Below are 72,089 nucleotides of genomic sequence, written 5' to 3'. Positions count from 1 at the left end.
ATGGACTTATGTAATAATTTTATGAACTGACTTGTGAACTATTGTGGACTTTTTTTTTACTTTCGATCTATTGTGGATGAAGTTGGATGAAATATAGTTGAATTATGATGATTTGGAGATGAAATGTGATTTTGTGAATGATTTGTGAATATTTGTGGATGATTTGTGGTTTGTGGATTATATTGATGAATATTGTGTTGAATAATGAATATGTGGATGAATTATGAATTTCTGGACCTGGGGAATAGGAAAAATAAATTTTTAAAAAAACACTGTTATGACTTTGCCGAGTGCAAAACTCTGGCACTCGGCAAAGTGTCCGTAACTTTGCCGAGTGCAGAGAGCTGGCACTCTGCAAAGTGTCCATATCTTTGCCGAGTGCCAGCACATTGCACTCGGCAAATCCTGCTATTTCGCCGTGTGCCATCCATGGGCACTCGACAAACTGGCCTAACGCCGTCAATGCTTGCCGCGTCGTCACCATATTCGCCGAGTGCCAGCTAGGCACTCGTAAAAGCTTCGCCGAGTGCCAGTGTGAAGGCACTCGGCAAACCATTCTTCGCCGTCACTTGATTCGCCGTGGCTCCTTCGCCGAGTGCGGCACTCTGCAAAGGATTTGCCGAGTGGGAATAGAGCTTTACTGAGTGTTTTCGGCACTCGGCAAAGTACTGTACTCCGGTAGTGAACTAGCTAAATAATGGAATAGGAAATAAATAGCAACAAGTTCGAACCATTACTTTATCTTGTTTCGATGCTTGGCTTTTTTTTTTGAATGAAATTCGATGCTTGGCTTAATTTCACACTGAGTATTCATGTAAGCTCTCTCAGGAATGTTGCCGCGCTTGAATCCACTGACAGATCAATGTTGATGAAAATCCTGTTGTTTCTGGTTGTCCAAATAAAATGTTAGGAGTATTGGGTAGACGCCACTCTAATATTGCAAAATTGGATTGGATGCTTAGTTCATTTGGTGTCACACCCGGTTTAGAAAAGGTAACCGAATGCATCCCATATGTGCGCCAGGATCAAGTTCCGCACATACAGTAGACGTCACAAGCGAATATCTGAACAATGCATTAACGAATAAGAGTATAATAGCACTTTATTACATGACCGACAGTCTTAACCTTAAGCGAAATAAATAGACGTCGATAAATAGCAGCGGACTTCAACTTCACAGGCAGTTGACTGGGAGACACTCGCCTAGAAATCTCCAATATCCTCGGGAAACTCCGGAAAGTTGTCTGGTTCTGAGCAGCATTGGTTTTAATAAAGCAAGCGTGAGTACACTTATGGTTGGTACTCAGCAAGTGGAGTAAATTATATGACATGCAAGGCCAATTCAAGGATAAGCTGACACGGTTTGACTGCGATAAGCATTTTAGTTGGTCAAGTTTTATTTAGCAAGCATTATCTAGGTTTAAGTTTATACCAACCCTTATATAAAAACTGAGTAAATAAACAACATCAACCACAAAGAACAGCAGCTTAAATCATCTTTAGGTTCAATTATCATGTGAGGGTCCAAGCCGCTCTTAACCGTGAGCACGGCTGATATATCAGTTTTCACTCTGCAGAGGTTGTACACTTTACCCACAGCTCGTGTTTCCCTTGATGCCCGGGTTTGCAAGGCCCTTAAACACTTCCGAGGTGAGTGGCAGGGATTCACTACGAGGCCTTTACAAAGATTCCCTAACTTGTGACAATCCGCTAAGGTTTCAAAGCCAAAGCGGTCATAACCCTCCCTATTGAGGAAAATACCTTAGCCAAGGTTCACATAGCTATGCGCCTCAAAGGACCGAGCTATACCCCGTCAATGCAACCCCTCTTGCCCTTTCGGTAAGATCATCACAAGCTAGGGTTTCTAATTAATTAGCCAAGACCAGAGCCATATAGTACTGTGGTTGTACTGTTTTCCTGGGTGGTTCTCCATGTTCCAATTCATTCGATAAGCTTGTTTGATTGCCATAACAATATTCCAAAGGACATGAGAGATATAGGAGGTAACATGCTTTCCAAACATCCCAAAAACTACTATTAGGCTACTAGCGTAACTATAACATAAATAAAACAACCCAGGTTTAAACAAGGAAGTTAAATAAAATCTAGTCGTATCCTTAGTTGGGTTCCATCATATTCTAGACACATGCATGCATAAAAGTAAAGGTGTGATTGTGATATTAATAGGACTGAAAACATGATCAAGGACCACTTGCCTTCGTTAGCAAACTGCTGCTGCTCAGGGAATTCTTCAAAGTCTTGACTCTGCGGATCCTCGAACTGCGCACCGTCTAACGTCGCACACAAGCACATACAAACAAGCAAACGAAATAAAATAAGAACAGTACACCAATCAGTGAAAACAGAACAAAATAATGTTTTAAAAACATTGTACAAGTCGTAAGGATCGCGTGAGCGCAAGAATCGATGAAAACGGAGTTAAAACGGAGAAGTTAGGGCTAAAACGAGGTTCCAGGGGCTTATCTGCGAAGATTTAGATCTAAAAGGACCTAAAACAGAGAAACCAGGGGCTAGATCGTAATTAAACCCTAGACAGAGGGGCTAGCTTGCAAAACCCTAGGCTTAAGGACGGCGGGTTAGATTTTGGAATAGCTCAGGGACCTAAACGGAAGAAAAAGGACGAATCCGCGATTACTTTTGAACGGAAGAGGACGGCGGGTTGTTTTCGGGGAAACTGAAGGGTCTATTTGCAAAAGAGGCGCGGGTTGACCGGTACGCGGTTTGATTGACTCGGCTGGATCTGATCTGGGCCGTTGGATTTGGATCCAACGGCCGGCCGGCTCGGGGCGACGCGGGGCGGCGGCTGAGCCGCGACGGGACGCCGGCGGCGAGGTAGAGGCGGCGGCGGATCGCCGGGAAAACGCGAAATCGCGTTCCCGGCCTCGGTTTCGAACGAGATTTGGACGGGGAGGTAGAGGGTGCTACGGGGAATCGATCTAGGGGGTCGGGAAGGTGAAGCGACGGCCGAGGGCGGCGGCCGGCGGCGAGAGGCGGCGCGGAGCCTCGGTGGTGGCCGTGCGGACGCGGAGGAGCGGGAGGGAGGAAAAAGGAGAGGCGGCAGGGGGTCCTCACCACCACGTGGTGCTGCGGGACGGCTCGTGCGACAGCGGGGAGCGAGGAAGCGGCGGCGCGGCGACGGCCCGAGGCACGGGCGGCACTGGCGGCGGCGGCGGGCGCAGCTGCTAGGGTTAGGGCGGGGGTGGCGGCTGCGGCGGATAGGGCACGGGGCGGCGGCTTAAGTAGGGGGCCGAGGGACGTCTGGGCGTGCGGGCCCGAGGCGGGAACGGCGCGGAGGGGCGCGGAGGCGAGCCGGACTCGAACCCGAGTCCGGTGCGGCGGGGAAGACGGGCCTGACAGGCGGGCCCCGCCTGTCAGCGCCGGAGAGAGGGAGAGAAGGAGTGGGACGCGGGGGGAGGAAGCGGGCTGGGCCGGGGGATTTGGCGGCCTGCGCGAGGGGGAGGGAGAAGAGAGAAGGGAGGCCGCGACTGGGCCAGCCAGGAGGGAAGCGGCCCGCGCTGCAAGGGGGAGGAGGGAGAGGAAAGGGACTGCGGGCCGGGCTGCAGAGGGGAAAGAAAAGGAAGGAGGGGGGGTGGCCAGCCGGGTTGGGCTGGGCCCAAAGGGGAGAAAAGGAGGGGAAAAAGAGAAAGAGCAAACAAAAATCAAAAAGAGCTTTTGAATTTGAGGGAGGAATTTGAATTCAAATCTAACTTCAAATAAACTGCAAACAAAAATATCAATGCAAAGAGCATGAGATGCACAAACACATGGTTTTCCCTATATTTATTTTTATATCTTAAGAAAGTTTGTTCATCAAAAATCTAATAACTCCTCTAACCCATCCTTTCATTAAATTTTGCACTTTGTAAAAATTAGGGTGTTACAAACCTACCCCCCTTAAAAGGAATCTCGTCCTCGAGATTCGGCTGGGCTAGCAAAGAGCTGAGGAAAATCTGACTGTAACTCATCCTCTCGTTCCCAGGTAGCCTCATCCTCTGAATGGTGACTCCACTGAACTCTGCACATTCGTATCCTCTTACTCCGGGTAATTCTCTCTGCCGTATCCAGTATTTTGATCGGGTGCTCCTCATAAGTCAAGTCCTCCTGCACATCCAGTTCCTCCAGTGGCAACTGCTCCTCGGGTACCCTCAAGCACTTTTTCAACTGAGAGATATGAAACACATTGTGCACATCTGACAACCGTGCAGGTAACTCTAGTTGGTAAGCCACCTCGCCTTTCCGTTCCAGAATCTTGAACGGACCAATGTAGCGAGGCGACAATTTCCCTTTGACCTTGAATCTGCGCAAACCCCTGATTGGTGACACCTTCAGATATACGTAGTCACCTTCCTCGAAGGTCAACTCCCGTCGTCGAGTATCTGCATAGCTTTTCTGCCTTGACTGAGCCACCTTCAAGTTTTCACGAACAACCTATACCTGCCTTTCTGCCTCTTTAATGATCTCAGGCCCGAACAGTTGACTTTCACCTGTCTCACTCCAATACAACGGAGTCCTGCACTTCCTGCCATACAGCGCCTCGAACGGCGCCATCTTTAAACTGGCCTGATAACTGTTATTATAGGAGAACTCTGCGAACGGCAAACTCTTGTCCCAACTGCCTCCATGTTTCAGTGCACAGGCTCGGAGCATATCCTCTAATACCTGATTTGTCCTTTCGGTCTGTCCATCAGTCTGCGGATGATAAGCGGAGCTGAAGTTCAACTTCGTATCCATTGACTCATGCAACTTTTGCCAGAATCGAGACGTAAACTGAGTACCCCTGTCTGACACTATCTTCTTAGGTACTCCATGCAAGCATACAATTCGCGAGATGTACAATTCTGCCAGTCGTGCGCCTGTATACGTAGTCTTTACCGGTATAAAGTGAGCTACCTTGGTCAGTCGATCCACTATGACCCATATCGAATCATAACCATCTCGTGTTCGTGGCAACCCCACAATGAAATCCATACCGATTTCTTCCCATTTCCACTCCGGCACCTTCAAAGGCTGTAGCAATCCGGCCGGTCTCTGATGTTCTGCCTTAACTCTCTGACACACATCACATAATGCCACGTGAGCTGCAACGTCACGTTTCATGCCATACCACCAATACCTTTCCTTCAAATCCTGATACATCTTAGTACTGCCAGGATGGATAGAATAAGCTGAGTCATGAGCTTCCTGCAGAATTTTCTCTCGGAGGTGGTCCACATCTGGTACGCATATCCTCTTTCTGAACCATACTGTCCCATGTTCATCTTCAGTAAAATCTGGTGCCTTGCCTGCCTCTATCATTCCTTTTATCTCCTGTATCTTAGAGTCCTCAAGCTGACCCTTCCGTATGTCTTGGTCGAGGGTCGGCTCAACCTCTATAGTGATTCCCTCCGTATGAGCGACGAACCCCAGGTTGAGTCGTTCAAATTCCTTGTACAACTCCCGAGGCATCTGGCTAATCATCGTCGCGTTCACATAGCTCTTGCGACTCAAGGCATCCGCAACCACATTTGCCTTCCCGGGATGGTAGTGTATCTCCAGATCATAATCCTTGATAAGTTCTAACCATCTGCGCTGCCTCAAATTGAGATCATTCTGAGTGAAAATATACTTCAAGCTCTTATGATCAGTATATATCTGGCATCGGTGACCTAACAAATAGTGCCTCCATATTTTTAGAGCATGTACCACTGCTGCCAACTCCAGATCGTGCGTGGGGTAGTTCTGTTCATGCTTTCTCAATTGACGGGACGCATATGCAATCACGTGTCCCTCTTGCATCAATACACAACCGAGGCCCTGCTTAGATGCGTCACAGTAGATATCGAAACTTTTGTAAATATCAGGCATAGCCAACACTGGTGCAGTTGTCAGCCTCTTTTTCAGCTTCTCGAAACAATCCTGACATGCCGCAGACCATATAAATTTCTTGTCTTTCTCTAGCAGTGACGTAAGGGGTTTCACTATCTTAGAGAAGCCTTCAATAAACCTCCGGTAATACCCTGCAAGTCCTAGGAAACTCCGGATTTCCGAAACCGTCGTGGGTGGCTCCCATTTCAACACATCTTTTACTTTCCCTGGATCCACTGCAATACCTCCGCCGGTAATGACATGACCCAGAAATGAAACCTCATTCAGCCAAAATTCACACTTGCTGAGCTTAGCATACAACTGATTATCCCGGAGCTTCTGCAAGACGAGTCTCAAGTGCTCCTCATGTTCCTCTTCATCCTTGGAGTATACCAGAATATCATCGATGAACACCACCACAAACTTGTCGAGATACTCCATGAACACTTTGTTCATCAGATACATAAAGTAAGCTGGAGCATTAGTCAACCCGAACGACATCACCGTATACTCATATAACCCATACCTGGTAGTGAATGCTGTCTTGGCTATATCTGATGGTCGTATCCTCAGCTGATGATAACCTGACCTCAAGTCAATCTTTGAGAATACCTTGGCTCCCCTCAACTGATCAAACAAGTCTTCTATACGCGGCAATGGGTACTTGTTCTTGATAGTCACCTCATTCAAGGCCCTGTAGTCAACACACATCCGCTGTGTACCATCTTTCTTTTCAACGAATATCACAGGCGCTCCCCAAGGTGACGAACTAGGACGAATGTACCCCTTACCTAGCAATTCTTTCAGTTGTTTCTTAAGTTCCTCTAATTCACCAACTGACATTCTATATGGCCTCTTAGCAATAGGCGCAGTACCAGGTAAAAGATCTATAATAAATTCAATGTCACGTTCAGGTGGCATACCTGGCAAATCATCAGGGAAGACGTCCGGGTACTCGCTGACCACTCTGATAACCTCCATCGAACTTGCCTTCAACTGATTCACTGCACAATCTGCCGCCGATGGAAGTGTTGCAACAAACTCAAATCTTTCACCTTCCTGGCTAGTGAGAACCACAGATCGCTTAGAACAATGAATCACTGCGTCGTATTTTGTCAACCATCCCATTCCGAGAATAATATCAATACCACTTGACGGCAATACTATCGGGTTTGCACAGAATTCCTTGCCCATGATTTGTATTTTTACCCCGAGACATCGGTACACAGCCCTCATATTTCCCCCAGGTGAATTTACTAACATGGAGCTAGGCATAGAGCATAGGGGAATGGAGTACTTAGCTACATATTCAGCAGAGATGAATGTATGCGATGCTCCAGAATCGAATAAAACTGATGCAGGGGCGGAGTTGACAAGAAACATACCGAACACAACGTCCTGAGCCTCCTGAGCGGTCTCCGCGGCCACATGATTCACTCGCCCGCGGACGTAGTTTTGCTGACCCTTGTTGCTCTGGGGCGTCTGCATGTTGTTTCGGGGCTGTTGCTGCTGCTGCGGTGTCTGCCTCTGTCCACTGTTGTTAAATTGACCTGGAGTGTGCTGCGCATTTTTCTTGGGACATGCATTGGCATAATGTCCCGCTTCACCACACCGGTAGCAAGTATTACCACCGGCGGGAGCGGAGGCATTGTTTCTCATCGGTGTGCCTGTAGGGGTGCCCTGACGATTCTGCTGAAAGTTGGAGCGCTGCACTGACTGACTGGCATGTTGAGCTTGCTGCTGCTGCTGCCCCTGTTGGTTGAAGCGCGGGTACTGACTCTGCCCGAAGTTGACATTCTGTCCCCCTGAGCGGAAAGGTGCTCCCTGCGGGGCGTTGAAGCGAGGACGTGCAATACTGCTGAACTGCGTCGATGACTCGCACTTCCTTTTCTGCTCACCCATCTCTTTGCGAGCATGCTCCACCATGATGGCTTTGTCCACCATTTTCTGGAAACTGTCGAAAGTATGCACCATTAGTTGATATTTGATAGGACCAATCAGACCTTCCCTGAAGTGGTCCTGCTTCTCCTCATCATCTGCGACATCTGCAGGGGCGTAACGAGACAGTTGGATGAACTTGTCCCGATACTCACTCACGGACATTGCCCCTTGCTTCAAAGCAAGGAACTCCTGCTTCTTGAGCTTCATTAGGCCCTTGGGTATGTGCTGCTCCCTGAATTTGCTCCTGAACTCCTGCCAGCCGATAGCGTCGGGGTTGTCATGAGCTGCTGTGTAAGCATCCCACCAATCCGCTGCGGTCCCTTCCAGTCTGCCTGAAGCATAAAGAACCTTCTCCCTGTCGGTACACTGGGCGAGGTTGAGCATCTTCTCCACAGTCTTGATCCAGTCATCAGCCTGAAGTGGATCCGGCGAATGAGAGAACGTGGGAGGCTTGTGACTCATGAACTCCCTGTGCCTGTCCCTTGCTGGTGGTGGTGGAGGTGGTGGCGCTTGGTTCATCTGAGCTTGCATGTTGGCGATGGTGTTCGCCATGTTGGTCAGCAGCTCAGTCTGGGCGGCGAGAAACTGCTCCATTCCTGCAGGTGGCGTCGGGTGCGGTTGACTTGGTGGCGGGTTAGGGTTGGTGTTGTTGCGCACCCTCCGTCGCGGCGCTGCAGGTTGATCGACTCCTGATCCGGACCTGGTGTTCACCATCTGATTGGGTTAGAGAAAAGAGACTCATGAACTCAATCATGGAAAATGGATAGGAACAAGGGCAAGATGAAGATAGCAACGGAAGAAAACAACCCCAAAATTTTACTAACTATATATTTGTATTAATAACTTGATATGGTTGTGGTCATCACTCCACAACCTATCGCAATCATTACAAAGATCCAACTCAAACATTGTCACAAAACCAAGCACACTTTCACATTAATCTAATTTAACACACTATTAAGATCGCTCGTACTAACGATTACAAAAGAATCTTAGAAAACTCCTATTCTAAAAGAAAATTTACTCCTATCTTAACTCCTAAATCTATCCTCTAACGATAGGTGGTGCGATAGCCAGGCTCTCCATAATGAATACGCTTGCGAGGGGGTGACTCCGGCAAGTACTCCTTTGGTTCAATGGTGTCGCACTCCGGAGGTAACACTGAATCTCCTCTCAGCCGAGCCTCCAGAATTGCCTTCTCCCGGATGGTCTTCATCAGCTTCTTCTTGACCTCCTGGATCTCTGCTCCGGCTGCATCTAAATCCGTGCTGAGAGCGGCGACCAGCTCCTGTGTGGTGTCCATGAGCAGGCTTCCTTCCCCCGGGGGTGGAGCAGGAATCTGCGCACATGTAGCTCCCCTCTTGCGTTGTGGAAACTGCTGGAACTCAGTGCCCTGGAGCTCTTCCTTGTAAGCGTAGCAAAGAAAGTAGAGTGCCCTCCTGGCAGCTTCACTAGTCCCTGCCTCCAAAGTCCTCCTGGGCACCTCATCAATGTGCTTAGAGTATTCCACCCAGCATCCAGGTCTCTCATCCGGAACGCAAATCAACACAGACACCAACCATTCTTCTTCCTGTTGTGCATTCTTGAACAAGTGAGCCTCAAAATGTGGCTTCCGCGGAAAACCAATCCTCTGCATGGCCCTCCAGAGAAGCGCGGGGAATGGACCTTCGGCAGATTCCAAGTGAAGTATCTGCTTCCCGTAGTGAGGTTCAGGTGGTGGTGGGGTCGTGGCGACAGCTGGCTCCGGACCATCATCTGGATCGTCATCGTCATCTCCTGGCGTGTCGGAGTCCTCAGCATCACTCTTATCCTTGTCTCCATCTGCAGCACCTGAATCACCACCATCTTCTCCTGCAGGGCCCTCATTGCTGCCACTTGAAACCTCTGGATGGTCGTCTGGCAACTCCATGGGCTCCTCCTCAGTGTCGGTGTCCACCCATCCCCCGTTGGAATGGTCACAGTGATGGTCATCCAGTGGGTCGGACACTTCCTGCGAGTGATGAATCGGATGCGGTGGTCCACGGGTACTCTTACGGGCAGTCTGCCTGATTCTGACCATCTGCAACAGAAACGAGAGCAATGCAAGATAGAGAACATTTAGAGGAAGATGCTATGAGTGACCTTAAAGCAAGATGGTATTTTTGCAAACATCAACACACTTGAGAGACAAGCATGTTTTCAAGGAGGAAAAGGTAGAAGTATAACGATATAATCAAGAAAATAAGCAGTTTTCAAAAGCAAGAAGGCAGAAGCTTGGCTACTAAGCAAGATAAGACTTAAAATTCGACCATTACTAGCTAGGCTAACGTCCTACAGTCAACACGGCTCTGATACCACTTCTGTCACACCCGGTTTAGAAAAGGTAACCGAATGCATCCCATATGTGCGCCAGGATCAAGTTCCGCACATACAGTAGACGTCACAAGCGAATATCTGAACAATGCATTAACGAATAAGAGTATAATAGCACTTTATTACATGACCGACAGTCTTAACCTTAAGCGAAATAAATAGACGTCGATAAATAGCAGCGGACTTCAACTTCACAGGCAGTTGACTGGGAGACACTCGCCTAGAAATCTCCAATATCCTCGGGAAACTCCGGAAAGTTGTCTGGTTCTGAGCAGCATTGGTTTTAATAAAGCAAGCGTGAGTACACTTATGGTTGGTACTCAGCAAGTGGAGTAAATTATATGACATGCAAGGCCAATTCAAGGATAAGCTGACACGGTTTGACTGCGATAAGCATTTTAGTTGGTCAAGTTTTATTTAGCAAGCATTATCTAGGTTTAAGTTTATACCAACCCTTATATAAAAACTGAGTAAATAAACAACATCAACCACAAAGAACAGCAGCTTAAATCATCTTTAGGTTCAATTATCATGTGAGGGTCCAAGCCGCTCTTAACCGTGAGCACGGCTGATATATCAGTTTTCACTCTGCAGAGGTTGTACACTTTACCCACAGCTCGTGTTTCCCTTGATGCCCGGGTTTGCAAGGCCCTTAAACACTTCCGAGGTGAGTGGCAGGGATTCACTACGAGGCCTTTACAAAGATTCCCTAACTTGTGACAATCCGCTAAGGTTTCAAGCCAAAGCGGTCATAACCCTCCCTATTGAGGAAAATACCTTAGCCAAGGTTCACATAGCTATGCGCCTCAAAGGACCGAGCTATACCCCGTCAATGCAACCCCTCTTGCCCTTTCGGTAAGATCATCACAAGCTAGGGTTTCTAATTAATTAGCCAAGACCAGAGCCATATAGTACTGTGGTTGTACTGTTTTCCTGGGTGGTTCTCCATGTTCCAATTCATTCGATAAGCTTGTTTGATTGCCATAACAATATTCCAAAGGACATGAGAGATATAGGAGGTAACATGCTTTCCAAACATCCCAAAAACTACTATTAGGCTACTAGCGTAACTATAACATAAATAAAACAACCCAGGTTTAAACAAGGAAGTTAAATAAAATCTAGTCGTATCCTTAGTTGGGTTCCATCATATTCTAGACACATGCATGCATAAAAGTAAAGGTGTGATTGTGATATTAATAGGACTGAAAACATGATCAAGGACCACTTGCCTTCGTTAGCAAACTGCTGCTGCTCAGGGAATTCTTCAAAGTCTTGACTCTGCGGATCCTCGAACTGCGCACCGTCTAACGTCGCACACAAGCACATACAAACAAGCAAACGAAATAAAATAAGAACAGTACACCAATCAGTGAAAACAGAACAAAATAATGTTTTAAAAACATTGTACAAGTCGTAAGGATCGCGTGAGCGCAAGAATCGATGAAAACGGAGTTAAAACGGAGAAGTTAGGGCTAAAACGAGGTTCCAGGGGCTTATCTGCGAAGATTTAGATCTAAAAGGACCTAAAACAGAGAAACCAGGGGCTAGATCGTAATTAAACCCTAGACAGAGGGGCTAGCTTGCAAAACCCTAGGCTTAAGGACGGCGGGTTAGATTTTGGAATAGCTCAGGGACCTAAACGGAAGAAAAAGGACGAATCCGCGATTACTTTTGAACGGAAGAGGACGGCGGGTTGTTTTCGGGGAAACTGAAGGGTCTATTTGCAAAAGAGGCGCGGGTTGACCGGTACGCGGTTTGATTGACTCGGCTGGATCTGATCTGGGCCGTTGGATTTGGATCCAACGGCCGGCCGGCTCGGGGCGACGCGGGGCGGCGGCTGAGCCGCGACGGGACGCCGGCGGCGAGGTAGAGGCGGCGGCGGATCGCCGGGAAAACGCGAAATCGCGTTCCCGGCCTCGGTTTCGAACGAGATTTGGACGGGGAGGTAGAGGGTGCTACGGGGAATCGATCTAGGGGGTCGGGAAGGTGAAGCGACGGCCGAGGGCGGCGGCCGGCGGCGAGAGGCGGCGCGGAGCCTCGGTGGTGGCCGTGCGGACGCGGAGGAGCGGGAGGGAGGAAAAAGGAGAGGCGGCAGGGGGTCCTCACCACCACGTGGTGCTGCGGGACGGCTCGTGCGACAGCGGGGAGCGAGGAAGCGGCGGCGCGGCGACGGCCCGAGGCACGGGCGGCACTGGCGGCGGCGGCGGGCGCAGCTGCTAGGGTTAGGGCGGGGGTGGCGGCTGCGGCGGATAGGGCACGGGGCGGCGGCTTAAGTAGGGGGGCCGAGGGACGTCTGGGCGTGCGGGCCCGAGGCGGGAACGGCGCGGAGGGGCGCGGAGGCGAGCCGGACTCGAACCCGAGTCCGGTGCGGCGGGGAAGACGGGCCTGACAGGCGGGCCCCGCCTGTCAGCGCCGGAGAGAGGGAGAGAAGGAGTGGGACGCGGGGGAGGAAGCGGGCTGGGCCGGGGGATTTGGCGGCCTGCGCGAGGGGAGGGAGAAGAGAGAAGGGAGGCCGCGACTGGGCCAGCCAGGAGGGAAGCGGCCCGCGCTGCAAGGGGGAGGAGGGAGAGGAAAGGGACTGCGGGCCGGGCTGCAGAGGGGAAAGAAAAGGAAGGAGGGGGGGTGGCCAGCCGGGTTGGGCTGGGCCCAAAGGGGAGAAAAGGAGGGGAAAAAGAGAAAGAGCAAACAAAAATCAAAAAGAGCTTTTGAATTTGAGGGAGGAATTTGAATTCAAATCTAACTTCAAATAAACTGCAAACAAAAATATCAATGCAAAGAGCATGAGATGCACAAACACATGGTTTTCCCTATATTTATTTTTATATCTTAAGAAAGTTTGTTCATCAAAAATCTAATAACTCCTCTAACCCATCCTTTCATTAAATTTTGCACTTTGTAAAAATTAGGGTGTTACATTTGGGTGCCGTGTTTTCAAATTTCGCTAAAGGTTACCGCAAGACATCTTTAACTACATCCACTTTACCTACCTACTCTGTTGTCGACAGATGTATGGGGGAAGATCAAATCCGATGTACTAACTTATATCTATCAACTGGGGCAGCTATCGTACATCTATATTTTAAGTATCTTCAGTGTAACGCTTTTCTATCAACTGGGGCAGCTATCATAGATCTATATTAGTATCAATCTATTTTACCAGTACTTCCTTTATTTATTGTTGTTTCCGACAATGCTTTTGTACTACTATCTCTGTTTCGTAAAAATTATCACTGATTAGTTAAAAAATGAACTATGATGATAATCTTTATGAAACTGAGGGAGTAGCAGTAAGTAAAAAAAATGTCGAAAAGACAATAATTGTGGAACGAAGGTGGTATCGTTTAACGTGCAGCACACATGTATTATGGTATTTCCAAGAATATCACCATTGATGGGGCACCCAAATTCAAATCAAAGAAAAATGATAGTGCTTCTGTAGCTAGGAGATTACTATCACTAGAAGGCTCCAATGGTAGTGAAGATACTTTTTTTTTTCAAAATGAGATAGTGTTGACGGTCATTACTCATTCCATGCCAAATTTATGTGCTAACACATGGAGAATGACAAAGAATAACCATGTTAACACACTATCTACTAACCGAGTTCCATGAGTTTTGTTGGATATTTGATGCTGGGACTGGGGACAAAGAAGAACACGGTTTGGGTTGAAAATCAAGGAAAAGCTCAAGAAATCAAAGGTCGAATTGCAATTCAAGTAATCCCAACCCTTAACGGAGGCTTGATAGGAGTACGGAGACAAGTCGAGCTGGAAGGAGGCCCGACCAACCTAAACCTAGCCCGGCCGGCCTACCTTGGCTGGCCGGCCTCACCTGCCGAGGCCAACCCTGGCAAGGCCCGGCCGGCCACACCCTGGCCCGGTCGGCCCGCCCTAGCTAAGGGGGGCTGAGGTTGGAAGGTCAAGGAGTCCAGGCAGCCCCAACCCAGCCCGATCAGCCTGCACTTCATCCAAATCACCTAGGGTCAACTTTCACGTCATCCAACACGTCATGGAAGAGGGTCCACTCATCATCGACCAACGATGGAGCGTCGGACGGCCTCAAAGTAGCCCGGGCGGCCTCGGAACCGACCTAGCCAAGGTCGGTGGCCTGGGCGGGCTCCCCCTAGGCCGTCCGGTCCAACATGGCAACATGGCGTGATGGTTACTCTCCTTGGACACGTGGAAGGCAGTTCCCCGACCGCCAAGGCTAGGTGGGCCCCACCTAGGTGGGACAGCCCGGGCTCCACCGCTTTCCAATGCCTATTTAAGCAGGGGACCTCCAGGGAGCTCAACACACACTCACACCTGTGCCAAGCTTAAGAATTATTCGATTTGTAGTGCTCTTCCTTTAGTAATATCTTAGGCGTAGCTTTGTCGGGCGTTAGGGTTGAGTCTAGCATAGCTTGGACTCTGCAAGTAATCCTTCAGAGACCGGTGAGCTCTTGTATCTTTTCAGTTTGCCTCGAGTCGAATTCTAGAGTGCTTAAGTTACTTTATTTTTATTCATATATCTATATAGGTAGCTTTAGTGCTCATTATTGTTCTTTCATGTTTAGTACCTATCTTATTTTGCCTTGAGCTTAGATGCGTGCATAGTTACTAACACTTGAGTCCTGTTCTACTTGTTTATTTTACTGTGGGTGATTTGCCCGAGTTCTTCTCCGATTATTACCGTTAGGTTTAATTGGGAATAGTCGAGGTCGACTTGGGGATCTTTCCTCTGAGGCCCTGGGAAAGGTGTCCGGGAATAATATCAAATTTGAAGGTTTGTATGATCTCACGGAATGTTGTGGTAGCTGTTTGTGGTGACAACACCTGTCGGTCTCTGTAGTCCATTCCGCCGACGCGTTAATACGGCTAGAACCTGGGTAATGGGAGATCCCTTTGTGTAGATTACTTGTTGTGATACTCACCTGTCGGAGCTGGAAAGCAGTTTAGGACTTGTATGCTTACGGATTCCTAAGTAACGTTTTATGATAGGTATAGACTAGGTAGGTCATATAGGAGTCGTAGCTTAATCCAAACTTTCTGTCCCTTTTACTCCTTGCCCCCCCCCCCCCCCCCCCACACCACCTGTAAAAGAAATGTAGGGGGGAGGAAGTTTTTTCTCTGGCCTGCCTTGTGCCGCCAGAGATCTGGATTGGTAGCTCATTTTTCTTTTTTCTGGTCTGTAGGAACTTTGAAAACTCTGTTTCATAATGAAATGGGGGGTCTCGACCCTTTTCGTCAAAAAAAAGCTTAACCCAAACTTTCCGACAAGGTGAAACCTTAGCTTTACTTTAGAGCAATCGAACTAATGTCTGTTCGTTATCTATTTTGGTAATGTATATCCTGCTTAAGTTAGTAGTAACCCGCTATACTCGTCTTTCGTTTCATTTTCTTAAGTTGAGGTAGAAATACTGCTTCCATTGAGATTAAATACAATATCTGAAGAATACTGTTGGTGAAATGCTACATTGATATCTCTATATGCTTGCGGAGTTACATAAGAAATTTCAACAGATAGTTGTCGGTCTCTCCTAGAAGCCACAACCATTTGACAAATAGAACATGTTTTAGTGAGAGCTAGGATTTGAACCTAGGTAGCGAACAAAACAAGGGTTCCATAGTGAAGATGTATATGGATGATTGTTGACTTAGATTATAGGTTACCACCTCTACAAATTTATCTTGTAAATTATACAAAGGGTACACTAAATCCCTGTGCCTATATGTTGCATATAAACTAATAAATATGCAAAACTTTGTATAAAATCGCTATATTCTCCTTTGTATATAAAATTTCAAGATAAAATTTATAGTAAAAAAGTAATGAACAAATAAGCCAGATTTAAATCCACTTATATGATAAGCTCAAGTCCACTTATATGACATAGTTACACCATAATCTGTCACAAAAATTCAATTGTATGTGTGTTAGGATTCTATTCTATTCCTCCGTTTCGCAAAGATTGTCACCGGTTAGTTCATTTTTGAACTAATCGGTGATAACCTTTATGAAACGGAGGTTGTAGCATATAATTATTGTTTTAAAATAAATCGTGATGTTAGTAAGTTTATGTGCACTGTGTTTGTATGGAGGTATATATGCACAAAAAATATCCATAATTAATTATTGCAGAATGATTTAAAAATGGGGAATAAAAAAGTAAATAAGGAGGTTGGATCAGTTCTTTTTTATTATGTTTAGATTCTTGGATTCCACTCTTCGGATAACCACTGAAAGCTATATCTAGAATTTTTCTCTCGTTTACAGTGTGTGGTATTTATACTGAAGTCTAAGCAGCCTTGGCAGGGAGAGAGAGAGAGAGCTTGGGTTAGTGTTTATGTGGAGATCAGTTTGATTAGTGCTTTGATTAGTACGTAGCATTTGTCTGTTGGCAATGATTGATGTGTTAATTAGTGCTTTGATAGAAAGGAACATAAGTTGTAGATCAACGAATCAAATAAATTTCTGAAGCGAAACCACAGATTCTTTTCAAACAACAGAACAAAAACTCACTTAATTAAGAAGCTTAGCAGCCTGGAATCATGTACTGACACTGATTCAAGCGCTTTGATTTTATTGGCCAAACGAGCGGATAAACAAAAACCTCGGATCATTCATATAAACACTAATATTTTATCCATAGCAGCCATATTTTATCATAGGATCTGCATCCAGCTAAATAATGGAATAGGAAAAATAAATACCGCAATTATTGTTCGAACCATTATTTTATCTTGTTTCGATGCTTGCCTTTTTTTTTTTGAATGAAATTCGATGCTTGGCTTAATTTCACACTGAGTATTCATGTAAGCTCTCTCAGGAATGTTGCCGCGCTTGAATCCACTGACAGATCAATGTTGATGAAAATCCTGTTGTTTCTGGTTGTCAAAATAAAATGTTGCCACTCTAATATTGAAAAATTGGTTTGGATGCTTAGTTCATTTGGGTGCCGTGTTTTCAAATTTTGCAGAAGGTTACAGCAAGACATCTTTAATCACTATAAGAAAACAGCGAAATAGTGTCGGGTAAAATAAGAGTGTTGACCCCCACATTCTTAATTAACTATGAGTGTCGGTTTAGTACCAACCGACACTCTTAATTTAATGGTGTCGGTTTCTTTGCACAGCCCACACTCTTAAATTAAGAGTGTCGGGTGTCCACGTAGGCCTACACTCTTAATTTAAGAGTGTCGGGTTTCCACGTCAGTCCACGCTCTTATTCCATCTACCACCAAAATACGCAGCAGAATCAGGTCTCCTCGAATTCGTGCCCGCGCCCATCCGCCGCCGCCGCCACACCCGCGCCCATCCGCCATCGCCACCCGCAGATCCGCCGTACTCCAGCCGCGCCGCCCGCTCTCGAGGAACTCCGGACGAAGGCCACGGCCCCAGCCCCCACCAAGGATTTAATAACCGGTGCAAAAAAAAAATTCGCTAGGGGCTGAATCCGTTGGATTTCGGCAAAACCGACCGGATTTCGGTGGGCCCCACCCGATTTTCGTGGGACCCAATCCGATTTTTCGTGGGACCGACCCGGTTTGGAAAATTCGGAGGGGGCCGAATTCGCCAAATTTTCCGAATATCGTCTGGTTTCCGACGATTTTTTATTCCATGGCCACCACACGCGAAGGCTGCACCCTCTCTCCGCGCACGGAGGCCGCGCCCCTCACTGCGCACGCCCTCCACGGCCATCCGTCGGCAAGCCAGGCATCGCCGGCCTCAGATTGGTTCCCCAGTGCCAGCACTCCTTGCTGTGCGGGCAGGCCGAGCCAACCCCTACCACCTTGCCGGCGCAGCTTCTCTGCACCTCGCTCTGCACCGTCACCTGAGGTATGGCCGGCTCATCCACTTTGGTGTGAATCACTAAATTAAAAGGAAAAAAATGTGTTGATGGGTACAGCAAATAGCAAAAATGTGTTGATGTGCACTCCCTCTGTGATTGAGCTTCGGCAACCACCACCGGCACTACAGCAAATAGACAAATAGGAAATATTTGGCCGTGCAGAAGTATTATAACTCAGCTAGCATGTAGTGCCAGGAATAGGGTATTAATTTGGAGGGTCTAGCAGCACAAGTCATTCGGATTTGAAAATCTTTCCCTGCAATTTTGTACATAATGGCTTTGGTTGGTATTGTATCTCTTTGAAGAAATATGTTCTAAGTGCTTATTTACTGCTTCGATCTAATAATGCAATGAAATGTTTGTAGTTTGTGCTAGTTTGCCCAGCTTATTTTGTTGATTTCTGTTAATCTAGTTAGTGTAACAAAACCTATATTGAAAAAAATGAAACGACTTGTAAATTCCTGAACTCTAGGGTACATGCTGTAGGACATCTTGTGCTGATTCCATAATATCCCGTCGTACTCCTTCAAAACCGCTGAAGAAACCGAACTATGCAAGTTTTTCAAAACCTACTGAGAAGAGTGCTAATAATGGAGCTACTGCTGCCGAGCAGTAAGTTGCTGCTCAAGGGTATTAATTTGGAGGGGAGTATATATGTCAGTGTACTGTATTTTGGAGGGTGGATGCCTAGTTATTAGGGAATCATAATTTGGCGGGTAACCTGCACAAGATGTCAGTTTACCCCACAATTAAGTATAATTCCTAGTCAGTTTACCATATACTCTATCAACGGTGTGCATGTGCAATTAACTAATGTACTGCCATTAAGTTGTTCTTGAGTCACAGGGACAGGTCACAGGAGGTTGTCTACTTTGATGCTAAAAAATGATGTCTTTTTATTTATCTTTTCCTTCATCTTCGCTCAATTGGGTAGTACTGCAGTTTTTTTGCTTTACTTTGTGGATCCTAATCCAGTTTCTTTTGCTTAGAATAGATGAACTAAATGCTTGTTTGAAGAAGTAAACAATTCAGCTTGAACCTCACATAGGAGCCCTTGTCAGAAGGTACTTATCTTTGTCTAGTGATCTGTCTGTTAGAGTTCTTTGTTTGTTCTGTTAGCTGAACTAAAATGTGGACTCTGAAGTTAGTGCCTGATCGATATGTTCACTAATAAACTAGAGAATAATATCAAATTATGTCTCTCAACCTATCATTTTACTTGTATCAAGTTAAGAGATGTCATTGTTTCATTGGATGTACTGATTATGATATAAAATTATGTCTCTCAACTATCATTCTACTGCAGTTTTTTTGCTACTAGATAATATGTCATGATGGTATATGTGTTATGTAGGTGAGGTAGATCACCGTCATCTTTATCCTATCAAGACTCCCATCTTCGGCCCCCATGTTCGTTTCAATGTGAGTAATCTATCACTTTGCTATGAATGTTTTCATAAACTACTTGTCATGTGTCGGTACCAACATTCAACTCAAATTTGTTTGAGTTCAATGCCGGTACCATCATTTTTCTTTATTATGCGCACACACGTAGCAGACCTATACGTCACCTGTTCGGGAACAGCGCATCTTACATTTACTTGTGAGGTGCGTAGTCCAAATTGTCCAGCGTATTTTGGACAGCCCGAGAATGACGGCGGTTGCATGTTATTTGGTCGGCGACTCGTGTACGTTCGTTCGTGATTTCGATATCATAATCCTGTTGTTCTCTGGCACACCACTAACAGGCGTGTGTTCGGAGAACAGCGGGGTTATGCTGCCGAAATCACGAATGATGATGATGTGTACGTGCTTCAATGGCGCCTACTGCGGAGGACGTAGTGGCGCCTACTGCGGATGATGATGATGTGGAAGATGAGGCTTAGCAAGCTGTCGCAGAGATGGATGCCGAAGAGATGGATGCAGAGATGGAAGCCACAAGGATGGATACTTCAGGAGGAGAGGCTTCTGCAGAGGATGTTGCCACACGAGCTGCTCCCAGGCATGCCATTAGGTATTCTGAGTTGTGTTTAAGCACAAGCACAGATGCCACCATCGATGCCGTGGGGATATCCTCCTCAGCGACAGTCACAGTCACCTAGAGCGGTATGTTAACTTTGATCTCCTTTCCTCTACTTACTTTGTTTTTGAGTAGTTTATATAGATGGTTAAGTAATTATAAGATGATTGTGTTCTTTGAAGGTTTCAGACTCATTTCATACTAGTCCTTCACCTCCTGATCAGAACACGTTTATGAACTTGTTAATGCACACAAGCAGCGCTGGCTCCAACGACCCACCGGTGGAATGAAGTGTCGAATGAAGTTTCTTTCTTTTTAGTATGTGGAGATGTATGGACTTACCTTGTATTGAGTCTTGTTTGATGTGGACGGACTTGATTTTGGTGATATATGGATATGTATGGACTTAACTTGTATTTAGTCTTGTTTGATGTGGATGGACTTGATTTTGTGATATATTGGATTGTCAAATATATGCACCTTATGTTGCTTGTGATATGAATGAATGTCTCGTGCTATTGTTAAAATGTGCTGGAGTTTTTCCATCTAGGAGGGAAGAAAAATAGTTTTCCCTGCTAAAAAAAAACCACATAAGAGTGTGGGTTTAAGAGTGTCGATCACGTCACCCTAGCCGAGAGTGTCGGCTACAGTGATGTGGCCGAGACTCTTATTAGCCACGTCAGCACCTGCATGCTTAGTCGAATAAGAGTGTCAGCCACATCACAACCAACACTCTTAACCTAAGTGTCGGCCACTGGAGCGGCCCACACTCTTGAGTGTCAGCTTGCGACTTGGCAGACACTCTTATGTTAAGAGTGTCGGGGCTGACACTCTTATCTGGATAAGAGCATTCAACTAAGAGTGTCGACCTACCGACACTCTTATCGTAAGAGTGTCGGCTTATTAGACTAAGAGTGTGAGTTTTCCGCCCACACTCCTGTTCTGTTTTCTTGTAGTGAATTGCATCCACTTTATGTACTAACTCTATTGTGGACAGATGTATGGGGAAAGATCAGATCTGATGTAACTTTTATCAATCAAATGGGGGCATCTATCGTACATCTATATTTGAAGTATCTTCGATGTAACTTTTCTATCAATTGGGGCAGCTATCATAGATCTATATTACGTATAGCAGATCTGTTTTACTAGTACTTCCTTTATTTATTGTTATTTCAGACAATGCTTTTGTACTACTATCTTTGTTTTATAAAAATTATCACTGGTTAGTTCAAAAATGAAGTACGGTGACAATCTTTATGAAACTGAGAGAGTAGCACTAAATAAAAAAACTGTCAAAATGACAATAATTGTGGAATGAAGGTGGTATCATTTAACGTGCAGCGTGCATGTATTATGGTATTTCCGAGAATATCACCATTGATGGGCACCCAAATTCAAACCAAAGAAAAAATGATAGTGTTTCTGTAGCTAGGAGATTACTATCACTGCAAGGCTTCAATGGTAGTGAAGATATTTTTTTTTTTGAAATGGGATAGTGTTGGCGGTTATTGCACGCCAAATTTATGTGCTAACACATGGAGAATTACAAAGAATAAACATGTTAACACCCTATCTACTAACCGAGTTTCACGAGTTTTGTTGGATATTTGATGCAGGGTCTCGGGACGAAGAAGAACACGGTTTGTGTTGAAAATCGAGGAAAAGCTCAAGAAAGCAAGGGTCAAATTGCAATCCGAGTAATCCCAACCCTTGACGGAGGCTTGACAGGAATACGGAGAGAACTCGAGCTGGAAGGAGGCCCGACCGGCCTAACCCTAGCCCGACGGGCCTACCCTGGCCCGGTCATCCACACCTACCCAAGGCCAACCCTGGCAAGGCCCGGCCGGCCTGCCCTGGCTAAGGGGGACTGAGGTTGGAAGGCCAAGGAGGCCACCTCGGGTCAACTTCCACGTCATGCAACACATCATGGAAGAGGGTCCAGTCGTCATCGACCAACGATGGAGCACCGGACGGTGTCAATGTAGCCCGGGCAGCCTCAGAACTGACCTAACCAAGGTCGGTGGCCTTGGCGGGCTCCCCATAGGCCGGCCGGCCCAACATGGCAAGATGGCATGGCGGTTACTTCTTTTTGGACACATGGAAGGCTGAGGAAGCCTCTGGAAGGTGATTCCCCCAACCGCCAAGGCCAGGTGGGCCCCACCTAGGTCGGACCGCCTTTCAACGCCTAATTAAGTAGGGGACCTCCTGGGAGCTCAACACACACTCACACATGTGCTAAACTTAAGAACTATTCGAGTTGTAGTGCTCTTCCTTTAGTAGTAGCTTAGGCGTAGCCCTGTCGGGAGTTAGGGTTGAGTCTAGCATAGCTTGGACTCCGGAAGTAATCCTTCTGAGGCCGGTGAGCTCTTGTATCTTTTCGGTTTGCTTCGAGCCGAATTCTAGAGTGCTTAAGTTACTTAATTTTTATTCATATATCTATATAGGTAGCTTGAGTGCACATTATTGTGCTTCCACATTTAGTACCTATCTTGTTTTGTCTTGATCTTAGATGCGTGCATAGTTACTAACACTTGAGTCCCGTTCTAGTTGTTTATTTTACTGTGGGTGATTCGTCCGAGTTCTTCTCTGATTATTACCGTTAGGCTTAGTTGGGAATAGTCGGGGTCGACTTGGGAATCTTTCCTCTAAGGCCTTGGGAAAGATGTCCGTGAATAATATCAACTTTGAAGGTTTGTGTGATCGCACATGATGTTGTGGTAGCTGCTTGTGGTGACAGCACCTGCCGGTCTCTGTAGTTCACCCCGTCGACGCATTAATACGGCTAGAATCTGAGTGGTGGGAGACCCCTTGTGTGGATTTCTTGTTGTGATACCCACTTGCTGGAGCTACAAAGCAGTTTAGGACTTGTACAACGTGCTTGCGGGTTCTTGGTAACGTGTTGTGATAGGTATAAACTAGATAGGTCATATAGGAGTCGTAGCTTAACCCAAATCCCTCGATAAGGTGAAACCTTAGCTTTACTTTAGAGCAACTGAACTAGTGTGTGTCCGTTATCTCTTTGGATAACGTATATCCTGCTTAAATTAGTTGTAACCCGCTATACTCATCTTTCGTTTCATTTCCTTAAATTGAGGTAGAAATACTGCTTACCTTGGAATTAAATACGATACCTGAAGAATACTCTCGGTGAAATGCTACATTGATATCTCTGTGCGCTTGCGAAGTTGCATAAGAAACGTCAACAGATAGTTGTCGGTCTCTCCTAGAAGACACAACCATTTGACAAATAGAACATTTTTTAGTGAGAGCAAGGATTTGAACCTAGGTAGCAATAAAAACCAGGGTTCCATAGTGAAGATGTATATGGATGATTGCTGACTTAGATTATAGGTTACCACCTCTACAATTATATCTTGTAAATTATACAAAGGGTACACTAAATCCCTGTGCCTATATGTTGCATATGAACTAAAATATGCAAAACTTTGTATAAAATCACTATATTCTCCGTTGTATATAAAATTTCAAGATAAAATTTATAGTAAAAAAGTAATGAACAAATAAGCCAGATTTAAATCCACTTATATGATAGGCTCAAGTCCACTTATATACATAGTTACACCATAATCTGTCATAAAAATTAAATTGTATGTGTGTTAGGATTCTATTCTAGCATATAATTATTGTTTTAAAAGAAATCGTGATGTTTGTAAGTTTATGTGCACTGTATTTCTATGGAGGTATGTGCACAAAAAATATCCATAATTAATTATTGCAGAAAGAGTTAAAAATGGAGAATAAATAAGTAAATAAGGAGGCTGGATCAATTCATTTTTTATTATGTCTAGATTCTTGGATTCCACTCTTTGGATAACCATTGAAAGCTATATCTGAATTTTCTCTCGTTGAAGCTAATGAAGGATGCTTTTGTTGAAAAGTATAATTTTGCTCTCATTACACTACTACAAAACACCTCAACAGTGACATTTTTACTGTTTACAGTAGTGACGGGCCAATAAATGCCCGCCACTACAGTTCCAAATGCTGACGTAAGGAGTCAGCCCGCCACTAGAAATTGGTCCACGAACTAACCATCGGCCCATTTATTGCTTACAAGTATAAAAGCTCCAAAACCTAGCAGAGACCCACCGGCCACCCCTTTCCCATCTCCACACCCGCCGCCACCACCCTCTCCTCTCTCCCAATCTCTACGCCACCCTCTCCTCTCCCTGGATCTTCTCACGCTGCCACCTCTCTCTCCCCCCCTCTCCCTCTCCCTCACATACACGGCCTTCTTTCTCACTCATGGCTTCCCCTCTCTCTCTCTCTCTCAGGTAGCGGCACGGCGAGGCGACCAGCGACTTCGGGCCACCGCAAGCAACTTCGGCACGGCCTCCTCAACCTCTTCCTACGGCGGCGGATCCGATGACCTCAAGCATGACCTCATCGATGGAGGCTCCGGCGACGTCGCACAGGTTCGTGGTGGGGTCTCTGGCAGCTAGAGGAGTGCAGATCCATGCGGCGGCTCGCGGATCCGGCCGGTAAGGTGACTAAGATCTGTCCTCCATGGGTTGTTCGTTCACACATGGTGCTTGTTTTTGTATGTGAGCAGGTGCTCATCGTCAAGGGGAAGGACATGCTCATCGTCGGGTGTGGCATGTCCGGCATCACCTCCATCCTCGCGATGACGGCGAGTGGATCTACGACGATGCGGATCTCACAGCTCTAGGTTAGTGGCGGCGGCTTGGATCCGGGCCACCTCTCTGTCTCTCTCTCACGCATCTCATGATTTTTCTCGCATGTTTCCTGAGGCAACGACGGTGGATCCGAGACGGCGACGACAGATTCGGGATGGGGACAATGGATCCGGGACGGGGACGACAGATCCGAAGCGACGACGACGAATCCGAGGCTTGCCGATAGCAGCAGGCTCATCGGCGCACATCAATGGCGGCAGCACTGCAACGGCGACGACGATGGTATCCACGGCGGCGGCGGCGACCTAGATCCGGGTCTGGCGGGCTGGGCTCGAGGATGGCCCCCAGTTTTTTTCTTTTTTTTTTTATTTCGATGGCACCATTAGCAGTGGCGGGCGTCTCGCCCGCCACTGCTTCTTATTTTTAGCAGTGGCGGGAGAGCAGCGACGGGCGGGTTGCCCGTTGCTATAGTGGTAAAACGCCCATCACTACAGTGCTCATTTCTAGTAGTGTTATAATTTTAACGGTTGAAAATATACCACTAAACTTCTTCGATGATCCTATATTTTCGTTTAGACAATTAAGTCCTTCCTTCCACCAAATCATTGGCCAACGAAAAAAATCAAGACTCGATGGAGCTTCTCCCATTACCGGAGACTTGATAGAGGTCCCATCAAGTATACTTCACCCTGTTTTAGTCGAAGAAGGCCAGAGAAAAATTGTCTATACGAAAATACGAGGTGCTGTAAGTGGCGTCAAAACATAGACTCCTTTCGTTCTTAAATATTTGTCTCTTGTTAGTAAAATAAACTAGCGAGAGACAAATATTTAATAATGAAGGTAATAAAATGCTATTTTTCTAAGTAGAGTATAATAAAATGACATTTTTCTAAGCTGAAAAAAGTTCAGTGCTATAGTTCAAACTGTAAAAATTATACTGACATGAATCTGATCGACCCTTGTTTATATATGGTTGCACAGATGCAGCATGCCGCCATTAATATGATGATATCAATCTGAAAGGGTACTCTGCAAGGCTTCATTAGATTATTTTGATGAAATAAAATCAATAGATTATAACCACTGACCTTGAAACCGAGACAAGTTTTAGATATATCCTACGCACCCGCCAAGAAAGTTGACCACTGGAGAAGTATGAGTTTCGGTGGAACTATTTGTAACTAAATGAAATTTGTCCAAAGTCCACTGCTGCCGCAAGGTTTTGAGTTTTGACAGTTATAAGGCATGTCCAGGCATCAGTTTAATTAGTAGCATAAACCATTGTTGTTTTTTACTAAACTACCGCAGATTCAAAGATATTATTTTGTATAAAATGTATTAGGTGTGTATGAGCTTACGGTATACCTAGCGTATGTATGAACTATATGAACATTAAATTTATGCAAAAAAAAATTTAAAAAAAATTCAAACATGTTTATGTTCAGATACAACTTTAAAAAAATTCAAGTTTATGCATTACATTATTAAAATTGGATGACTCAGGTAAAAAATTCAAGTTTACTCATTATAGATATAATATATTATTTAAATCAATTACATTAATTTTTTCTATAAGGTGACTCGTTCTGTTTGTGATTAAAATAGTTTTTACATGAGTCGTGTGGAGAAAATGTTGCTTAACTTAAACCAATCTCCTCAATTTTTAAACCAAGTTGTGATTAAAATAATTTATGCGTTACATTATTAAAATTGTACGACTCAGGTAATAATTATTAAAATTGTACAAAATAATTTTTCTATTTTAAGTTTATTATTAAAATAGATATACTAATATATTATTTAAACAGATTACATTAATTTCTAGAGTGTGATCGGATGGTGACGCGACGAAGCCCAACGCAGTCGAGAACCAGGAGGTTCTCCAGCGCCGGGCAGCGGGAGATCACGCCATGAAACGTGTTTCTCGGAGATTGTGACACCGTGCAGAGTGAGTTGCTTGAGTTTAGGGAAGAAATGAGGGAGAGCGGCGGCGTCCTTGGAGCAAGAAGAAGGGAACTGGCAGTTTCCTAGGTGTGCAGAGTTAGTACAGTGAGTGTGTCAGTGTGTGCGAGCATCGGAGAAACGCAAATGAAGGCTTTGGACTTCTTGTGTGCAGGCTGATCAGGTTGACGTCGTGGAGGTGGTGGAGGCGACGGCAGGGGCCTGTGTGAGTGGAGAGGATCTTTTCGATCAAATTGGAGGTTGAGCGGGGAGGAACGCCACACTGGTCTCCACCTTCGCGAGAGGAGCTGGGTGTGGGCGCCGGCCTTGCATGGTGTCGAGCTTAGTGTTAGTGACGACGGTGGAGAGCGCGTCGTCCGGGGTGGTCGCTGATCAGATCGACCTCCTCTTATCTTCTCCATCATCACCACCTTCTTTCTCTATGTCGACTGCAGACTGTCTCCCCATGCTCTTCTATGTCTCGAGGCTTCTGTTTAGGCAAGTTAATCCATTGTACGTACTATTCAGTTTTTTTCAAGTTGTCTCATAAATGTTTCTATAATATGCTATATTTCACATGGCATTTCACTATGTCCAAACTTGAATTCAGCTATTGTGTTGCTGCTTCATGTCTGAAAACTTGAATCCATTTCATTATGCATAATTACATGTGTAGCATTGTATTTTTGCATATGGATGACGGTTTAACTCTTAATAATTTCTGGGTTACTGAGTTTGCATCCTAAATGGATGGATTATGGAGAGTATGTTGCCAGCGTTCGTGGCAAACGTGGAGAGCGACCTGGAGCAAGTGCGCGCAGCAGGTGACTGTGAGCTTCCTCTGCTCCAGCAGGTGGCTCCGGCTCTGTACGCACTGCCTTATATTTGTTCAATACACTTAAGATGAACCTGAGTTCACACCATTGATTGTATCACCATTCAAATCATATTTTTATGTTCTTTTCATATCAGTTTGTCTTTGGTACATTTTATATTTTAATAGAAGCTCATTAATGACTGATGTATAACTTACAAAATTTGACTGCATTTTATGATAATTTTTTTTTAGAGTTTAAGAGCCCGAGGCTCCAGCCTTTCCATTAAAGACTTAACAGAGTTTACATCCAGCATCCATAGCACATTTCACCGTTTTCTTAGACCTAGGAAAAGAAACAACCCGAAGCCACACAGAAACCAGCAATTCAAAGCCACCACCCCGCACCGGAAAGAAAAAGGACTGCATCAAACATCTAAGGATTCTCCGCCTGCAGGCTTCAGCTTTGGAGCCCCAGACATCCCCATCTTCGCGTGGTTCGCCTTGGTCAGCTCCCAGGTTGTAGGCATCATCTTCCTTGTAATCACCAGAGGATCCTCATTGGTCTTGTAAGATATGAAGATATCTTGTTCATTAGGTCGTCGTATGCTCCCCACAGCTCTTCTGGGCATAAGACTCTCCAGTTTTTCATCAGTATTAACACCTTCACCCAGACTTGCCTGATGTTTTGCCATTTTACATTCTGAAAACATATACAGTATCATTCCTCAGTTTCCATATCGACCATAAGACTGCAGCAGTAAGCATATTAGTAATCACATTTTTCTTAGCACTCAACCACAGGGACGCAATTGATTCATAAGAACCACCACATTTCACATTCAGATTTTTGTTAATTTCATCCCACATATGGTGTGCCACACAACAGCCGAAGAAAAGATGACTTATAGACTCTTTTTCAGCACAAAACAGGCAACTCAAATCATCAAGCTTTTTTCCTTTTGTTTAGATTATCTCTAGTCAAGATCTTGTTTTTGGACATGAGCCACAAGAAAAAGTGAATTCTTGGAGGAATTTTTAAACGGCAAATAGCAGGTTCAAACACAGGGGTTACACCTCTAAAATTTATCACTTTATACAGGGACTGGGATGAGTAAACCCCATTCGAACTGAATTCCCAAATCAGACTATCCTCATCAAGGGAGAAGGTAATGGTGTTTGCTAACTGAACAATTTCCTCCCACAGGGCAAACAGGCGCCTATCAACACACCTTCGAAAGTTGCATTTCAGATTTGACCCATCCCACAACTCATAAATTGTTTTGGATTTCTCATTAACTAGGGAACATTTTATGACAATTTGGATCGTATGTCCTGTTTATGACAAGGTTGTTCCATAATTTTTTTTTATTCATGTGCTGAGAAAACTGGTGGATGATGCATCGAAGCTCTTGAATGACAAGGTACAGAGGCCTTGATCACTGTCCTTGCTTACTTCAGTGACTCGCAAAGGACACTAAACTGTTGTTCACATTGCTGGGTTGGAAGTTTTGCATATTATAAATGAGCATACTGCTGCATCACTGGCACATGGTGTTGAGAAAAAGAACAAAGAAACAATCCTGGTTTTTTACCATGGAGGTGACACCTTCAATGTTTCAGGTATATGTTCTGTTTGGTATTTTTTCTAACCGCTATGATATTACTGCACACGTAATCCTCTCTCTCTGAAATGTTCATCATGATTATCAGATAACAATAATTAGTGTGAACATCGGTTTGTACTGCTAAAATAATACACTGACTCTTTGTACAGTACCTACATGTTTTCAAACACTTTCTCCCGATTTCATCCTCTCCGAACTCTTGCTTGCTCATTGCTCTTGCCCTGTGATGCGATTCAACGCTATTCTTTTTTTTTTTAGTGCGGCTGTTGAATGTGCGCAATCGGATCAGAGACTTGAGAGTGTGAACTGGTGGAGGTAGAACGATTGCCATCCATTCGTGCAGCGTCGCCATTAGGAAAAAAAAAAAAGAACGATTGGAGCTATTGTGGAAGGGCGGCAACAGGCACCGAAGACAACAATCTTCACGCAGCACGAGGATCATTGTCTTCTCCGCTTTCCGGGATCACCGTGTGTGCTTTATACCATGTGTTGCCTCCTTCACTTTGTATTACAGTGGCTTCCTCCCATTATTCTTCTCTATTTTTTCCCTTGATCTCTCGATTCCCAGTTCTTCACCTTTGGCTCTAGTGGCCGTCTCTTCTGCAGTGGGCATTGTTGTCTCCCCTCCTTTGTGTCACTGAGTATAGGAGCTGTTGCGTATAGGGATGGCAATTTAACCAGCTGATCTAAAACTCGACGAGTGCCCGACCCGACGGGTGCAGTGAAGATGTTGACCCACGGGCCGCGGGTGCACCCGCACCCGACCCGAAATTTCGTGGGTGTAGGTTTCTATTTCAACCCGCGGGTGACCCGCATCCAACCCAAAATTTATTTTATTATTCATTTTACACAAACATACATAAGATACATTAGTAATTATTTTAAATAATGTACTTAACTCATGATTTATAAAATATTTTATTGTTGATCAATGTGAATATATAAAATTTAAAGATACAAATTAATATTATTTGTATTTAATTGTTTATAGATCAAATATTATTATAAAGAGAACAAAAAGTAAAATCTGTGGGTGACCCGAGACCCACCAAACTCGACGGTGTGGGTGTGAATTTTCACTTGCGGGTGCTTTCATGAGTGGATGTAGCTATACTTCGCGGGTGTGATTGTGGACGGGGTATTCTCAATCTGACCCGCACTCGACCTGTTGCCATCCCTACCCTAGTTGCGTGCTCCTTTTCCCTACATTTTCTACTGGGTTCCTATATTTACTGCTTCTACCATTTCCCATCCTGCTTACTTCCTTTACCGGTGATGTTGGTTTCCGGGTATCTGCAACCAACTCAAGTGACGATGTGAGAAGGACAGAAGGTAGATGCTGTCTTCGGAACAAATTTTACCTATGCGACAAAATCAATAAGGTGAAGAGCTTCGCCTATTGCTTTTCTTTGGAGTACCTCTTTTCCCATGCATTTTATTCTCTAGATTCCATTCGTGTAATCGCTGATCTAAATCCTTTCATAGAAATTGTGGATCAGATTTTGGTAAACTAGCGAATGATGTTCCTTGTTTGGGGATGGCCCATGGGTTCAGATCCCCATGCGAGTGTAAAAGAGACCCAATTGACCAACAATCAAACCAGCCCAGCTAGCACAAGGACCTATATGTAAATTCAAGCCCTACCAGGGGAGCGATTAGGAAACAACCACTCATCCTATAAATACAACACCATGAGTTAGAAGGAAAGGAGGCTGGGTCCTCATTGTGCCTGGCCCTACTCATGCTGATGATACTTACGTGTTCTAAAATTTGGCGCCCACCGTGGGACTGAGTGTAATCCCACTGAGAAAGCCACAAGGAGAGCTAAATCACTGGGCTAAAACGACCCTTTGTACGCGAAGCTTACCCTTCGCATACGAAGCCTACCCACTCACACAACAGGAAACAGGACGATTTCCGTCGGCCAAAGCCGACGGAAATTAGACCTAGCTAACTTCCGTCGGCATACGCTAATTTCCGTCGGTCCTCGGCCGACGCCTGCCTTTCGACGGAAGTTAGCTAACTTTCGTCGACTACCGACAGAAGTTAGCTAACTTCCATCGGCCGAAGGGTGCCGACGGAAGTTAACTAACTTCCGTCCGCGGCGCCCCGCCCACGGAAGTTAGATAACTTCCATTGGCTCACACAACCCACGGATGTTATTAACTTTCATCGGCCATGGTCTGGCCGACGGAAGTTCCTGTACCAGGTTAACTTCCGTCGGCTATATTCTGGCCGACGGAAGTTCCTGTATCAGGTTAACTTCTATCGGCTATAGTCGGCCGACGGAAGTTAACCTGGTACCAGCATACAAATGCTGCTATATTTTGCTATTCCTCGATCCAAAATTCACAAAAAACTGTAATATATCACATATCCATCATACAAATACATATACAAGTCACATGAGCTATATAGCCAACACAAGTCACAAGAATCAAGTCACAAGTCACATGAGCTATATAGCCAACACATACAACGCAAGTCCATAGCATCCAAAACAAAGAACAAGTCGTCCACCACAAGTCCATAACATCCACCACAAGTCGTGCAACACAAAGAACAAATCTACATACACTAGCATAGCATCATCCAACACAAACTCGTCCAAATCCTTGATCTTACGGACACTCAAGGCTCCGGTGGTGTAGGGTCTTGGGGAGTGGGATGGTTGGAGTTGTGTCCGCTGCTTGGAGTGTTCCCGCGCACGCCTTATCCACTCCATCCGTCCTCAGGAGCTCCGGGAGCAGGAAGATTTGTAGGCGGTGTATTAAACTACGGCATATTCAAGTGTTAGAATTTAAACTCGAGATTGAACTAAGTAAACAAATATGTTCTAGTTACCTGAGTGGCCCAAGGCGCAGGTGGTACAAGTTGTGGCGGCAGCGGCTGGATATGGGAGAGGTCAATGTTCAACCCCGCATTTTGAAAAGATGCCTGCGTACCAAGGTTTTGATTAAATTGAGCCAAGTGCAGTCAAATACAAACTGCAGCTGCTGAGTGTAGTAGTTTTGCTGTGTTGCCATCAAGTTGGCGTAGCCAGACGCTGTGCCATCTCTTCAAGAAACCTATTGGCATCAAATTCTTGTCCTGTGGAGCGACAAGATGCGCTGGCTGAAGCTTGTGACCCAGATGCCGCCTTCTCCCTCCGAACATCCTTGGAGTTGATGACACCGTTGAACATAGAGTACCTGCATTACCATTTAGAGATTAGACAGTTTTGAACATAGCATCGATAATATTGTGACTATGACAAAAGAAATACAAGTTACCTCCCATGCTGTTTCCCACCACCACTAGCATGGACAGCCGTCGGATCGATAGGAGCATGTCGCCAATCGACATCTTCTCCGTGGCGTCTCACCATCTCCGAGCCATAAGCAGCCTGCAAGGACACAAATCCAGTTTGAGATGATAAAAGTTCGTGATAACAAACAAGACAAGCAATTCTTACCATACGCTGTGTGGCCTTCTCTGTGCACAGGAGGTCAGGGTTCTAAGGATCTCGACCCTTGTGGAATTCCACGTACACCTCAATATCGCTTGGAGCGACCCCAGTAGCAGCTTCCTACAAGGCAACATTGTAAAAAACATACATATATAAGAGATAACAATTTGATATGCGATAATTTACCATGCGTTTTACCTTTCGAAGATGCCCATCACCACCATATCTGTGCAAGCCTTGTCTCCCACGGTTACGCCTATTCTTCTCAGACTTAGCCTTGAATCCTGCCGATGACCATAGTCTGCATAGAGCATGGTAGCCCTCCAAATTGTTCGCCATCCAAGGCACCATAACCTGCAAGTATTACCCTGTGTCAGACAAGTACTGTTGGCATATGAAACTAGAAGAAATTACAACTTATCAGTTGTTATTACCTGTCTGTACTGTTGCTCAGTCAAGTAGGTAGATGAGGATTCTCGCTTTCCCAAAATTGATCTCCCAAGTACTTCCTTGAAATAGATGTTCTGGGCCTGTATGCGCGCATAAGAGATGGCATCCCTGGTGATCTTGGCGGCATTGTTCTCGAAAAACCCTCTCAGCATGATTCGGACACGATCCAGGTCCCAATCTGTAACGTTTCTGAAAGAAGAAACAATTGTTTACAATATACACGAGTTGAACAAACTAGAACATAACATAAATGAACTTAACCAAAAGTCATGCTTGACAGCACCTTGAGCGTTCACATGCTTTGCATTAGTTGCGTACCGGTATTGGTCCCAATTTCTAACCGGTATTATCTGGCCAGTACCGGGATCAGTAACCACACCCGGCCAATGAAGCCGAATCCAGTTACCTAACGTCGTGTTCACCTGCCGGTGATGCCCCTTGCCTTCGAAAGAGGTGTCATCCCAAAACCTACAAAATCTCTCAGATTGAGCTTATACAAAATCTTCGGCCGGGAAGATAACAACAAGAAGTACTCAACTTAGAATTTGAACTAAACTTACCAGTCACCACATGGTCTAATGATAATCTTATCAAGCTCAGCGCGTTCGAGTCCTGGACGAACGTGGTGGCTCCTCCGACTGTGCTAAGTTCTCTGAGACGCCGAACTAGAGGGAAAGTTAGAGGGCAACTCCCCAAAAGGATCGGCGTCGCCCTCATCGTCCGCTTCTCCAGACGTAGTCCCATGCTTCCCCCCTTCCTCGGACACACCCATCTGGTCGGACTCCTCCCCGTCCCCCTCCTCCTCCCCATCCTCCTCCTCCCCATCCCCTCCTCCCCCTCCTCCTCGGATTCAGGATCGTTCTGCAAAATTAGAGAAATCAGTTTGAACTTTCAAATGTGAGAAAACAATGCATTAATTAACCAATCATACCTCGTTTCTCATATAGCAGACCACAGGCTCTTCCTAAACATGCTGCTGCTCTTGCTGAACGGGCTGCTGCTCTTGGGTGAGAGCCCTCATCAAGTCCCGTCATCTGCTCGAGCTAGACGAACTCCCTTGAAAAAGGGCATCTTCCTTGTTGCCTACACCGCACACTGCCCCAAGCAGGCCCTTAGAAATCTTCTTCACCTTCCTACCCGCCATCCTGTTGATAGAGACAAAAAAATCATTAGAATTCCATCAAATATAAAATATAGTATTTAATCAAATATAAATGTACATACATATATAAGTATAAAGACACTAGTCATGTGTCATCGAAATCTGGATCGATTTGACCCCTTCCACTCCAAGGAGTCCACTTCACGGGTTTCTCCTTAGATTTCCGCTTAGTCTTTTGAGGAATTGGTGCATCATTAGTATCAATTATGGCATCACCGACGAGTGCATCCAGAGCGGGAGTAGGATCAACATTAAACTCGTTCAATGTCTCATCTTCTTGGTCAATCTCATACTCTTCATCAATCTCCAACACTCGATAATCCTCATTTTGAGGAATATGTAACCGCTCACGAGGATTCACTTTATTCACTACCCACCAAGACTTGAGTTTCTCACAAGGATATGATATATAGTAAACTTGTTGAGCTTGGTGACCAATAGTGAATTTGTTGCAACCCCGTGCTAATTGTTCATGCTTTACTTATACCATGCCAACTCGATTCTCCCTCGTACCACGAATAGGGTCAAACCAATCACACTTGAAGAATACAAGTTTCAAATCTTTATTACCCGCAAAAGTGAACTCAAGTATGTCTTGGATGACTCCGTAGTAATTCACAATATTTTGCGATGCGTCCCTTGTAAAACTCACGACTCCTGTGTTACACGTCGCAGCTAAAGGACGACTCGTTTCAAATTTCACAGAACGAAAGCGATAGCCATTAACATCATATCGACCATAGCTTTTGACAGTGACACTACCGTAAGAGAGTTGGCGTAGATCTGGATGAATATCAGGATCTTGAATAGCACGCTGTTTAAACCAGTTGGGAAAGTTAGGCCTTCCATATAGCCCATTTGTTCTCATTTGTTCTAACTGCTTTTGTGTAGGAGTCGTACCCCTCCAAACATACTTATCATATTCACTGTTATGAAAAACAAGAAGAATTAGATGAAACAAAATGACAAAAACATATCGATTAGAACAGTTAGAAGACAACTTGTACTTACTCGAAATAAGTGGTCATCTCATCAATATTGTAGTACATGTAGACTAAAGCCTGATTTCGAGATTCTTGAGTCAAGTGATGAGTTTTACCCACACCAACAGCAATGCCATCCGATCCAAAGATGTCAAGATCACTGCAAGGAAGATCTTGATTGGTATGGTACCGCGTCGAAGTTGAGTTCATTTTATGATCTTCTGCAAAGTATACAGAAATGAAATATGCAATCTCTTTGTACTTGAACTGCTCAGCGATGCATCCTTCTACTCTTGCTTTATTTCCAACCATCGGTCTAAGTTTCTTTAGAGCTCTCTCGATGTGATATATCCACCGATATTGCACTGGACCACCAACTTTAGCCTCATATGCTAGGTGGATAAGTAAGTGCTGCATTGGATTGAAGCAACCCGGTTGAAAGATTTTCTTCAGTTTGCATAGAAGAACTGGCATTTCTTTCTCCAACTTCTCCATCATCTCCTTTTTAATTTCTTTAGCACAAAGTTGTCTGTAGAAGAAGCTTAGCTCAGCAAGTGCATATCACACATCTTCCGGCAAAAACCCACGAAACATTACGGGGATCAATCTCTCCATCAGGATGTGGTAATCATGACTCTTAAGTCCAGTGAGCTTCATAGTTTTCATGTTTGGGGCTCTTTTGAAACCAGCGGCAAAACCATCAGGAAACTTCAATTTTTTCAGCCACAACATTATTTTCCTCTTTTCTTTCGGTCTCGCAGCAAAAGGAGCGTGTGGCTTACCACCGGATTCATTCAAATGAAGTGTCGGTCGATTGCATATCTCCGCTAGATCTTTTCTCGCCTTTGCATTATCCTTAGATTTACCAGCAAAATCCATGCAAGTCATTATGATGCTTTCAGCCATATTTTTCTCCTGATGCATCACATCAATATTATGCATTAGGATTAGAGATTTTGCATAGGGGAGCTTCCACACGCCACATATGTGAGTCCAATTATGCTCCTGACCATAACTCTCATAATGCTTTCCATCTGCTCCCATAACAAGGTTACTCAATTGCTCAGCTATCTCGTTGCCACTTAGACGCTTTGGTGGTCCCTTAGTGGTCACAATATCCTTCCTGAAAGCATTCTTCTGCATTCTGAAGGAATGATTTGGAGGTAGAAAACATCTGTGACAGTCAAGTACGAGATCTTGCCTCCATGCGTAAGCCGAAAACAATCTGTGTCCTTTTTGCATATAGGACATGTCAGAGTACCAGCAACACACCAACTAGCAAATAAAGCATACGCTTTGAAATCATGCATCGACCACAAAAATGCAGCTCTGAGGTTGAATCTCTGCTTTTTGTATGAGTCATACGCCTCGACACCTTCCCAAAGTTGTTTCAACTCTTCGACCAATGGTTGCAACATAACATTCAATTGCGGTCCAGGATGCTCCGGACCAGGAATGATGAGAGTAAGGAACATGAACTCATACTTCATACAAAGTGCAGGTGGTAGATTGTACGGAATGGCAAAGACAGGCCAGCAAGAGTACGACGCTGCATTGTAAGTGAAGGGAGTAAATCCATTCGTAGCCAAACCAATACAGACATTCCTGGCATCTCTTGCGAAATCTGGATCAAAATCATCCAGAGCTTTCCAGCCTTCAGTATCGGACGGATGAACCATCAATTGACTATCCTCCCGTTTGCCTTCTTTATGCCATCGCATATGTTGAGCAGTAGATTTCGAGATAAACAAACGTTTTAAGCGAGGAGTGAGAGGCATGTACCGAAGCTGTTTGTGAGCAATCTCGGTTGTTACCTTTTCACCATCCTCGTTTACAACCTCGACGAATCTCGACTTGCCACATCGCAAACACTTCTCGGCATTATCCTTCCAGAAAAGCATGCAGTTGTCCGGACAGACGTCAATCTTCTCGTAACTCATCCCAAGACCAAATAGCAATTTTTTTGATTGGTACAAGTCCTTAGGACACTTATGACCCGCCGGTAGGATTTTACTGATGAACCTTAACATACTCTTGAAACAATTGCCTTAAAACGTAAATTGAGACTTTATAGCCATAAGATTGGTCACAGTTTCGAGTATTGTGACCTTTGTGTAATCATGCAGCGGCTGTTCTGCGGCTTTGAGAAGCTCAAAAAACTGCTCGACCTCCGGAGTTGGCGGTTCCTCCGGATCCAAATTGAATTGTGCGCCCAAATCATCAAGCATCTCGTCCATCCTGTCCTTGTCATATGCATCCGCCATTCCTTCTGCAGCTGAGGCATTTAAGTTGACGTGCGGTACTTCACCATGATACACCCACACCTCATAACCAGGCATGAAACCGAAGCGGCAGAGATGCAAAGTCAGCTCTATCTTGTCATGCGACAGCGAGTTTCGACACCGACTGCAGGGGCACCTTGCCGTACCATGTGTTGCTCGAGAGAAGGCATAATCAATGAAAGCTTGAGTATTCGTCATCCAATCTCTCGAGTGAACTCTAGACTTACTCCACTCATCGTACATCCATCGACGATCATTATCACTCATCTTTGAAGCTAGAGAGCAGACACAATAATGTACAGTATCAGATTCCTACAACGGGTTCACTAAATGCATCTATAGGTAAGGATAAGTCCTAAACCCACCCAGAAGTGACCGAAAGGCCGCGGTACTTATGATGAGACATGGGTCCGATCGAAATTCCGGCAGCATAACCCTGCTGTCCTCCAGTTGCACGCCCAGAAATGGTGCACCGGAGGACAACGGGGTTATGCTACCGGAATTCCGATCGAACCCATGTCTCGCCATAAGTACCACGCCCTTTTGGTCACTCCCGGGCTGTCCAAAAAAGGGACAATTCCGATTCGACACGTCGTACATGCATAACACATGTACGTCGACGTGTCGAATCGGAACGGCTGATGCATAGGGTTTCGTTACAACCTAACATATTTTGACTCACTGTTTTTAAAGTACTTGAGTTGAACACATTGAGAAATTAAAGTAAACATAGAATTTACAGAAATAAGTGAATTAATATAAACAGAGTAAAGAAAAATAACTTAATTAATGTAAACTAAATAACTAAACTAACAAATATTTTGAATTAAAATTACTTTACAATGCATATTATTATATAAACTAACTAAACTAACTTGAACATAACCTAAACATCAAAACTAACTTAACCTAAACAATACCTAAACATAAACTAAACATACCTAAACATGCAAACCTATTTATTCATAGTAATTAACTAAACAATACCTAAACATAAACTAAACAATACCTAAACATAAACTAAACAATACCTAAAAACTAACTAAACATACCTATTTATTTATAGTAATTAACCTAACTAATTGCAGTAATTAACCTAATTAATCACTAATTAAAACAAACAGCCGACGGAAGTAACGTACAAGCCGTCGGAAATTGAGTCCGCACCTGCTAGCTAGGGGCAGGGGAGGCGGCGGGGAGGGTGCGGCGAGGGTGCCGGGGAGGCCGCGGCTCGGCCTCCGATGAGGCCACCGGCGCGGGGAGGCCGCGCTGAGGGCGGGGAGGCCACTGCGAGGGCGCCTGGGAGGCCGCGGCGACAGCCCCGGTGAAGTCGGCCTCCGGTGAGGCCGTCGGCGTGGAGGGCGCCGGGGAGGACGCGGATCCGGTGAGCTCTCCGGTGAGCTGGGAAGGGAGGGGGCGGGAGGGCGCGGGGAGGCGCGGGGGAGGCGCGGGGAGGCCGCGGTGAGCTCTCCGTTGAGCTCTCCGGTGAGCTCGGCGGGGAGGCGCGGGGGAGGCGCGGGGAGGCGAGGAGGACGGCGGTGGCGGACGGCGAGCGCGGCGGCGACAGCTGTGAGAGGAGGCGGCGGCGGCTGTGCGGGAGATGGGAATGGAGGAAGAGAGGAGGAAGAGGATTGGGCCCGCGGTTATACCCTTAACTTCCGTCGGCTAGCTGGCAGCCGACGGAAGTTAAGACAACTTCCGACGGCATACGGTGGCCGACGGGAATAAAGTTAACTTCTGACGGCTTTTCTAAACGCTGACGGAAATTACTTTGGCCGTCGGAAGTGTGCCAGTTTCCTGTTGTGTCAGGGTACATCGAGGGACCGGTGAATCCTCAAAGAAGGTTTTGTATCTGCTCAAGCAATAATGGCTGATTGAATGTGAGCATAGAAATGTATTGTGTATATTTTCATTAGTATTATAAATGCATAGAGTAAACCTTTGTCATCCTTCGTCTCATCTTTTGTTTGAGCTGATCGTATACTGATGTTGGGGTTCAAAAATTTTCGAATTTATTTGAATAAACAACTTTCAAACAGCTAGGCCCGCCTTTGCACATGCCGCTGTTGTTGGGTGCTTTATATTTGTTCAAACAGCTAGGTTTGTTGAGGAAGATTTACTATATGTTTGTTCTATCATGGTTTATTAAAATGAAGTCATCATATAGAACTATAATCGATGGTAATATTATTAAAGTGAAGTCATATAATCAATGATATATTAACCGTAGCGTTAGCACGGGTAATATATTGGTGTCGATAGAGGGTCAAAAGACTACAATCGGAGCGGACAAGGAACCAGTTGGGTACGCAAATGGAGGTCCTGCCACCACCTCTATTCCAATGGCATAGGAGCATAGCAATCGAAGGATGAAACACAAGCAGCCACCAACCAGTACGTTTGGAGGACACTGGAGACCACCGGCAGTTGAGAGAACCTGTGATTACGGCGGTCCTTGTCGTCGCCGCTCGCAGCTTTTCTCTTCCTTCTGGCACCTAGACATGGAGCACGTAGAGGCGGAGGACCATATCCACTCGCCTGTCTTCCAGAACCATCGACAAGCTGCTGATCTGAAACGTCCAGTCGCCGGGTTGTACTTTGGACTCGCTCTTCCCATTCTGGCACAGGTTTCGTAGCTTCCTCATAGGTGTTGTACCCTTCGATTATCCGAAGTACGCCTCGCTTTTACTTCGCTTGAATCAAAGTATGCCTCACACAAATCGGCACCGTTTCCACTCCCTGTAAAACACGAATATTAAGAGAAGAGGTGATAAATGTATGTGTAAATATTTTGCCAAGGGTGACTTCGAGGACCTTTTCCCCCAAACAATCTATAATGATAAAAATATATATAGCGTGGGTGTGACAATATATGTAGCTGCTCATGAAAACAATATAGTTAGTACTACTCCCTCATTTTGGTAAAGATTATCATTCATTAGTTCATTTTTGAATTAATCGGTGACAACCTTTATAAAACGAAGATAGTATATTCGTTCTTTTTTTGTGTGAGGGAACATGAGTTGGATTTTGTAGCAATATCAAAGGTACGTAGGCGGGACTTCCTAGACCTGTACATTTGGGCCGGGCCAGAAGGGCCGGCATGAAGCACAAAATTTTTGACCCGGCCCAAGCACGGCACGACACGAAATTATTTTGGGTCGGGCCGGCACGGCAAGATGATGCGGGCCGTGCTTGGGCCGAGGGGCGAGTCTGTGGGCCGGCACGGGCACAGTCCGTTTAAGTGAGGCACGAATCGACACGAAATAGGCCCATAATATTATATATTTTTATACTATTTTATTATCAAATAAGTGCTTGTACTAGAGTGGTTAGTACAATTTCTCTCTTGCATGAGGTTTACGGTTCAAATCTTAGTCTCTACATGACTTATTTGTTTATTTTTACTTCATTTAACTTTATACACAAATATTGGGCTTCATAGACCCGAAAACCAACGGGCCGGCCTGAAATTAAAAAAGACCCAAAAACAATTAACGGGCCGTGCCATGGGCCGACGGCTGAGCCCGTGGGCCGGCACGACACGGCCCGAAATAAATTATGGCCGTGCCGGCCCGAAATGTAAACGGGTCGGGCCATTTCGGGCTCGGGTTGGGCCAGGTCGGGCGGCCCGAATGTACACCTCTAGGACTTCCCGGTGCATGTCGTGAACCGACTTTGAGGCGGTTTTGATTTCACCTCACAATGTCTTCCTCCACGTGGCAGGTCCGGTGGTATACTTCTCGGTGTAAAAAACTCCCCGATGAAGGTGTTGGCCTGTTCATATGGAGAGTTTCATATTAAATTCCATATTAAGAATAAGGCTGACAATTTTACATGGAGTTTAGTAGCAGTATATGGCAAAGGATATCATAGGGCCTGCCACAATGACTTCCCGGTGCATGTTATATCCGATCTTGATAGGTGGGAATTTCAATTTGATAAGATTTAGGCATGAAAAGAGCAATGGTCATTTGACTCTTATTGGTCTTTCTTATTCAATGCTATCATTGATAGTTTGGATCTACGGGAAGTGGAAATGTTAGTACGAGAATTTAGTTGGGCCAATAACCTCCCCATGCCAACTTACAAAAAACTAGACCGCATACTGATGGATCTCAATTGGGAAGCAAAATATCCTCTAATCACGGTATGAGCCCTAGAATGGATAGAGTTGTTGTCGGACCATGCTCCTCTCTTACTTACCACAATTGCTTTTAGAACCCAAAGAAAATACCAATTCAAGTTCGTGCTTGGATGGTTTTGAACGTACCTCAATCGAAAGGTGGAATAATAAAATACGCTCCACACGAAGACAACTTAAAGGTTGGGCACAATATGCGGCTGGGATTTTTAAAAAAGAAAATGCGTGGTTGTCTATAATCATTGATGAGCTTGACAAAATAGCAGAATTCCGATTGTTAACTGAGCAAGAGATTGAGCACAAGAGCCAATCAAATACACAATTAGCATCTCAGATACGAGACGAAGAGCTCAAATAATGGTATAAACGTTCCAATGCTCAATTCATTCTTGAAGGAGATTCTAATACAAGATACTTCCAAAATGTGACCAATGGTCGGCATCGGATGAAACTTATTTATTGTCACACCCCAATTTCTGGGATGCACTGTGCTTACCGTACGAATCCCTGTATCAGTAGTTGGTACACACATACAAAGAGTATAACAGAACCAACACTTCATATTTTATTACAAAACAATAAAGTCTTACATAATTTTATGATTTACAATACCAAATCATGGCTATCGAGTAGCCAAAAACATTGCGGAAACGGAGAAGCGAAGCGGTCAAAGTCCAATCACCAACAGGCAGTTTGGGAAGCAGAATCGAAACCCTAATCGTCATCGGTTCTTCGTCGTAGAACTCTGTACTATTTTCTGATCAAAATAAAGCAAGAGTGAGTACATAAGGTACTCAGCAAGCCCTAACACTACTCAAAGGGATAACAAATGCTTATCTGGCTTTGGACAAGAATAAGCTGTAGAGCTTAGTTTTAGCAGAAAGCCAATTTTATGCAGGGCTATTTTGTAAGGCATTTTGATAAACTCTTTTCAGAAGAAGTTTGATTGATAATAGTTGGGTGGGACCTGAGGGAGATACACTCTATCCCGTCAGTTCCCAAGTTTTAGTCAAGAGGATCTCCATATACGATCTCGATAACTTCCAAAACACGAGCAATCCACTGCTCACTCACACATCAAGGGGTTTTTCCAAAACTAATCACTGTGAGCTCATAACCATAGCGATTGTCTTAACCGTGACACGGCTATCCGGATAGATATACACTCTGCAGAGGTTGTACATGTGAGAGACCCAATTTTTATTAGAACTAATCATAATTAATTATGGTATAATTGGTTAATCAAATAAATTAATCGCATTCATGTATTATATAAATTTCAACAAAAAATTTAAATGGCAACTAAATTTAAACAAATGTTAATTAATACTACATTATATCATATAACTAAGAGTTGAGAAAAACAAATGAAAATTTATAAACAAATTCATGTTTCTGATTATTAAATAGCATTAGCCTTAATAAAGTTGTTAAACAAATTTAATATACAAATTATTGTAAAAAGAGATCAAATTATACTTATAATTCTCATACTTGAATTTGTATATTTAAATATATTGAGAATTTGCATAAGCTTTCTATAGATAAAATATTCCTTATTAAAAGTTACACTTAACCACAAAGTTTCCTAAATTTACAAGTTCATTTATTAAGTCAAATAGTTTAAATAAGCTTACTAGATAAATGAGCGAATTATTTAAATTTAAACTGTGCATTTAAATTGAATATGAATTTGACCCAATTGGACTAGGTCCAAATATAAAAGTTGTTCCAGATAATTCAAAATATCTACCTAAATCTTCTCCTAATTTTTCTATGTACGGAAATGTGTCAAAAAGATTTTTTTTACTCGAAACTGTCTAGTTAAATAAGATAAACCGACAGGCGGGACCCACATGTCAGCCACACGACAGCCTTCTTCCTCCACCTGGCGCTCATGCACCGCGCCAGGCAGGTGCTCATTGCCACCTGCTCACCATGGTTTCCAGCACGCCGCCGCTCTTCCCTGTCTCACAACTCCCAGCCACGCCAGTCAAGTTTCAGGCCGAGTAATATCCTTTGGTGCCCTGCCTGTACTGCGCACTGCGCATTCCTCTTCTCCACTGTTCTCGCTTGGGAGGTACCGACCATGCCGAGCCACTCCCCGTTCATCCCCCTCCGAGCCAGGACCGCAATAGGAGGTTTCTTGAACTCGTGCAGCTTCCCTTTTGACCAATCCGGCCATCTCTCAAGCAGCAGCGAGTATTTCGCAAGTGTAGCAACACAATGTTCGTTGCTCTGTTCCTTCAAAATTCATCTTTACTGGTGAGTTTTTTCCTTCGATTGACCCTCAAGATAGGTTTCTCTATTCCCCTTCTTCATTTTTGGTATAGATTTCGCAGTATAAAAATGCTTTGGAGACCCTCTACGATGAGAGGACAGCCACCAGCGAGCAGCCCCTGTACCACCGGGAGCTAGAAGAAAGGTGATGGCAATTTCGTAATTTCCTTGAACAGTTCAGAAAATAAGCCATGTTGATAAATCGATTATAAATGGAAAATAAACCCGAAAAATCTCAAATTAATTTCAACAGATTCCTCTTGAAATTTGGTTCTCAAATATCTAGGTCCGAGTTCGTGAATCAGTAAGGAATAAAAGTAATTAATGAAAGGAGATTATTAGGCCATAGATTAGTTAGGGGTTTAAATGATCTTAGAAAAATCTGATAAATTCACAGTAGCAATATTAAGGTACCAATAGCTTGTATAAATTTTATTGTACCAATTCAGTGATGTCAAGTTAGGTAAATGGAACTTATCAGTTGCTAAGTAAATAAATTATTATGGAATAATACAATAAAAATCTATTATTCAAACTTTTGGTATAAACTTCTCATTAGCATCTATACTCATGATAAATTCCTTATGATTTATTGAACAGTTATCATGCAAGTATTTAATTGTTTTGTTCTATATATAATTAATAACCCAAAAGAGATTAATGGTTTATATAACTCTAATGATAATCAAATTGCACCTCTATGGCTATAATAAACTGTTTTGCTCTTTAATTCAAATTGTTTCAACATATCAGTATATTAATTAAGCATGTTCTTACATAATTAACTAATATTAGAAACTACTCTATAGTAATTTAATATATATGTATATTCATTATATTGACTTATATAAGTTTACCTCCATAATTAATAATATAAATTTATCATTTCGCATCTCATACAGTAAGATTCATAATATGACAAGTCGAGTTCACATTCTTATATCAAAGACATGATGTTCTTAATTTAATTACATATTTATATAAATATAAGATAACTTGTTTTACTCATAAAATTGTACTTCACAATAAATTTAGGAGTTGTTACTAGATGATAAGTTGCATGGTTATGAAAAAGTATGAACTTAACTTGTATCATTATATTAATTCAGCAATTATAGTAAAGATATGAATTATGAATACAACTGCGTAGGTTAATAACTAGTTGATAGTAAAATAGTACTAATAAGTGTAGTATCATACATACTTAAATGAAATTCCCATATAATGCTGTAATATGACTAAATTCGTAGTCAACATTTATAATCTTATATTTTAACAGCATAATGTGTGTATTAAACTTATATGCATAACTTTAGCATAATATAATTAAGATCATAGTTGTGACAAAAACTTTATGCAACTCTTAAATGGTTATTAACCATCTAAGTAAGTAAGTGTTTCTATCAAAATACTTTTAAGTAAATTACTCATGTCACTTCTCATCTTATCTAATAAGGAGATTAAGTTATACGTTAAAGCTTATGAAGGAAATATTACAAAAGAAACTTAATAATTATTTAATATCATCTTATTAATAACCAAGTTAGTCTCTTTTGATTAAAAATTGCTCATGTCATCATATTTTCATGTGCATTTTCATAAATATTACTTGTACATAGTTAAGTAATTAAACTGTTAGTTTCTTTTACTTATACTTATCATGCATCATATAGGTTTCGAAGACGTCGAGGAGTTTACTGACAAATTCTATCTCTGCAAAGCCATGGAGTAAACAAGGCAAGCCCCGGTGCATAACCCAGTATTAAAAGTTTTATTTATCACTATGATTGCGACTCATGGTTGTTGGATTAAGTTATAGGAGTTGTAATGAAAACTCTAGTATGCAATAGGATCCGGAATTTCCTATTACGGGGTATCATACCGGTAGATTGCGCAGGTTGAACTGATGGTTACGGTAGCGTCTGACAGACGAGGATGTATCGGGCTGTCATGACAATAGGATGGGTTTCAGGACGCTTGTTTGAACACGATTAATGAACTGGAGATCGGAAGAGGAATAGGAGTGCAACAGGGAGTGGAGCCCTGCGTGCCGTAGCCTCGTCTGTGTCGGTTAAGGACCGTCCGTTGTTGGCCCTGTTGGACAAGTTAGAACGTACTAGTCCGCATACTGGTATATGGGGCCAGTAAACTGACGTAACATGTGCAATTACGGGTCGAAACTGTCACAGCTACTCAAGTTGGGTCAGAACCTTGGACCACGACTGGTTCGTGTGTTCCTTGGGATCCGGTTTTAGTTTGTAGTTATGGACTTGGTGTAGCCGTACTGGTTTCGGTTCGTGAAGGCCTTGTGAAAGGTGGCCGTATGTGGCCCTCGCGTGGGCGCGCATACGTCGTGCGGCTAGGTTTATTGATTCGAATCACCGGTCTACCCTCGGTTATGGGTAGCACTTGTATCACTGCGTCACATCGTAGTAAACAAGTCTCACTATTATATTTGCTGTATGTTAAATGTTCTGAACGTGTTTGTTTTAGATAGGCTCATCAATCATGAAAGACAAGATAAAAATTTGAAAGATGTTTGAATGAATCATAAGGACCAAGGTAATTTAGATGATTGCAAAAGAATCCAGCAGCCAAAAGTTTTTCATATTAGGAGTCGGCACTAGAATGCCTATTGACGGGTAAGTCTTGCTGAGTATTAGTTGCTCAGGCTTTGCCTCATGTTGTTTTGCAGAGATTTAGTTGAGCTAATGTGGAGGTGTTTATTCAAGCAATTGGAATGGGATGATGTGAAGTAAGTCTTCACTATAGGGCTTAGTGAAGGCTTCACTTGTTATTTTCTGTCTGTTGTAATCGTGAGAGCTTCCGCTGTAATTTATTTTATATATTTCAAATGTTATATCATTTTAAGCTTTTAAATCTTCTTTATACTTATATTTTGCCTGTGATGTAGTGTGAGTTGCTCGCTTTGCCGAGTAACACCTGTGATTGATCCTGGATGAGGCGGACCGTTCTATTTTAAAAGGCGGTTCTGCCACAGTACACTTTACCCATGGACTACGCCACTCCTAGCCACAAAGTGACGTAACTAGGTCATTTTTCCCCGAGTAATTCTGCAATTCCACCATGAGACGACCAGGGGTCTAAATCACACAGAGTCATCACGACCAGGGTCACACAGTCCCTAGACCAGACCTCGGGGGCACACAGCAAGAACCCGAGTATCGGCTCCTGGCCTCTCATTGCCCTACTGGCCCCTAGTGGGTTTATGCAGAAATCACCAGAAAGACTAGACCTAGGCCCGCCCATACAGGATCCACTGGTTGTACGAAGATACCAGGTTTACAGTCACAGCGAACCGGTCCTTACAGGGGCAATCTCCATAATAGCTCCCACTGGAGAACTAATCATATCACACAATATCCACTTTCACCAAATTACCCCTGATCAATATCACCAACTTCACCATCCCAGGTTGTTATCAGCATATCCCATTTGATTTGAAACCACCAAACGCACTCATTTTCACTCAGTTTATAAAAGAATAATTGTAATGAGATTTTGTAATAACTGTAGCAAGGTCCTAAGCATACTAGTAGCAAGGTGTCATTTCAACATTACTAGTGTAATGGTGAAGTATATCCTAAGTTTAGCAAATGACTGACATTAATATCAATAGATATCAACATCTTGGATTAAGAGCAAGTGACTGACATTAATATCATAGATATCAACATCATAGGATCATAACTAAGCAATGGCTTAAAATAGTAAAGTAGCATATGATAATAATTTAAAATAGGCTTATCTGGATGATGCTTGAAAATCATTGGATCAACATGATCAAGGAGTTAGAGCTTGCCTTCGAAGTGTTCGTCGAACTTTTCATCAACGTGTAGATTCCTGTCGGCTTCGTCGATCACGTCGTTCACTAATGACATGCCGTAAAGATTCTACCGTAAATAAGATGTAATAGCGAACAATCAAATAATCATGAATAAAATCAAATGAGAACTTATCGGAATCGAGGATTGATGAAGGGTATGTGGGATTCGGAGAAATAGGATTAGTTAGATAGGATTCAGGCTAGAGAGGGTTAGGGTTTTTCCCTATTTTCCAGGATTTTTAGAAATTAAATTAAAACAAATCATTTAATCTTATGAGATATGTCATGAATGCAACAAGTTTAACAAATTATTCTACTATTTAGAAAACTTAACTAATTTCTCATACTTAATAAAAGCACTTCACATTTTTGGTTAAAAGAATCTATAATTATTCTAACTTAGTTATCAAATCCTAGGAGATTCGAACTTATTTAGAGCAGATAACATTTTCATGCACTTTGAAATATATTCTAGATTTTGGGGAAAATTATCCATATTTTTCTGATCAAGGAAAAAGACTATAGTGAATATGATGCAAAGAACAGACATTTCTAGTATTCAAACTAATATATCTAACATACTCAAAATATCACTAATAAAGCATTAATTATTTGGTCTGTGCAATATTTTAGCATGTTCAGGTAATATTCTAAAGCATGAGAATTTCTTTCTAGAATTTACTTATGAAAACAAAACTAGTTATAAGCAATTAACTTGAATAAATAGGATTTTTCTAGATTTTATACTATATGTCCATTCTATTGCCAAAACATTATTTAACTGCAACACGCAACACTTTAAATAATCTAATGCATGAAGGAATATTATCTAGGATTTTATATGAAAAGGAAGCTAATTTTAAACAACTATCTTGAATAAATACGATTTTCTAGATTTTATAACCTATACATTTATTTTATGCAATATAATAACTGATTTTTGGAATTCAAATATTCTATTAAATTCTAGGTACAAAATATTGGAGTATGCAATATTTTATTATCCTTAAGAAATATTATAAAGTTGTAAAAGAATATATTTCCCTAGATTTTCTATAAAAAAGGATAGAGTTATAAACAATTATCTTCAAAAATATAAATTTTCCTACACTTTATAACCTAAGCAACTATTTGATCAAAAACTATATTTTATTCTGGAAAAGTAAACATTCTATTATATTCTACCAATATTCTACTAATTTACCAAATTTTCCTGGATTTTTCTATAAAATGAAAAGGCTTGAAACAGAGTTGTGTGTACATTGGGTTGGGTGGCCGTAGCAGAACCCTTAAGTGTACACGGGTGGCTGACAGGTGGGGTTAGGGTTCCAGCGTGTGGGTTGGGGTTCACGGTGTGGGGTTCAGGTGTATGGGGGGAGTGGGGCCTAGGCGTCAGCGACCGGGTCTATGGTGGACTAGGAGCACCGAGGCTTGGGCGTAGTGGAGTGGATGACTGGGATTATGTGGTGGGACCCGTAGCTTATATGGCGTGCCAATTAGGCAAAAGGGCAGAAACAGATGGCACCACGTGGCTCCATCTGGGTGCCACATAGGACGCCGCCGGAACAGAGGGCTCGCCCGATGGGGCTTACCGGAAAGCACGCCGGCGGCGGGGTCTTGGCTCGCAGCAGCTTAGGGGTAGGGTGCCGGACATCTACAGAGTGCGGTGCACCGAGCGGAGTGGTTCTCGTGGTGGGGAGATGGCCGGAGGCGGTGGCGCAGCTCGCCAGAGGTAGGGGAGGCGGCTGAGCGCGGTGCAAGTGCGTGCGAGAGCGTGATTTGGCTGGCTCCAAGGCTCGGGCAGGTGCACAGGGGTGCCGTGAGCTCGAAGGAGCCCTCAGCTTGGGTTAGGGAGGCCTCTGTAGTGGCCGTCAACGTCAATGAGCGGCGGCGGGTGGAGGCGCTTGGCGCGCGCGGGGCTGCAGCGTCGGACGGCTCGAATTGAGACTCGAAATAGGTTGAGGGGGTCTCGGTGAGGTTGAACAGAGGGAGGGGAAGGGGAGAAGCTCACCGGAGATGTCGAATTGCGGCGAATTCCGCGGCGGCCGGAGCTCGGGAAGAAGGGGCAAAATCCAAAAATTGGAGCTCGATATTCGGAATTGGAGCTCGTCTCGTGGTGTGCTGCTAGCTAGGAGGGAAGCGGACCTATTTATAGAGTCAGGAGGGTGGTTTGGTCGGAATATCGCCGGCGGCGATATTTTTGGTCTCTGCCGAAGTTGTTACCCGTGGCGGCAGGGTCGGCTGTCGGCAAGGTGGTTCGGCGACACGTGTTGGCTGCAGAGGGGGCCGTGCAAGGTGCGGAGCAAGCTCTGGGCGCCGCCACGGCAGGCTCGGGTCGGTTGGGAGGTGTGGTTCGTCGGCTCGGGCACTTGCGGCAGGTTCGGTGTACGGCGAGGTGTGGCGCGCAGGTTCGGATGGCGCTGACGTCGAGGAGGGAGGGCTTCGTGACCTCAGCAGTGAGCTGGCGGTGAGGCGACGGGGTGAGCTGGCGCGAGCGCGGCGTCCAGCGAGCTCGAGAGGAGGGGGATTCGGTGTACCCTCTGGCCAGAGGTGGAAGAAGGTGGAGTGGGAGCGAGCTGGGCTGGGCCAAGGAGGTGGAAAGGAGTCGGGCTCGACTTGGGCCAAGTCAGGCCGAAGGAATGGAAGAGGGGCAGCAGCCCAGTTTGAAAATAAAGAGTGTGCCAGAGATGGGTAGTGGGCTTTCGGCCCTGAATGGGAAAGAGGGAGAGAAAATGTTTGAACATTTCTGGAAATTTCCAAATTGGCTAAAATTTGAATAAAAATCGAATAAAAACTCATATTCTGGAAATGTGTCAAAACTCATAAAATTCCGAATATCTTAGAAGGCTAATAAACACTTGCACAACAATTTCACACTTCAAAAATACTCAAAACTAAATTCATTTCTGATTCTAATTTCTCAAAATAAATTAAGACTATTTCTAATACTGATCATATGGTTTTATCTTAAATAATTCCAACATTACTATATACATATATTTTAAAGAATAGGGGGCCAGTTTAGTTAATCATAAGAAATTTTGTCTATCATTACTTTAGAAAATTCAAAAATGGCATGGAAGTTAAATAAATTTATTTATCTTAGTCAAATTTTTGAAATTCGAAATTCGGGATGTGACAGGACTACCCCAATTAACAGAATCTCGTCCCCGAGATTCGATGCCTTTCTATCTGAGTGAGGGAACTTTTCTTGAGGTATTCTTAAGTTCATTATCAACTTCTATTGTCCGAAATCATGGGGTTCTACCCCACTTAACAAAAAGTGTTGACCATGGGTTTCTCTTTATTGCCATTTGATCAAATTTTGAGTGACCTAAACTGTGTTGGTTTCTTAAGCAGACTATTTTGAAATCCATACTTGACAAGTAACTTGGATCAAACAAACATAGATGATTCTAGTTGAGAACCTTCGAGATAGCTCAATTGACGAGGTACTCACCGTTTTCATATTCTGGTTCTTCGGTTGCACTGATGTGGTTGAGTTGACTTCGTCCGAAGGATTGTGTCTTCTTCTGTTGTCCTGTGGCTTGAGTGTTGGCACTTCTAATACTAGAGGCAACTGATTTTACTCTAGAAACTGTCGTTGCTTGAGTTAGCTTGTTGTAGTGCGGGCAATTAGCTATTAAGTGTCCTGGGTCCTTGCAATAGAAACAAGTTTTAACAAAGTTCGAGGTTTGTCCCATATTGGGGTTGCTTTCCTGCTGCACTGTTGTTTGTGAGTTGCGATCTGTCTCAGGTGACTCCTGCTGATTGACATCTTGGGTGCTATACTTCATTACCGGGTAGTATTGAGACTTCTGCGTCGATCCATACTTAGACTTCTGAGATCTTTCCTGTTGCTTGACTTCCTGATACTGTTGTTTCCTCTTTCTCTCAATGTCAAGGTCCGATCGAGCATCTTCGAGGAGAATAGCTCGATTCAATAAGGTGTTGAAATCCGGATAAATATGAGTGACCAACTGAGTTTGTAGTGCACCATGTAATCCTTTTCTGAAGCGGTCCTATTTCTTCTTGTCAGTGCTAACATCATTTGGGGCGTAACGAGCTAATTTCATGAACTTCTTGATATATTGGTTTACTGTCATTGCTCCTTGCTTTAATGCATGAAATTCATCTGCTTTCATTTCCATAATTCCTTCTGGAATGTGATAGTCGCGAAAAGCTTCTTGGAATTCATCCCATGTGATTGATTTTGGATCTTCAACTGCTTCTCGATAGTTGTCCCACCATTCACCAGCGGATCCTACCAATTGATGTGAAGCAAGCATTACCTTCTGTCGGTCATCTATTGTGACTAGCTCGAGCTTCTTGTTTATGTTTCTGAGCCAATCATCGGCTGCCAGTGGGTCGTCATCAGTGCTGTCGAATGTTGGTGGCCTAAGTCTCATGAATCTGTCATCTTGGATTGGGGTTGCGATCCATTGCCAGGGTTGTTCTGCACTGTTTTAGCTAACATTTGCAATAGTTGAGTCTGATTGGCCATCACGTCTGCCAGATTAGGTGACATGGGTGCTGGTTCTGGGATCTCCTGTTTGCCTTGATTGTTGATACTCTCATTTACTTCCTCTTTTTGATGTTCTACATGTTGTTGTTGCCGATTTCCTTCGAGGTTTTGTCGACGGTTGTTGCGTTGTCTTCCTCGAATGGTGTGTCCATCTCTGGGTATATGGTCACATTGCACGTTTTCTCTTCCTCGAATGGTGTGTCCATCTCTGGGTGTATGGTCACATTGCACGTTTTCTTCAGCTGGTTTGACAATACGCTCCTGACGAGCTTGGATCCGAACAGACCTTTTCGGAGGCATTCTGGTCCATAGTGGGGTAAATCAGCCCATTTGTTTTTTTTATGTTGTCTAGTTGTCATCCTTAATTTTTCACACATACATTCAATCAAAGAACGAATGAGAGAAAGCAACAAAACACTCAAACATTACAAAATCAAGTTTTAATTTTTAAACACGTGAGGTGTGTCGTGCTACGTTCTACTTCCCGTAAAACTATGATCATGTGACGGTTCCTAAGGTTCAGATCTTCAACTCTTTGATCATCTTTGGTTATCACAGCTCTTACTTGATCGAGTTGTTGTAAAGGATTCTTGTAACACCATGAGATCTTGATCATGTCGATGGGATGTGTTTTGCAAAGGTTTGTAATAGACATGGAGGGGATAAGAAGCAAAAGAATAGAAAAGTTATAGAGGGCAATTTTGTAAAATAGTTTTCTTGGCAAAATAAGGGTGTTTCGGGGAGAGTAAATTCTAGTGTTTCGTCCTACGGCCAAACACAGCTCTGATACCACCTTGTCACACCCCAAATTCTGGGATGCACTGTGCTTACCGTACCAATCCCTGGATCAGTAGTTGGTACACACATACAAAGAGTATAACAGAACCAACACTTTATATTTTATTACAAAACAATAAAGTCTTACATAATTTATGATTTACAATACCAAATCATGGCTATCGAGTAGCCAAAAATATTGCGGAAACGGAGAAGCGAAGCGGTCAAAGTTCAATCACCAACAGGCAGTTTGGGAAGCAGAACCGAAACCCTAATCGTCATCGGTTCTTCGTCGTAGATCTGTACTACTTTCTGATCAAAATAAAGTAAGAGTGAGTACATAAGGCACTCAGCAAGCCCTAACACTACTCAAAGGGATAACAAATGCTTATCTGGCTTTGGACAAGAGTAAGCTGTAGAGCTTAGTTTTAGCAGAAAGCCAACTTTATGCAGGACTATTTTGTAAGGCATTTTGATAAACTCTTTTTAGAAGAAGTTTGATTGATAATAGTAGGGTGGGACCTGAGGGAGATACACTCTATCCCGTCTGTTCCCAAGTTTTAATCAAGAGGATCTCCATATCCGATCTCGATAACTTCCAAAACACGAGCAATCCACTGCTCACTCACACATCAAGGGGTTTTTCCAAAACTAATCATTGTGAGCTCATAACCATAGCGATTGTCTTAACCGTGACACGGCTATCCGGATACCATGGACTACGCCACTCCTAGCCACAGAGTGACGTAACTAGGTCATTCTTCCCCAAGTAATTATGCAATTCCACCATGAGACGACCAGGGGTCTAAATCACACAGAGTCATCACGATCAGGGTCACACAGTCCCTAGACCAGACCTCGGGGGCACACAGCAAGAACCCGAGTATCGGCTCCTGGCCTCTCATTGCCCTACTGGCCCCTAGTAGGTTTATGCAGAAATCACCAGAAAGACTAGACCTAGGCCCGCCATACAGGATCCACTGGTTGTACGAAGATACCAGGTTTACAGTCACAGCGAACCGGTCCTTACAGGGGCAATCTCCATAATAGCACCCATTGGAGAACTAATCATATCACACAATATCCACTTTCACCAAATTACCCCTGATCAATATCACCAACTTCACCATCCCAGGTTGTTATCACCATATCCCATTTGATTTGAAACCACCAAACGCACTCATTTTCACTCAGTTTATAAAAGAATAATTGTAATGAGATTTTGTAATAACTGTAGCAAGGTCCTAAGCATACTAGTAGCAAGGTGTCATTTCAACATTACTAGTGTAATGGTGAAGTATATCCTAAGTTTAGCAAGTGACTGACATTAATATCAATAGATATCAACATCTTGGATTAAGAGCAAGTGACTGACATTAATATCATAGATATCAACATCATAGGATCATAACTAAGCAATGGCTTAAAATAGTAAAGTAGCATATGATAATAATTTAAAACAGGCTTTATCTGGGTGATGCTTGAAAATCATTGGATCAACATGATCAAGGAGTTAGAGCTTGCCTTCGAAGTGTTCGGCAAACTTTTCGTCAACGTGTAGATTCCTGTCGGCTTCGTCGATCACGTCGTTCACTAATGACATGTCGTAAAGATTCTACCGTAAATAAGATGTAATAGCGAATAATCAAATAATCATGAATAAAATCGAATGAGAACTTGTCGGAATCGAGGATTGATGAAGGGTATGTGGGATTCGGAGAAATAGGATTAGTTAGATAGGATTCAGGCTAGAGAGGGTTAGGGTTTTTCCCTATTTTCCAGGATTTTTAGAAATTAAATTAAAACAAATCATTTAATCTTATGAGATATGTCATGAATGCAACAAGTTTAACAAATTATTCTACTATTTAGAAAACTTAACTAATTTCTCATACTTAATAAAAGCACTTCACATTTTTGGTTAAAAGAATCTATAATTATTCTAACTTAGTTATCAAATCCTAGGAGATTCTAACTTATTTAGAGCAGATAACATTTTCATGCACTTTGAAATATATTCTAGATTTTGGGGAAAATTATCCATATTTTTCTGATCAAGGAAAAAGACTATAATGAATATGATGCAAAGAACAGACATTTCTAGTATTCAAACTAATATATCTAACATACTCAAAATATCGCTAATAAAGCATTAATTATTTGGTCTATGCAATATTTTAGCATGTTCAGGTAATATTCTAAAGCATGAGAATTACTTTCTAGAATTTACTTATGAAAACAAAACTAGTTATAAGCAATTAACTTGAATAAATAGGATTTTTCTAGATTTTATACTATATGTCCATTCTATTGCCAAAACATTATTTAACTGCAACTTGCAACACTTTAAATAATCTAATGCATGAAGGAATATTATCTAGGATTTTATATGAAAAGGAAGCTAATTTTAAACAACTATCTTGAATAAATACGATTTTCTAGGTTTTATAACCTATACATTTATTTTATGCAATATAATAACTGATTTTTGGAAATCAAATATTCTATTAAATTGTAGGTACAAAATATTGGAGTATGCAATATCTTATTATCCTTAAGAAATATTATAAAGTTGTAAAAGAATATATTTCCCTAGATTTTCTATAAAAAAGGATAGAGTTATAAACAATTATCTTTAAAAATATAAATTTTCCTACACTTTATAACCTAAGCAACTATTTGATCAAAAACTATATTTTATTTTGGAAAAGTAAACATTCTATTATATTCTACCAATATTCTACTAATTTACCAAATTTTCCTGGCACCACGTGGCTCCATCTGGGTGCCACATAGGACGCCGCCGGAACAGAGGGCTCGCCCGATGGGGCTTACCGGAAAGCACGCCGGCGGCGGGGTCTTGGCTCGCGGCAGCTTAAGGGTAGGGTGCCGGACATCTACAGAGTGCGGCGCACCGAGCGGAGTGGTTCTCGTGGTGGGGAGATGGCCGGAGGCGGTGGCGCAGCTTGCCGGAGGTGGGGGAGGCGGCTGAGCGCGGTGCAAGTGCGTGCGAGAGCGCGATTTGGCTGGCTCCAAGGCTCGGGCAGGTGCACAGGGGTGCGGCGAGCTCGAAGGAGCCCTCGGCTTGGGTTAGGGAGGCCTCTGTGGTGGCCGTCAACGTCAATGGGCGGCGGCGGGTGGAGGCGCTTGGCGCGCGCGGGGCTGCAGCGTCGGACGGCTCGAATTGAGACTCGAAAGAGGTTGAGGGGGTCTCGATGAGGTTGAACAGAGGGAGGGGAAGGGGAGAAGCTCACCGGAGATGTCGAATTGCGGTGAATTCCGCGGCGGCCGGAGCTCGGGAAGAAGGGGCAAAATCCCAAAATTGGAGCTCGATATTCGGAATTGGAGCTCGGCTCGTGGTGTGCTGCTAGCTAGGAGGGAAGCGGACCTATTTATAGAGTGGGGAGGGTGGTTTGGTCGGAATATCGCCGGCGGCGATATTTTTGGTCTCTTCCGAAGTTGTTACCCATGGCGGCAGGATCGACTGTCGGCAAGGTGGTTCGGCGACACGTGTTGGCTGCAGAGGGGGCCGTGCAAGGTGCGGAGCAAGCTCCGGGCGCCGCCACGGCAGGCTCGGGTCGGTTGGGAGGGGTGGTTCGTCGGCTCGGGCACTTGTGGCAGGTTCGGTGTACGGCGAGGTGTGGCGCGCAGGTTCGGATGGCGCTGACGTCGAGGAGGGAGGGCTTCGTGACCTCAGCATTGAGCTGGCGGTGAGGCGACGGGGTGAGCGGGCGCGAGCGCGGCGTCCAGCGAGCTTGAGAGGAGGGGGATTCGGTGTCCCCTCTGGCCAGAGGTGGAAGAAGGTGGAGTGGGGGCGAGCTGGGCTGGGCCAAGGAGGTGGAAAGGAGTCGGGCTCGACTTGGGCCAAGGCAGGCCGAAGGAAAGGAAGAGGGGCAGCAGCCCAGTTTGAAAATAAAGAGTGGGCCAGAGATGGGTAGTGGGCTTTCGGCCCTGAATGGGAAAGAGGTAGAGAAAATGTTTGAACATTTCTGGAAATTTCCAAATTGGCTAAAATTCGAATAAAAATCAAATAAAAACTCATATTCTGGAAATGTGTCAAAACTCATAAAATTCCGAATATCTTAGAAGGCTAATAAACACTTGCACAACAATTTCACATTAAAAAAATACTCAAAACTAAATTCATTTCTGATTCTAATTTCTCAAAATAAATTAAGACTATTTCTAATACTGATCATATGGTTTTATCTTAAATAATTCCAACATTACTATATACATATATTTTTAAGAATAGGGGGCCAGTTTAGTTAATCATAAGAAATTTTGTCTATCATTACTTTAGAAAATTCAAAAATGGCATGGAAGTTAAATAAATTTATTAACTTAGTCAAATTTTCGAAATTCAAAATTCGGGATGTGACATTTATTCTCTCCAACAAGAGGAAGGAGTTATAGAAGGTTATGAACAAATTAAATCTTACATTACAAAATAATACAAAACGTTGTTTGGGGCTCCGAAAGAGGGTAATTTCTCTTTGGATGAGTCTTGAACAGATAATATCCTCAAAGCTTCTAAGGAAGAAAATGCTTTCCTTATTGCTCCGTTCTCTGAGGATGAGGTACGAAAAGCGATCTTTCAAATGGAGCGCAACAAGGCCCCTGGCCCAGATGGCTTTCCTACTGAGTTTTACCAAAACTTCTGGAAAGTCATAAAGAACGATCCGATGCAGAAGTTTAGTGATCTTCATGCTGGGCACCTTGATCTATTTCGAATAAATTTTGTTGAAATTGCTTTGTTCCTAAAAATTAATGAGGTAGAACGAATTCAACAATATAGACCAATTTTGTTTCCTTAATGTTAGCTTCAAGATTTTTACTAAGACCGCTTCAATTAGGCTGAATTCGATGGCAGACCATGTGGTTCGATCGACTCAAACAGCCTTCATGAAAGGAAGAAATATCCTCGATGGAGTGGTAATCCAGCATGAGACAGTCCACGAAGTACATCGAAAGAAGCTGAACGGTGTGGTTTTCAAAATAGATTTTGAGAAAGCGTAGTATGACAAAGTAAAAGGGATTCTCGGAGGTCTGGCGATCATGGATAGAATCCTTTGTCACTGGATGTAATGTGGCCATCAAAGTCAACGATGATATTGATCATTACTTTCAGACAAAGAAAGGATTAAAATAAGATGATCCACTATAACCAATCCTTTTTAATATTGTGGCTGGTATTTTAGCAGTCATGATTAAACGCGCAAAGGAGGAAGGACAGATTGAAATGGTGGTTTCACATTTAGTGGACGAAGGGCTATCCATCCTTCAATATGCAGATGATACAATTCTTTTTATGGATCATGATCTACAAAAAGCAAAGAACCTGAAGTTAATACTATCAGCGTTCGAGCAACTTTCAGGTCTTAAAATTAATTTTCATAAAAATGAATTATTCTGCTTTGAAGAAGCACAAGAGACAGTCTCTCAATACACAGAAATTTTTTGTTGCCAACAAGGTCAGTTTCTGATTCGGTATCTTGGAATTCCAATTCATTATAGAAGACTTACAAATGCCGAATGGAAACATGTGGAAGAGCGGTTAGAAAAATGACTAAGTAGTTGGAAAGAAAAATTGCTATCCATTGGTGTGGAAGATTGGTTCTTATAAATCGGTAGTAAGCAATATGGTACTTTATATGATATCTTTCTTCCAGTTGCCAAAAGGGGTGTTGAACAAGTTAGATTACTTTCAATCACGTTTCTGTTGGCAAGGTGATAGCGATAAAAGGAAATATCAGTTGACAAAATGGAACATTGTCTGACGTCTAAAAGATCAAGTTGGGTTTGGTATTCAGGATTTGTTGGTTAAGAATCAAGCTCTACTATGGCTATTTATGCTTCTTACCGAAGAGGGGGTATGGCAGACCCTACTATGTACGAATTATATAGGATCGAAAGCTATGTCTTAGGTTTATTAGAAGCCAGGAGACTCACACTTTTGGTCAAATCTAATGATGGCAAAGAAAGATTTCTTTCACTTTGGATCATTTAATATTAAGGATGGGTCTGAAGTAAGGTTCGGGGAGGATAGGTGGCTCAGAAATACCACTCTTCGAGAATAGTATCCAGCCTTGTACAATATTTTTCATCACAAAAATGAGACTATACCTACGGTAATGAAAACCTCACCGCCAAATGTCTCGTTTAGATGGGATTTAATAGGTCCCAGTTTGACAGCATGGCATACTCTTCTAAGGAGGTTGGATGTAGTGCAATTAACACAAGGGCGAGATGAATTTCACTAGAAATTACATGTGAATGGAAAATTTTCGGTGGATTCTTTGTACACAACTCTAGTACATGTTGAGATGTTGGTTGATAATAATAGCAAAATTTGAAAAATAAAATTGCCACTAAAAATTAAAATCTTTGCTTGGTACCTTCGCAAAGGTGTTGTTCTTACTAAATATAATCTTACTAAGCGAAACTGGCATAGAAGTCAACAATGTGTGTTTTGTTATCATAATGAGACAATCAATCACTTGTTCTTTCATTCTATATGGTCGGTCATCCAAATAGCGTCCAACTTGTATCTACCGAGTAGTGTTGTCAACATGTTTGGCAACTGACTGCTAGGGATCGATGACAAGTATATTATTCTCCTTAGGGTGGGCACGCTTACCTTAATATTGTTGCTCTGGCTATGTCGGAACGATTTAGTTTTCAATGGTAAGAAATCTTCTTCTTTGCATGTAATTTACCGGTGTACCTCTTTACTCTGTAAGTGGGTTCCTCTGCAGCATATGGAAAATAGAGGTCTTTTTAAGAGGTGTGTGTACGGCTAGAACAAGTGGCGAGAGATCTTTTTACTCGACATGGATAGCAACGTAGTCTACGCATTGGTCCTCCTTAGGTGTAGTGGTGGCGACTTTGGTGTTGTTGTGTTTGTTGACCGTGTGTATCTAGTTATACAGAGGTTGGGCATGAACTCATTAGATTGTATGGTCTTAATGCGAACCTTTAAGTTTTAATAAAGTGCTCTTTATCGAAAAATTCATCCTTTTTTATTTGACTTTATCTAGTTCGAAAATAAATTAGCTAACACCAAATAAAAAGGAATGGAGGTAGTGGTATAATAAAAATATACGCAGAAAGATGAAAAACATGGTTCATTTGGTGGCAACCAGTTTTATTTCATATATTTATTTGAATTTAAAATTGTTAGAAAACTGTAATTTTTTATTTGTTTGCAGTTATATATACTAAACATTTTACAAAGAAGATACTCCCTCCTTTTTTTTAATTGTCGCTGCAGTTCATATGATAAGGTGCTTTTTTAACTGTCGCTGTAAGTTCAAAACAACAATACCATTCCGATTTTACAGAGCGAAGACAGCATGAGAAAGCGACAGGTCTAAGCACCGAAGGCTTGCGCTCAAGGTTTCTTAATTTGCGTGGAGGAAGTATGAAAAAAGACTAATCAAGAATTCCAGCAAAGCAATTAAAATTACTCCCTCCGGTTTTATTTTATTGTCATCGGTTAGTTCAAAAATGAACTAGCCGGCGACAATTAAAAAAGAACAGAGGGAGTATATATACTACTTCTGTTTTTAAATTTTTAGCGTTGGTTAGTATGTTTTTGAACTAATCTGTGACAACAATTAAAAAACAGAGATAGTGGTTTGAAAGAAAGCACCCACCGTCTGGACAAATAAAGCAAACTCATGCATGACTGTTTACTTGGCGCAGGCAACAAGGAATAAAATGAACCAAATGTGACACTTCGAAGGAACGAATAAGGAGCTTTATTCTGAATAGAATAGTCACTCTTTTCCTAAGGCTTAAGGGCGAGGTTCAGAATGCCTCGAAATGCTGCAAGCTGCAAGAAGTGTTGACTACCTCGGACGAGCCTCCATAGTCTAAAGCCTGGAATACGTCTCTGAAGCTTGATGCAATGAAGACCAAAAAGGTACAGCTGTAGTCCATTGAGTCCAAGATGACTTACATCAGTTCTATAATAGATTTGATATAGGAAGACATGCTCATCAAATTACTTCAGAAAAATTAAATTTTCAAGTAAATGAAAAACTTGTCTAAAAAGGATGATGATCTAGCAGTGGAAGAATGCTAAGTTGCAGAATCTACAAGGGGTTGGTTACACGCTTCCTCTGAATATTCTTTTTTCGATCACTAAGGAATACTACGGCCATTAGCTGACCGACAGAGCACGTTGCTTCCATCAAACTAAAGCAACTACTCCCTCCGTCTTTTAATTGTTGTCGTTTGCTAGTTCAAAAATGAATTAATAAGTGACAATAATTTAAATATTGAGGGAGTAAAATTTTAGTTCAAACGAGAAAGCTCCTGCCACCCCGCAAACCCATGCATGACTGTTTACTTTGCGCAGCCAACAAGGTAGGAATAGAATGAAGCAAATGTGACCCATTGAAGGAATGAGCAAGCGGCTTTATTCTGAATAATCATATTCTCTCTTTTCCGTGAGGCAAGAAGTGCTGAAATCTGCATTAAGTGTTGGCTGACTAGACTCCACAGTCTAAAGCCTGGAATTAAAATTAAAAGTTCAAAAGAAAGGAACCCTCCGCCCCGACGAACAAAGCAAACGGCCACATGTATGTTTGCTTTTCTGTAGGCAACAAGCTAGGAATAGAATCACACAAATATGACACTTTCAAGGAACCAGTAAGCAATTTTAGTTAGTCTGAATAAACTAATTCTGTCTTTATCTCAGAGGAAAGCGTTTATACCCTTGTGTTGCGTGAGACAACGAGAAAGCATCTATGATCACCCCATAAAATCCGTTCCGTCCCGTAATGACATGTTATCACAATACAATCACACAACAGCATACTACATACCTTCCGTAGATCGAGAACTACGCCATGGCGGATAGTCTCGTGCTTGGGCTGACCAGGACGGCGGTGGAGGGGACGCTGAGCCGTGTCCAAACGGCCATTGATGTGGAGACAAAGCTCAAGGTGAATGTGCAGAACGATCTGGTGTTCATCACCGGAGAGTTCCAGATGATGCAGTCCTTCCTCAACGTCGCCACCAGGGAGCGCGCCAAGAACGATGTGGTGAGGACTTGGTTGCGCCAGCTTCGTGAGCTGGCCTTTGACGTGGAGGACGTCATCGAGGTGGTTGTCCATCTGGACAAGGACAAGTCGACATGGTGGTGGCGCGTGTTGCCGTCTTGCATGTCACCGCCACGGCCACTTGATGAGGTGGCCAAAGAGATCAAGCTTATCAAGGATAGGGTTGAGGCTGTGAGCCAGCGCAACACGCGCTACAACCTCATCCTCGGTGGCTCTGAAACTTTCTCTAGGACGACAGTCGTTGTGTCGCCATCCACCTCCGACGATCTATCGTCGCATTTCCAGGCCATACTCCAAATGTGGCGAAAAGCAGGGAAGATACGCAACATTGGCATCCGAGAATTGATCACCCGTGAAGAAGGAAGCACTGATGACCTTCAAGTGATCTCCTTGTTGGAGAATGATGACAACAATCATGAGATGTCATACATCATCAACGAAGCTTACCATGACCCGAAAATCTGCAGACGGTTCCAGCGTCGTGCCTGGGTGAAAATCACTCGACCTTTCAATCCGGACAAGTTAATTAACACCTTGCTCACTCAGCTCCTGTTTAAAGTGGGATCCTCTCATCAGGCAACCAAAGATATTGCCAAAGCTACTGAAGTTTTACAGCAAGTGTCAAAGGAGCAAAGGTATCTGCTTGTCGTGGAAGGAGTATCCGACGTTCTGGAGTGGAACACAATTAGGAAGTATTTGCCGGAAAACAACAATGGCAGTCGGATTATTGTGGTCACACCACATATGGGGATTGGGATCCTGTGCACGGGAAAGCCGTACCTTGTCTCGGTGCTCAAACAGTCTCCATCTCTTTATGCCTTCTACAAAAGGGTAAGCAAAGTCTCAAATGAATTCACAATTAGTTAAATGCATATGGTTTATTTAATTAGTCTCTAGTATCTCAATCTATTGTCAGTATACCAAGCACAAAATAGTGGATCTAGAACTAATTATAAAATCAATATATATGATTAATTAATAAGAAATATACATTTGATTCCCACTCTAGTTCTTTTTCAAGTACCATAACATAATAACTAGGATTTTGTTATCGTATCTGAAAGGAACAGGAGAGGATACCGGTGGTACCTCCATTTATAATTAATCTTAGTCATTGACTTTAAAGAATTAGTTTCGAATAAACTATTTTTGGTACCGGTTCACAACTTAAATAATTTTTATGTGGTTCCCTTCTATTCTTATCCGTTAGAGGCGATCAAACAAACTATTAATATTAATTAAACAAGTACGATAATAGATAGAAGTAATAGTGGAGGCCTTGCAAGATAATTAATCAACCAAGTATAATAATACATATTATATTAAGGGGAGCCGGCACAGGCGCACGGCAAGCCCTCCATATGCTGGACGTGCATAGGCCTGTTCACATACATTACTTAAAAAACTATTTTTACACACGGGTCTAAATCTATTTTTACATGCGGTATTTTTAACCCTACAGTATATAGTGTTACTGAAAATCTGTCATTTTTAGTATCGAAAACAACAACCACTTGTGAAAATACCATTTTCACACGCGATCGAGGACTGACCACCACTTGTGAAAATACCGCTCTCAGCAAAAAATATAAATTGAAAAAATATGAAAAAAGAAAACAAATTTAGTTTGAAGGAGAGACCCACAACCATCGACAATCACTAATTTCATATGTCAACATACCCAAGAGCTTTTTTTTTATGTAAATTGCGGTCCTTGGGGAGGTTGGCTCGTTGCTATTTTTAAAAGCAGTGATTTTTATTAACCGCGTGTAATTTATTTTCTTCAATGTTACTGATAATATCTTTTTTAGTAGTGGTAGATCGAGAAGGCCTACATACGAGTGCAGACACAAACTCAGTCGGTCTAACAATAACAACTCATACAAGTATATATGTTTCAGGTTGCAGGGAGTCGTTGTGACATGGGCGAACTTTTATGGCAAATCAAGTGTGGTGGTTTGATCTCCGTGGAGAGTTATCATACGAACATTAAAGTCGTTGACATCAAAAATTTGTACTGCAACATTAGGGCTGGGTGCGAAGAATTCGATGGTGTGAGATTCAAGACTCACAGATGGGTCCCCGTGGTCTATCCATTCAATCTAATCGACTTCTCACGGCGATTGCTCGTGGATGTTGGTGATGAGTTCTACGACGGTGATTTAAAGGAGTTAGCACACACTGGTAATAAATGGTGTTCTGGGGAGGAGGTTTACAGGGTGATAAGCATGGCAGACGTAGATGTAATTGAATGTTGCCGCAAGCTTCTACATGAAGATGACTCGTACCTCCTCGTCATCGATGATGTAACGACCAGAGCTTGGGATTTGATAAAAGAAACATTCTTCTCTGAACCTATAAAAGGTTGTGTTGTTGTCACGAGATACACTGGAATTTTGAGTCGGAAATTTCTGAAGGTACTAAACTTTTATTACTATTTTTGTTCTCTTTTATTTGTCACCACCAGTTAGTTAGCCGGTGAAAATAAAACGGAACGAATGCAGTATACCGTACCTTTTTACATGTATGAAGATGTTCACTTGGCAACATCTCCTGAAGAAACATGATAACATCATTTTTTTATAATTGATTTATTTTTTTTTCCCTGCTGCAGGGCATCTTCTCTTCCAGACACGAGGAGGCACGTGCCTGGATGAGCGAGAGCTTTGATCCAGTAAGTGCTGCTAAAACATGGGGAAAATATTGGATAATGCCTATGTCTTTCCCTGCAGGCGTCGTGTCGGTGTGGGGTATCCCTGGTGTTGGCAAATCAACTTTCGCCAGATGGAGTTACTATAGTGACATGCTTGCAAGATCCTATGAAGAAGAACAATACTGCTGGGCGGATGTGCCACATCCATTCTGCCTCACGGAGCTGTCTCGGCGTCTCCTCCTTGACTTCCATTCCGATGATCTTCCAGCCAAGGAAGATGTGGCGATCAGTATCATGGAAGGGAAAGACCCAGTTCAAGTGTTTCGCCAGTTGCTACATCCATACATCAAATGCTTGATAGTCCTTGATGGCCTGCGGTCCACTGATGATTGGGACTCCTTGAAAGAGGCATTTGGTTGGCACTCTTTTTACCAAATCAGAATCATTGTTGTTACCGATGAATTAAGCGTGGCCAGGCATTGCGTGGATAATAACCACAAAAAGGTGGTCAACGTGCAAGGCCTCGATGAGGATGATGCTTTTCATCTTTTCATTAAAAAGGTACACACATACTCACAGTGCGCAAAAGGATTGTGGTTTTACTTTCGCACTAAGTCAAATTTTATTCTGTCTCACTAGATATTCATATAGATTAACGGCATATATAAGACATGCTTTTACGTTTCCATGGAAACATTTTCATAATGGTGTATTTTTTTGTTATTAAACTAACTATTTACTGAAGTATTTGTAAAGAAAAATATGTAAAAGCTAGGTTCATTTAAGACGGACCTAAAACAACAGTCTTTCTTGCAGCCAAATGTAATATATATTTTAAAAAAAGAAAATGGTATCCTTGTTTCGTAACAAGCTTCTACTTCTTATGTAACTAGCGTTTGACATACGTCATTAGCTACCTTTGTAGGATGACCCAGACTCCTGTTCTATTCGACTCAGCTTAGAGCATCTCCAAACAGCTACATTGATATTTTCCTTAAATGTTAATTTAGGTTGTTATTAGCAAAAACTATCCTCCAACAGTTATATAAAACATATTAATAAGTTCGGTGCTAAAATGTCGCTTTTAGAACTAGCACACATAAAGATCTGCTTAGCTTCAATGCAACATCACTTGGCTTTACAGCATGATTACTTCACTTGAGGTGTGCCAACTAGTTTTACCGTCAAACTAGTAAAGAAAAACTTAGATTCGAGGGACATCGGCCGATATTCGATCTGATGCAATAAAACAATGTAAAATAATTGGTTTCATTTGAAGGTGTTCAATCCCTTTGCCGATGTAGACCTCCGCCAGAGAATCAGCTACAAATAACTGAGTAACTAGCCCATATCCCCGTAGATAGCCATTCTAAAGGAACCATTGGCTGGAGTCCACCAAGGATTTAAAGAAGTAACTAGCCGATGGAGTCTCCCGATATTGCAGCAATTTACGGAGTACTAATTAGAAAATAGGATAGACCAATGAAGCATCTGGTTGGTAACAAAATGCTACAGTGAAGCATCGACTTCAGCCACCATGAGAGTATAATGATGAATTTACAAGCCCATGGATGTATAGATGGCATCTTAACTCCGGGTGTAAACGATTGACATTACACAATGAACCTATGCTATTCGATGCATGATAAACAACCAACTATAGCTATTAAATGCATGTTAATATTACCACAAGTTTCTTGTAGTTACAATATTATTGACTTCCTTGCAAAATATTAGCCTTCCTAAAAAATCCTAAATAGTTCAAATTTAGTTAGCTATATGGCCACACATATCACTTGCTGCCATAGTATTTTCATTCATTGCGAAAATGTTTGCTCTATATTGCAACAAAATCTAAATAGTTTGAATATAGATTGATCTTGTTGTTGAAGGTGGCATCTCACTCTTATGAAAATTATATGCTAACATAATTATTTTTCTTTGAACAAAACCAAGCTAGTGATCTAGTAGTAGTGTTGTTCTTAACTAGTTGGGATACATGAGATCAATTCCTAGATGGTGGCTTTTATTGCAACGCTATCTTTTGGTTGCACAAACACATGTATTGCAACAAAATAAAATATTTTGTGACTAATTGAAATGTGGCAATTTAAGTTATTACCAGAAAATAATTCATTGCAACAGGTATGAATGCAATGCATCATTACATTGTAATTTTGCATAGTAATTGCATCAGAACAAAAAACTGCTGTCATGATTTGTTTTCCACTTTGTATTCTGCAACAACTGGTAATGAAAGTGATATAATGGTAAATGGTATCTTTTGCCATAATTTATGGCTTTTTGCAACGAGTGTTCCCATTGTTAGAGGGGAATGTACTAGTTGCGTCTTTATTTCAAATAGACAATCCAAGATATTTGGCATAATGAAACAATAGAAAGATAATATTGTGTTTATCCAAAATGATACAATATGTACCTTCTTAAACAGATTCGCAGTATGGATTTCAACTTGATATTGTTTCGATTTAAAATTTACTTTATTCATTAACTGCAGATTGGTTATCCCGGGTATGATAATCAATTGAACGAAGAGGAGTTGCAACTTTCAAAACTCATCGTGACCAAGTGTGGTGGGCTTCCCAAAGTAATAGTTGCTGTAGCAGAATACTGGAAGAATATAATCTTACTACCATTTGGCTTCGACATAAAGAAATTTCATGATACATTTATGTACACTGTGGAGAACGATGTCAAAGGATTCAAGAGTTTAAGGGGTTTATTTTCTTGGATGCAATCCTACTTGGAAACTTGCAAGGATTCGTTGAAGCCATGTATCTTCTATCTACCAATTTTCCCGAGAAACCATACCTTCAGGCAGAAGCGTTTGCTGCGACGTTGGATTGCAGAGGGTTACTCTAGGGACACAATCAGTGGTACTGCAGAGGAGAATGGAGAAAGGTTACTCTACGAGCTTGTTGACTTGAGCATCATCCAAAAGCCATCTAGCAAGTCCCTGTGTCAAGTCAATGGTTTATTCCATGAATACATAACCTCACGTCCAATGGAAGATAACCTTGTCCTAACATTGGAGGGGCATTGCAAAATAAACTCACAACGAGTCGGACGACACCTTAGTATGCAGAAAAGTTGGGATAGAGACATGACCGTGTTTGAGAGCATTGATTTCTCACGGTTACGGTCTTTTACAGTTTTTGGTGAGTGGAGTCCACTCTTTTTCTCTAAGCCAATAACAAACAACAAGATGAGGCTTGTTCGTGTCCTGGATCTAGAAGACACGACAGGTCTCACAGATGATGACCTGGCGCACATTGGGGAGCTGCTGCCCCTACTGAAGTTCCTCTCCCTTCGAGGGTGCCGGGAGATTACCCATCTACCAAATTCTCTTGGTGTCTTGAGACAGCTTCAAACTTTGGATGTCAGATACACCTCCATAGTCACACTCCCACCAGCTGTCATTGTCAAGCTACGGAAGCTCCAGTATGTTCGTGCTGGCACCAAGACTGCACAATGGGAAGAAGGTGGCATCATGGTAACATGCCAACCACAGCCAACTGAACAAGAAGAAGAGGATACATCAGCTGCTCCAGCACCAGTAGTAGCAACACAAGATGCTCATGGTGGTACCAATACGCCACGGGATGAAGGTGGCATCATGGTGCCTTGCCAGCCTCAGCCGACCGAACCATCAGAAGTGGCTACAGAGGCCTCAGTGGCACAAGCACAAGAGGCTACTAAAACTTCTTCTGGAGTAGCGCCAAGAAACATGTCTGGTGCATATCTACCAACCTTTTTATCCAAGATGTGTTGTATTCCCAAAGTTGATGGTGATGACATGGATGGCTGCGTTGAGGTTCCTATAGAGATTGGGAACCTAACAACCATGCATACCCTTGGTGACATCAATGTTGGAGCTGGAAAAGGAATCATCAAGGAGTTGAAGAGACTTTCCCAACTTTGCAGGCTCAGGGTGTCCGGCATCAACGTGGATAACATCCACGAGTTCTTTTCTGTCATTTCTAGTCTCAACCACCTAGAATACTTAACAGTGAGAGTGCAATCTGTCAAGAACATGCAGGACCATTCATTTGCTTGTGTGGATGACACTACCTCGCCACCACCCAAGGCCCTCAAGATCCTCAAGTTGTATGGCCATGTACGTATATTGTCAGAGAATTGGGTCAAGCAACTTGACAATATCGAAATGATGGATGTTGAGATGATCATTCTTGCACAAGAGGAAATGTACGTCTTTCGTGCATTGCCAAGACAAAATGTGTTTCGTCGTCTTTGTGTCAGGCCAATTCAAGTTACTGAGCTCTGTTTTGGCAGGGGCAGAACATATTTTATGTTGAATACCAAGGTTCTCGAAATTGATTGCACCTCGGAGTTGAACGTAATTTTTGAAAGACCATCAACAGAATATCAATTAGAGTTGCTTAAGGTTAACTGTTCCAATAGGTCCATCTTGCAATTTTATGATATGCACAATCTAAGAAAGCTTAAGGAGGTGTGGCTAAAGGGTTCCTACAGCGATGAAGTCAAGCAAAATTTGTTGGAGCAACTTGAGGAGCATACCGGCCGACCGATCTTGAAGATACTACAGTCGCGTGCATCCTCATCAGTGCAACTGAACTAACTAGAATTATTATATATGCTACTTTTGATGTAACATATGGATGTTTACTTTTTTACTTAGTGTATCTAGTTAGTGTGAATATTAAAAATGTATTCCCTTTCCATTATTTGCTACATAACCAGTCTGTAATAGTTCTGAGTAGATACTAAACCTAATGGATTTAGTAGAAAATTCGAGGAAGTAATTTTTTTTGGAAAAAGGGTTTCTTTATTCATTGTGAAAATGAACATCAATCTCGGTCTCTACAAAAATTATTCGACACAGCATGATAAAACACTAACCTCACACTTCAAAAAGACCCGGAAAATAATAAGAATAAAGATTAATCTAGCCTACTAGCCTATTACAGAACTTTCAGCCATTTTTGATGAAAATTTCCATTGTAATGATCTCTATTCTCTAGCATGAGGCAGGCATCCTTCAACCACATCTGTCCATATCGAGGTGTTGTTTGAGAGATTGAAGGGAGCCAAAGTGTTCTCCAAAATTGACCTTCGGTCTGGTTACAACCAGATTCCAGTTCGAGAAGAGGATATTGAGAAGACAGCCTTTTCTACCATGTTCGGCCATTATGAGTTCAGGGTCATGTCGTTTGGGCTCACTAATGCGCTGCCATACTTCATGGAGACGATTAACAACATGCTTCGTGGATTGAAGGATTTTGTGGTGATTTTCATTGCTGATATACTCATTTTCTCCAAGACTAAAGCGGAGCATGCAGAGCATTTAAGTAGGGTTCTTGGGACTTTGAGAAGCAATAATTCTATGCCAAGTTGAAGAAGTGTGAATTCTGGCTTTCTGAAGTTGGTTTCTTTGGTCATGTGATTAATCAACAGGGTAGCTCTGTTGACCCTAGTAAGATTTCGGTGATAGTGGAATGGGAAAGGCCAACTAACGTCAAAGATGTTAGAAGTTTCTTGGGTATGGCAGGTTATTATCGACGCTTTGTAAAGGACTTCTCTATCATTGCCAAACCGATGACACAACTTACCCAGAAGAATGCCAAGTTTATATGGTCTCCTGAGTGTGAGAAGTGCTTTCAGGTGCTGAAGGAGAGGTTGATTACTGCTCCTATTCTTACTCTTCCTGAACCTGGTAAAAGTTTCACAATTTATTCAGATGCTTCCTGAGTCGATCTTGGCTGTGTTCTTATGCAAGATGGAAATTTTATCGCTTATGCGTCGAGAAAGTTGAGGTCACATGAGCAAAACTATCCAACTCATGACTTAGAACTTGCTGCTATTGTTTTTGCACTAAAGATTTAGAGGTATTATTTATATGGTGAGTCATGTTATATTTTCACCGACCATAAGAGTTTGAAGTACATTTTCACTCAGAAGGATTTGAACTTAAGAAGATGGCTGGAGTTGATTAAGGATTATGATCTAAATATGCAGTACACACCTGGTAAAGTCAATGTGATTGCTGATGCCTTGAGTCGTAAGGTCCCTCCTTCTATAGTGAATTCTCTAATAGTAGATTTTGAACGAATGGATATTGCATACTGCTATGCTGGAGTAACTGAAGAAGAGACACAATTGATCATATCATCAGCAATACTGGAGCATGTGCTAGAGGCAAAACAACATGATCGATTACTTCGAGACGTGAGGAAACGACTTGAAGGAGGGAAGATTGGGGATTTATCATTGGATTCACAAGGTGCGATTCGATTCCGTGGCCACTTGTGTGTGCCACAAAAGTCTGAAGTGAAGGAGGATATTCTTAAGGAATCTCACCACAGTCGTTACACTGTTCATCCTGATGAGAACAAGATGTATCAAGACTTGAAGAAAATTTATTGGTGGATGAGGATGAAGGTAGACATAGTAAAGCTTGTGGCTTCTTGTCGGATTTACCAATGTGTGAAGGCAGAGCATAAGAGCCCTGCTGGGAAACTGCAGTCACTGGAAGTTCCTATATGGTCATGGGATGACATTGCTATGGATTTTGTCATCGGATTACCACGATCTCCAAAGGGACGTGATGCCATTTGGGTGGTGATCAATCATTTAAGCAAAGTGGTCTATTTTATCCCTATTCGTTCCAACAGTTCTGCTAGCGATTTGGCTCCTATCTACATGCGAGAGATAGTGCGCTTGCATGGTGTTCCTCGTACCATTGTTTCAGATGGAGATGCTAAGTTTATTTCTAAGCTATGGTCTAGCTTGCAAGAAGCGTTAGATACTACATTGAGAATGAGCACCGCTTTTCGCCCTCAAACTGATGAGCAAGTTGAACGTACCATTCAAACTTTGGAAGATAAACTCCGATCATGTGTTTTGTCTTGGAAGGGAAGCTGCGAAGAACATCTACCTCTTGTAGAGTTTTCCTATAATGATAGCTACCATTCAAGTATTCGTTGTGCTCTTACGAGGCTCTTTACGGAAAGAAGTATCATTCACCACTTTGTTGGGATGCAGTCGGTGAAAGGTCAGTTTTGGGTCCAGATTGGGTTCAACAATCAACTCAGCGTGTTGTTGAAATTCAAGAACACATGTTAGCAGCATAGAGTCAGCAGAAGAGTTATGCTGACGTCCGAAGACGAGATCTGGAATTTCATGAAGGTGACCATGTGCGTCTTTGGTGTCACCGTCCAAAGGTCTCGTGAGGTTCGGCACTAAAGGAAAGCTTAGCCCAAGGTATATTAGTCCCTTCTTGATCAAAGAGCGTGTGGGTAAGTTGGCTTACAGATTGGAGTTTATCGGAGTCAATGAGGGGTGTACATAATGTATTCCATGTGTCGATATTGAGGAAGTACTTGAGGGACTCGGAACACCATATAACAGTA

General features: G+C 43.0%; 3 protein-coding genes and 1 long non-coding RNA gene across 5 annotated transcripts; 3 read left to right on the top strand and 1 right to left on the bottom strand.

The window, feature by feature from the left end:
• Window positions 1–19,892: 19,892 nt before the first annotated feature.
• LOC112885181 lies at window positions 19,893–25,252 on the top strand. The gene is made up of 3 exons (XM_025950842.1): window positions 19,893–20,005; window positions 24,117–24,450; window positions 24,588–25,252. The coding sequence occupies exons 1-3, from the start codon at window positions 19,893–19,895 to the stop codon at window positions 24,702–24,704; spliced, it is 564 nt and encodes a 187-aa protein (XP_025806627.1). The 3' UTR covers window positions 24,705–25,252.
• Window positions 25,253–32,508: 7,256 nt separating this feature from the next.
• LOC112887117 lies at window positions 32,509–38,966 on the bottom strand. Of its 2 annotated transcripts, none has more exons than XR_003227491.1 (7): window positions 38,548–38,966; window positions 33,885–34,098; window positions 33,514–33,814; window positions 33,237–33,421; window positions 32,938–33,142; window positions 32,702–32,857; window positions 32,509–32,623 (listed from the first exon to the last, which is right to left on the bottom strand). It is a non-coding gene; the product is annotated as an uncharacterized LOC112887117 (long non-coding RNA). The 2 variants fall into 2 exon arrangements; XR_003227492.1 differs by lacking the exon at window positions 38,548–38,966 and adding an exon at window positions 34,178–34,304.
• Window positions 38,967–61,793: 22,827 nt separating this feature from the next.
• LOC112885179 lies at window positions 61,794–69,399 on the top strand. The gene is made up of 4 exons (XM_025950841.1): window positions 61,794–62,855; window positions 63,926–64,441; window positions 64,639–65,238; window positions 67,196–69,399. The coding sequence occupies exons 1-4, from the start codon at window positions 61,812–61,814 to the stop codon at window positions 69,296–69,298; spliced, it is 4,263 nt and encodes a 1,420-aa protein (XP_025806626.1). The 5' UTR covers window positions 61,794–61,811; the 3' UTR covers window positions 69,299–69,399.
• A 484-nt stretch (window positions 69,400–69,883) lies between these two features.
• Window positions 69,884–70,428, top strand: LOC112885177 (uncharacterized mitochondrial protein AtMg00860-like). Its single transcript, XM_025950839.1, has 2 exons — window positions 69,884–70,033; window positions 70,135–70,428. The coding sequence occupies exons 1-2, from the start codon at window positions 69,884–69,886 to the stop codon at window positions 70,426–70,428; spliced, it is 444 nt and encodes a 147-aa protein (XP_025806624.1).
• Window positions 70,429–72,089: the final 1,661 nt, after the last annotated feature.

Source organism: Panicum hallii, chromosome 3 (genome assembly GCF_002211085.1).
Source record: "Panicum hallii strain FIL2 chromosome 3, PHallii_v3.1, whole genome shotgun sequence".
In the NCBI taxonomy this organism is placed as follows: domain Eukaryota; kingdom Viridiplantae; phylum Streptophyta; class Magnoliopsida; order Poales; family Poaceae; genus Panicum; species Panicum hallii.
The sequence above is the reverse complement of the archived record's forward strand: the minus strand, read 5'-3'. Positions and strand labels throughout refer to the sequence as shown.

Coding starts and splice junctions, on each gene's coding strand:
- LOC112885181 (XM_025950842.1), top strand. CDS start 19,893: ATGGATGCCGAAGAGATGGATGCAGAGATGGAAGCCACAAGGATGGAT. Junction 20,006..24,116: donor GCTCCCAGGCATGCCATTAG/GTATTCTGAGTT, acceptor AAAACCTAGCAG/AGACCCACCGGCCACCCCTT. Junction 24,451..24,587: donor GCTCCGGCGACGTCGCACAG/GTTCGTGGTGGG, acceptor GTATGTGAGCAG/GTGCTCATCGTCAAGGGGAA.
- LOC112885179 (XM_025950841.1), top strand. CDS start 61,812: ATGGCGGATAGTCTCGTGCTTGGGCTGACCAGGACGGCGGTGGAGGGG. Junction 62,856..63,925: donor TTTATGCCTTCTACAAAAGG/GTAAGCAAAGTC, acceptor TATATGTTTCAG/GTTGCAGGGAGTCGTTGTGA. Junction 64,442..64,638: donor TGAGTCGGAAATTTCTGAAG/GTACTAAACTTT, acceptor TCCCTGCTGCAG/GGCATCTTCTCTTCCAGACA.
- LOC112885177 (XM_025950839.1), top strand. CDS start 69,884: ATGTCGTTTGGGCTCACTAATGCGCTGCCATACTTCATGGAGACGATT. Junction 70,034..70,134: donor ATGCAGAGCATTTAAGTAGG/GTTCTTGGGACT, acceptor ATTAATCAACAG/GGTAGCTCTGTTGACCCTAG.